The sequence below is a fragment of the Choristoneura fumiferana genome, chromosome 14 (assembly GCF_025370935.1).
Source record: "Choristoneura fumiferana chromosome 14, NRCan_CFum_1, whole genome shotgun sequence".
Taxonomy (NCBI): Eukaryota; Metazoa; Arthropoda; class Insecta; order Lepidoptera; family Tortricidae; genus Choristoneura; species Choristoneura fumiferana.
In genome coordinates this window covers 2056083-2127974 of record NC_133485.1, presented here as the reverse complement: position 1 = coordinate 2127974, position 71892 = coordinate 2056083, and the positions used below count along the sequence as shown (strand labels likewise).

Below are 71892 nucleotides of genomic sequence, written 5' to 3'. Positions count from 1 at the left end.
AGTTCTTTTATTCTTGCTGAAATACTTTCTGTTTACTACATATTCATGTTTTCCAATTTCATTGTAAAGGCTTGCAGTTGACTTCACTGTTTCTTTATCAATTTTATCCATTATATAATCTGGCAATCCCATTACAATAAGATTTATCATTGTTTGGGTGTCAATTTGCTTGTTAACCTCTAATAGCAGTCTTCTTTTTTTTGTCGCATATTCCAATAACGATCCAGCTTGAAATCTAAATGAAAATGCATATTTAACTTGAGACCAACCTTTATTTCCGTATGTTTCGCAAAATTTTCTTTCCATACTGCCCATTCGGAATTCACTGTCAACTTTATTAACATACTACTATACCAATCTAGGCACTGTTTTTCTAGTAGATGTTTTAAAAATCTCAATTTTTCTACATTCTGTATAATTTCGAATCTATCACATTCGCTCTCAAACTCGCTAATCCATTGGTCAGCATTTGATGTTTTATTTGAAAATTTTTCGATCAAAAACCGTTCAGCAGTTTTGCCAATACTCTTTTTCTCTGGTGCATTATTGCTAGCATTATTCTGTGAAGATGTTGTATCACCTGTAATCTCGTTTAAATATTGTTCGCCAAACTGTACGTTCTCGCCTTCGTCTAGATATATTTTTCTCAATTCCGTATTTAGAGGTATCCATACTGCACGTGATTGATGCCTTTTTTTAAGCGAGTTTTTTATTTTTGTAAATATATCTGTAGATAATATGGCCGTGTGCTTACTTACGGGTTTTAATTCATCTGGGATCTCAAAAATACATCCGTCCGGTGTCTCAATAGAGGTTATGCATATCAAATTAGTTTTTCCATCCGTGGACCCCAGTACCATAAATTTAAATCGTAGCTTTTCCATTTTTCTTGATTATAACTACAAATGTCGTTTTATAAGACACTTTCGTCACTTTTCAGGAATTGTAAATGATAAATAAACAATATGTGTTGCTCTGAAAATAAAGATTTTATTGTAGTAGGTTCTTACAAACACATAAAACATGAAAAACACTAACTTAAATCATTATCTTACCTGAAAATAAAGAAACGACATTTAAAGTCTATTATTAAGTTTAACAATTCCTTTTATATTTAGTTACTTATTGTAATATTTAAACATTATGTGTAATCACGATGAATTCTACTTCTGTCACTCCAAATCCAGAAATAATCTGCTTTACCGTATTAACAGTCATAGAGCGCACCATAAACTAAAGAAATAAGTTTCTTTACATATATATGTAAACTATGCCGACAAAATGGTATATAAATAAAAAAATAAAAAAAAAATTTTAGGTTACCTCCCATAGACATAAAGTGGGGGTAATTTTTTTTTCTCGTCCAGCCCTATAGTTTGGGGTATCGTGGGATAGGTCGTTTAAAACCATTAGGGATTTGCTAAGACGATTGTTTGATTCAGTGATTTTTTTGCGAAGTATTCAACTTTAAAGTGCAAATTTTCATTATAATCGAGCGTCCCGCCCCCCCCTCTAAAATCTAAACTGGTGGGTGGAAAAATTTGAGAAAATTCAGGATGGTATTAAGTATATCAAACTTTCAAGGAAAACTATAACGACTAAGTTTGCTTGAGAATTATTAGTAGTTAATGAAGTAATCAGCAGCCTAAGGTATAAAATATACTTAAACTTGGAAGATTCCGCATAAATACGAAATCCTTAGAAAAGTATTACTTATTTTTTCGTAATGGCTATGGAACCCTATTTTGGGCGTGTCCGACACGCTCTTGGCCGGTTTTTTGTTCTAAAGAACATACTTTCGAGGTAGTCCCATTGTCACCAAGTCAGAATCTGATGATGGGATCCTCGAGAAATCGAGGGCAATCCTCAAATTTTATAAGCACATCTATAGCGATTTTGGTATTTTTAACACTAAGCCAAGCATTTCCATTCAGAAAGTATCATTTAGTGAATTGGACCTGATGAAGGAAGACCGCAGATAGCCAAAGGAACTCATCATAGCTAAGTAATGCTCGCGCGGCTATAAGTATGCCGGGTGTGGCCTGTAATATGAGCAAATAACTAAAACATAGAATCTATGTCATAGAACATACTCGTTAAAATGAACAACATTAGTTCAGCGACTTTTAAAAATAATTAGTTTTTTAATTTTTATTACACTTTAAAGTTTATCAGCCCCATCACCGTGATCGGGATGCTGTGGGTTAATCACCTGCACATTCCTAAAAATATATGATTAAGAAACCTTCAAAGAGAGACCGATCCCCTTACAGCCAGGGTCGCGTTCACGTGGAGGCCGCATGGGAACAGGCGGCGGGGCGGCGGCGCAACACGTGGCAGCGCACGTGGACGCCGAGCTGCGGGCGGCCTGGCTGAGTTGGGGAGACGCGGAGCAACAGGCGCAGGACAGGAGCAGATGGCGACGTCTCACGAAGGCCCTTTGTACCACTGGGGTACCATAGGACGACCACAACAACAACAAAGTTTATTAGAAGAAGCCATGTAAAGCAAAATGCTTGATGTTTGTAGCGTGTCAGGCGACGTCACTTGTGTTCTAGGATGGCGTACATTGACAGCAGTACTTATTTAATTTGTACGAAAAAGGAAAGTAAAGACCATTATTTTTAAAAGTAGCTGAACTAATGTTGTTCAGTTTGACGAGTACGATCTATGTTTTAATTATTTGCTCGTATTACAGGCCACACCCGGTAAATGATCTCGACTAAGAAGAAGCTTTAAGTTAATGTTTTCTTTCTAACTGATCTGATGCTGAAAGCCGAAAGGTAGACGCCGGACGGTACTTCTGTCATGAAACAATGTTACTATGCCGTGTTTAGGCTCAATGGAATCGTTGTGAGATGCGCCTTGGCTAAAAATGACTAAAAAGTGAAAATAAAGAAATTTTGAACACAAAAATGAAACCGACTCCAAAAAAAATATTTTTAACAAGAAATTTTAAATGATATTATAACGGATAACTCACGTCTTAAACCGAGTTTAGCTCGACATGTTTCGAGCTATTATGTGTATGTATTATTATGTGTGCGTGTTGCGGCAGCCGCCGAGTCGCGTGCTCCTGAGAGGAAGGGCTACGAAATAGCCCGAAACATGTCGAGCAAAACTCGGTTTAAGACGTGAGTTATCCGTTATAATATCATTTAATATGAGTGAGTCTCACGGTAGTTTCATGTTTAACAAGATTACAAAATTAAATTACAAAAATCCATGAAAATAATTTTCCGCTAGTTTGAAGTCGGTGCCTCAGCACGAGCCAGCAAGAGTGATAGAAGCCCAATATGTGTAAGTATAGTATGTAGGTGAGGTAGACGACTATAATAGGTCCGCTCCTGCTGGCTCGTGCTGAGGCACCGACTTCAAAGTAGGATAGTGGAATAAATTTATGTCAGTGGTTTGGAGCTGTGTAAGCTGTTAAAATTTGTTAAGTTATTTTTTGCAGTCGTTTTTATTTTTCCCTTGTTTACCTGTGGTTTACCTATAGCTTTATTCGTAAAGCGTCATAGTTATAACCATAAAATAATTTTATGATACGTCAATTGGTTCCAGGCATGTTATAAAATTAGCTTTTCGTCAGTTTTTAGGATTCCGTTCGCGTAAGTAAGAGCAGCACTCTGTTAAAAGTGGATATTCATAGACCCACAAATTTGAGCGAAACCTTCGCGCGAGACCGATCCGCGCTTGACCAGTTTTTTAATGGGTAGGTATCCCCTTCCGCCCCGACTAGTAGAGAGACTTTGAAAACTCCCCAGGCCGGGAGGATGTGTCATTTTCACACCGCAAAAAACTTCTTCAAACGTAGGTACTCTTCTACAACGAAACGGTCACTTACCTACAAACCCCATCAATACGATGTCTTTTGCATATTAGTACCTACAGTCCAGTGGCGTGCAACTCTGTAGGCAGGGCCAATAACTGCGCCCTCACGCACCCACCAGCACCAATACGAGTACAGGGTAGAGTGGTAGACACTTGGTAGACAACACTAGTGCTGCCTACCCTCATATCAGTGCTAGTGTAGCCTACCCTGTTCAACACTAGTGCTAGCACTGCCTACCCTCATAGCAGCGCTAGTGTAGCCTACCATACTCAATACTAGCGCTGTCTACCCCCATAGCAGCGCTAGTATAGCCTACCCTGTTCAACACTAGCACTGCCTACCCTCATAGCAGCGCTAGTGTAGCCTACCCTGTTCTAGACTAGCTCTGCCTATGTTTTATTCGGCTAAATTATGAACAGTGGCAAAGTGGCAAGAAGCTTAACGTTTCAATGGTGTGTCAAATCCAAAGTATTTCTTCAACTTATTTTTTCAAGGTATTTCTTCAACTTGGGCTACTTAGTATAACAAGCACTTTAAAAAAATCTACGCACCGGTTCGGAAATAGGTACCTTTGTTAAGAAGAACCCGGCAAAAAATTCAATGAGGTAAATTTTGTTAAAAATAGATCTACAATGACGTACATCACAAAGTAGGTATTTAACACAGCTAGGTACATTTATAACACAGTCAATTCACCATTGCGGATCGAAATTATTTTTAAACATCTTTCTTCAAACTGGTAATTTAAGGGGTATTATTTTATTATATACAGGTATTTCAATCTGCATAAATTTACCGGTTTCAAGCCCTGGGTGTGACTGTACTTGAGTAGTGAATTATATAACATTGTTTAAGCTTCTTGTGTAATGTGTCCAGAATGGCAAAGACCTTCCGAAAGATGAACTGCAGTTGTTAATGTATTACGGAATTCATGAGTCAACTGACGTAACGGTCCACAATGCCTTGACTCCGGAACACTCGGAAGTCAATTATTATACGTGTGACATTACCTACGCACCCACTACCCAAATATAGGTAGTTCCTGTCATTAATCGACTAATGGTACAGATGTAGAGGTAGGTATTTGCAGCTGACGTTGTACCGTTTTTTGGATTTGAGTGATATTCCATATATGACGATATTTCGTTTTTGTTCGTATGTGCAATGTTAACTACAGTCAAGGTGTTAAAGGTGAACAGAGACGCTCATTGACGTCAAAGCACTTGAGACTTGCAGATAAACGTGCGATGTCTCACCAATTAACACTATAAAAGTTTTTTCCCCAGAAACTTGTTGTAGATGTAAACAATCGACGCCAGAGGAACTCTCGCATCAAAGCGTAGAACCTTTATGCCGTAATATATGCGAGCATGGCGGCAAAAAATAATTCGGAGTACACAACAAGGTTACCTGAATTGTGAACGATCAGTTTAAAAATTGACCTCTACGAGGGAGCGCGTGCCTTGCGTAATATGCTCCGGAAAATATTTATTTTGATTGTCTCTCTGTCGGCTGCCCCGGGGCGCGGGCAGCTCGCCGACCTGCTGTTTCCACGGGCAGCGGACTCGGTCCGGGAGATGACCGACTCTCTCACCAGGAACCCCTTCGCGAACCAACCCATACATTTCTCAGGAGATCTCCTAGGAAACACTCTGAACCTACTCAGTGTCTTACCGATCGCAATAGCGAGGACCCTTGGCGGTGGAAACGGCATCCCTAGTCTCATCAACAACAACAACTTAGCATCGTTAGGCGACAACTTTATTTCGGATTACAACTTGGGCTTAGGCAACGAGGACTGCCAGCTCAGATGTGACCAGCTCATTGCTAAATACGGTTATCTTGTAGAGAGGCATGATATCGTGACTGAAGACGGGTACGTACTGACGATGTTCAGAATACCCAGCGACGGACCGGTCGTGTTTCTGCAGCATGGGCTATTGGGAAGCTCCGACGATTACGTGATTGCGGGACCGGATACCGGAATAGCTTATTTACTTGCGAAGGACGGCTATGACGTGTGGTTGGGGAATTCGCGCGGCAACAAGCATTCCCGTCGGCATGTCGAGATGGACCCTTCCCAGGGAGACTACTGGGACTTTTCCTGGCACGAGGTCGGTTATTACGATCTTCCTGCCATGATAGACTATGCACTAAACGCTACTGGACAAGAAAAACTTAAATACATTGGACATTCTCAAGGCACGACCTCATTTTGGGTGATGGGTTCTGAGCGCCCGGAGTACAACGACAAAATATCCTTAATGGTGGCTCTGTCGCCTGTTGCATTTATGTCTAACTTGAAGTCACCAATCATACGGTTATTAGCGCCCACGGGAGGCTTTATCCACGCATTCGTGAAAACTATCGGTCTACATGAACTGTTACCGGATAACAATGCTATGAAGCTCTATCGTCGTCTTTTATGCGGTGCAGGGCCACCTGCGGAGATCCTTTGCGCTAACCTCCTGTTCCTCGTGGCTGGTTTCAACGTGGAACAATTGAACGTGACCAATTTGCCGGTAATCTACAGTCACGTGCCGTCCGGTGCGTCGGCGAAGCAGGCCGCCCATTACGGACAAGGCGTCATCTCGGCTAAGTTTAGACAGTTTGACTATGGCACTGCGGGGAATTTAGAACGGTACGGATCTGAACAACCTCCAGACTATGCGCTGGAGAATGTTAGAGCGCCAGTTTCCATGGTGTACAGTGACGCAGACTGGCTAGCTGATCCTCGTGATGTAGACGAGTTGTATAATAAGCTACCGAATGTCGTCGACATACACAAAGTGCCTCACAAGAACTTTAACCATTTGGACTATGTGTTCGCAAAAGACGTCAAATATTTGATTTATAAGCGGTTGAGAAAATTGTTATCTAATTTCTAAGGAACAAGGTACTCATTTCTTAGATTCAACTTCTTACAACTATTCTCGGAAGTTCTAATAACTCTAACTAGACTAGTTGACTAGAGTCTAGTTCATCAAAGACAAAGTGTACCTAAATATACTTTTAGTTTTAAGTTTATAGGTCCTACGGTCTCACTACGAAACAGCATGCTATTGCTAGCCCTTTCTCGCTCTGTACATAATATATCTACCTGTATTACGTTAAGATGCTTTATTTATGAGACTGTGGATGTTTGTTGTTCTTATTTGTGCGAATTGTGCGCGAGTTTGCATTTTTTTAATTTATCGAATACGTGGAAAATAAACTAATGTATTTTGATTCTAAAACTGCCATTTTTAATCTAGTATCTAACTTAGTCTTATCATCACCATCCCTGCCTATGTATATACGTCCCACTGCTGGGCACAGGCCTCCTTTTAGGGGGAGAGGGTTTGGGCCGTAGTTCGCACTCAGCCTTATTTGATCAAAATAAATAAATATCATGGGACAATTGACACCAATTGACCTAGTCCCAAACTAAGCAAAACGCCCAAGAGCGTGTCGGACACGCCCGAAATAGGGTTCCGTAGCCATTACGAAAAAATTAAGTAATATTTTTCTAAGGATTTCGTATTTTATACGGAGTCTTCCATAGTTTAGGTATATTTTATACCTTAGGCGGCTATTTACTCTTAAATTCTCAAGAAAACTTAACCGTTATAGTTTTCCTTGAAAGTTTGATATACTTACTACCATCCTGATTTTTTCAAATTTTCCACCCACTAGTTTAGATTTTAGAGGGGGGACGCTCGATTTTAATGAAAATTTGCACTTCAAAGTTGAATATTTCACTAACAAATCGCTGAATTGAAAAATCGTCTTACTTAGCAAACCCCTAATGGTTTTAAAAGACCTATCCAACGATAATCCACACTATAGGGTTGGATGAGAAAAAAAAATCACCCCCACTTTACGTCTATGGGAGGTACCCTAAAACAAAAATATTTTTATTTTTTATTGTACCATTTTGTCGGCATAGTTTACATATAAATATATATCCGTGCAAAATTACAGCTATCTAGCATTGATAGTCCCTGAGCAAATCCGCGGACGGACGGATAGACAGACAGACAGACAGACAGACATGGCAACTATAATGCCATTTTGGCTCCGGAACCCTAAAAACAGCATCTAAATTAAATGGGGAAAGGCTATTCTAAAATAGGTAATTTATTGGCTAAAAGTAAAAGTACAGATCTCAGTCATAACATAACAGCGTGTCCATAAGGATGGATGGCTCAAGGAGGCACATTAAAAGCCCTTGGCTGCGAGGCCCAACAAAACACGAACAGCGCCTCTAGCGGAACGTTTTCGATGTTCGTGTTTCCATACAAATTGAGATTTTAACGCGAACGCGATCGAGACGTATTTTGTAACCGAAAACTTACACTAAGGGCACTGATTTGCGTCAAACTGTCATCGCCTAAAAATCTCTAAGAATATGTATACCTACAGTTTTTTGTCGTTGTTGATTATCTGCGGTTGTTTTACTCGTATTTCGCTGGTTTCGTCCTTGACAGTATAAGTACCTACCTACCAGACAAGCATGTACTTACATCAATTTTTACACAAATAGTACCAATAATAGCAGTGCTTGCACTGTTGTGTTTCGGCGTGGAGAGTAAGACAGCCGGTAAAATTACTGGCACTTGAGGTATCCCATCTTAGGCCTCTAGGTTGGCAACGCATCTGCAATCCCCTTGGTGTTGCAGGTGTTTATGGGCGGTGGTGATCTCTTACCATCAGGAGACCCACTTGCTCGTTTTCCATCCAGTCGAATAAAAAAAAAGGTCCAATCAATGGACTTAAAGAATTTCTTTGCTTATCCGCAGAACAAAAGAAAGAAAGAAAGAGATGAGCTCTGTTTGAGTTCGAAACGCGTCAGTGTAGTGTGGTGGTGGTGATAGATGGGTTTGTGTTCTTACAGTGTGGAGGTGGAGGAACTGCATGAACACGCATATCTTGCATAAGCTTAACTATCATGAGGGTTATTACGTTATTACGTAAGCAGATTTTTATTAATTTTTAACCCCCTCCTCCCCCTTGTCAGCGAAAGTCATCAAAACCCTACCCCCCCCCCCCTATGCTTACGTAAACATATAGGTAAGTATATAATTTTAAATCTATTCAGGTTTTTTTATTGTTATTGCAAAAAAAAACAAGAAATAATTAATAAATATTGCTGACGTAAGCACCATCTGACCCCCGCGGCCCCCATGTCATCAAAAATAAGCAAAGCAAAGACCCCCCCTCCCCCTTCCGTGCTTACGTAATACTTGAATGACCCCATGAAGTCGCGGGTGAGCAAAGAAATTCTTTTAGTTCATTGAAAGATTGCTTTTTTTTCGATGCAGAGACGTTCATTATTGAGGAGTCCTGATGCTTCCCGTTCTATTTCTCCATATTATGCATACGATTAAGTGGCTGGAAGAGATCCCTTTTTAGGGATAAGCTCGCCTTTGCTCTCCTCTCTTTGTATTTGTATTTTTATTTTTATGTGCAATAAAGTGTTTACATACATACTCGTACAACATAGGTACATTCATCATCCCGGAAAAATTACATTTTTCCCGCAGGATAGCGAAGCGAATTCTTCGTACTTAGACGTCAAGTTTATGTAAAAATATTTGACGTAAGTAGGTACTAAAATACAATGAGAGCGACAATAATTTGATATCTGTTTGTTCAATCGTCGTTTGCGCAACATGTCCGTTCGCTGAAGGAAGTTTCGAGTTTCTTGCCGCGACGGACCCTAAATGTAACAAAATTGATGATGACAACCGTTTTGTTTTCTCGCGCAATTTAGTCAATGAGCGTGGATTCCGTCAAGATAATTTCAAAATGGAACGAATTTTAAGGTCTCTACCCACGTATCATGCCATGACAGTAATAGGAACGTGCCACGCACGGAATGTCAAGCGCCAGCAGGGCTACTACGAAACTCGAAGTTCGTGTCGTGCGGTCCCTCTGACACTTACACTATTTAATACGAGAGCGAGAGGGACCGCACTACACGAACTTCGAGTTTCGTTTCGTAGTAGCCCTGCTGACACGCGACGGCGACTGTTGGTTACGAAACGTGCTAGTGGGCATAGTCTCATACTTTTCAATACAAAGAATATATTTTGGCTGGCACGTTGCTAATACGGTCATGATATGTTACGGTGTAGAGGATCGCTGGCGGCGGATGGATGCGACGGGCTGAAGACAGTGTTGTGGCGCGCCATGGAAGAGGCCTATGTCCAGCAGTGGACTGCTGTAGGCTGATGATGATGATGATGTTACGGTGTACTCGTAATGGGTGAACCTTTAGGGCAGTGATGGGCAAAGTACGGCCCGCGGGCCAACTCCGGCTCGCTAAGGGATATAGCATACTGTGGACCATCAGTGGTGTAGCGGTATAGCACGCGGTACGGAATACCGAGGACCTGGGTTCGATTCCCAGTGATGGTCTTATATTTCTGGTTTTTCTGTGCATCTATATTTCAGTTTGTGTTTTCAATTTAGGTTTTACGGGATGACCGTAAAAGTAAAAATTTGGAATTGAAATAAAAAATTCAACAAAAATTCCAAAAAAAACAATCTTAATACTGTGTATAATTTGCATGCTACATAAAGCAGAATATGAAGGATCCAAACTATATATTGTTACAAACGCATACCATTGTAAACCCATATTCAGCAAATAAAGTTATTATTATTATTCCGGCCGGCCGACGTTCCTTCGAAGTGAATAGTAGCTACTATATTTGGCCCGCGATCATAATATAATTTCATTATTTGTCAAAAACATAAAAATATATAAAATAAAACGGTGTAATCCTGGCCCTCCTCTAAAATACGAGTGTCTGTAACTTTCTGGCCCCCCATGAAATGCCCACCACTGCTTTAGGGTGCAGCTATAGACAAGCGTAATTTTTAGGGTTCCGTACCTCAAAAAGAAAAAACGGAACGCTGTGGGATCACTTTGTTGTCCGTCTGTCTATCGAGACCCTTTAGCTCGGGAACGCGTGGAGGTATCGAGTTGTAATTAAAACCATAATCAGATCTACAGTCCCTTGAAGCTGTGATCAAAAAATCAATCAACGCAATCAAAAAATCCATACTAATATTATAAATGCGAAAGTATGTGTGTTTGTATGTTTGTCCGTCTTTCACGTCGAAACGGAGCGACGGATCGACGTGGTTTTGTCATAGAGATACTATAATGGGCCCGAGAGTGACATAGGCTACTTTATGTCACGGAAAAATGCACAATTCCCAATTATATTTTATACCTTAGGCTGCTATTTACTCATAACGTAAACTACTAATAATTCTCAAGCAAACTTAGCCGTTATAGTTTTCCCTTGAAATTTTGATATACTTTACCTACTATCATCCTGATTTTTTTTTAATTTTTCCTCCCACCGGTTTAGATTTTAGAAGGGGGGGGGGACGCTCGATTTTAATGAAAAATTGCACTTTAAAGTTGAATATTTCGCAATGAAACAATGAATCGAAATACCATTTTGTCGGCATAGTTTTCATATATATCCGTGCAAAATTACAGCTTTCTAGCATTGATAGTCCTTGAGCAAAGCTGCGGACGGACGGAACAGGCAGACAGACAGACATGGCATTACTATAAGGGTTCCGTTATTGCCATTTTAGCTCTGGAACCCTAAAAATTGATCCGCTACTTTTGATACTGACTGTACAAGCGCTGTTGCCTGCGACTGTGATTGCTCAATTCCTATCTTGTGGGAACCACTTTGTATGAAGGTAGCTCTTAGCAAAGATACGAAGTTTGAATTTGCATGTCGTAGAGCCGTGTCCCACCAGATCCCTGAAAGAAATTATGTATACAAGAATTGCTCGTTTATAGATATAGGATCAATTGGGATATTGCTTCCATTCATTATCATCATCCCAACCTATATACGTCCCACTTCTGGATACAGGCCTCCTCTCAGAATGAGAAGGCTTGGACCAGTTACCGCGCGGGCCCAGTGCGGATTTGGGACTCACATATACTATTGTCAGTGCAGATTTCCTCACGATGTGCTCCTTCACCGTAAAGCTGTGGTAAATTTCGAATGTAATTTCTCACATGCGTTTCGAAAAATTCAAACCCACGATCCTCTGTTTGAGAGGCCATTGGTCAAACCACTAGGCCACCACGGCTTTTAACAGTATTTTTTAACCTAGCTAACTTAAAAAACTTGGACCCCCCCCCGGTCCTTGTCATTTCAAAGTTCAATATCTCAAAAAATTTTGAACCAATTCTAATGATAATATCTACTTACGAATCACCGAAACAAAACTCGCGTTCACGTAAAAAACCGCATCGAAATCGGGCCATCCGTTTGATAGCTACGATGCCACAGTCAGACAGGTAGACATTGGCATCAAACTTATAACACCCCGCTTTTTCAACCTCGACGCAAAAATATTTTTTGAGATTTAAATTGTAAATACTTTTAATTTACTAACAGGATATGGATTTGTTTAACCTAGCATCCGAAATACAACATCTTTTTGTTAATATTTAAAAAGAGCATTCATTAGTTTGACGCCAATGTATATACTTGGCGGCACAAAATTTGGCCCACGCTACACGCTTCATACAAAATTACCTACCTATTTACTGCATACATTTGAGGACCAGATTTTTCGCCGCTCAGTATACCTATTAATGCATACATTAAGTAATTTGTGGGCCACGTTTTTTGTCGCTCAGTATATGTCTGTCTGTCATAAAAAATGGTAGGTACGAGTACCTATATAAATTTAATCAAAACGCCTTCAGTTCAGCCGTTTCGGCGTGGGAAAATAATGAACACACGGAAATGTATAAACAATATTAAACTTTCGCACAACCAACCAAACTAGCATTTACACCTTATTAACAGTGCCATCTAGTGCTGACTAGCAAAACTAAAACTTGAATTGATAAGTTTTCACATGAATCTAATAGATGTCGCTGGTGACGATTGACGAACTGGTTTTGCTACCAAATTGCCGCTAAACCCAAAAGTAGAGTTGTTTTCAAATTTTTAGTACACATTATTTAGATTGGATGACAATCCAAGCACAGGTTAGCAACATAAGCTTGTATTGTTGAGACCTGCTTCATTTTAATATGTACTATTTTTTTCCTACAGTGCTTGAATTGTATTGTATACATAGGGTAAGAGTGACAAATGTGGAATTCGTTTCACATTTTCTACTTTATCAAATAAAAGAAAAAGATACAGGAAGTAACCTCAACAATTTCCGAAACTCAGGATATCAAGATTTGATTTTTGAATCTAGTTGTATTTTCACTATTTAGTTAAAAAATAAAACATAATAATACAAATAGTTCTTATATATTAACATCTTATGTCATAATAATGATACAATGGAATAATGTATGTGCACGAGGATGTTGCCAATCCATTTTGTAAAATATGTACCTGTAACATTAAAAAAGTAGCAATTATACATAAGTTTTTCTCAAAACACAAACATTATTTATAACTGTAAATTAAATTACATCAGAACCGATTTTGATCAAATTGAAACAGGACTATTGGGCAAAATCAAGAATTTTCAAAACCAATCATAATAACTATAAATATACAGACAAGAATAATATCTCACTTTTTGCAGTTTACAAAAATATACAATTGAATATCCACATGCCACAGTAATTTGGGAAGTAAACCCTACTGTGTGGGAAGTAAAAAATATCTGCATGCTAATCTAGTTGGACTCATACAATACTAATCTTACAGAAATAAAAATAGAAAAAGATAAAATTTAACTTTGTATGGATTTGTGCCAAAGCATATAAAGTGAAGTGTTTTTTCCATTGAGCATATATCTAATACCTTTAAACAAGCAATTCTTGTATATTATATATTTCGGGGATCTCGGAAACGTCTGCAACAATTTTGATGACATTTGGTATATAGGGGTTTTCAGGGATGAAAATTGATCTACCTTGGTTTTATTTGTAAGAAAACGCTTATTATCGATATAGCTCGGTCGCCCAGGTACTAAGGTTAATATATCAAACTCTTCTTCTCCTGCTATACTGTGCCCTATATAGATATGTTATATGGGCGTTGCTTGGTTCTTAGCACTTATTAAGCAGTTATTAGTCAGTAGCTCTCAGTTGGAATACAAACACAGCTTTTATTGCTGAAATCTTACCTATTTCGAACTGTTGGCATTGATGTAATGGTACAGAATGACCAATAAGAATATTGAGACACCCAAGATGTTGGAGAACACGGCTAGCTGGATGTCGGTGATCATGGTGGACGTTTGACTGGAATTATAAACATAGTATTCGTTAAAACAATAAAAAACAAGTCGGTAGTAAATGGAATTGCAGGTTATATTTGCAAGAGAAAGATTTACGGTCATGAAGTATGATGACACAGTATAGAAACAACGGACGGACGGATATTAATAATACTGCAACTTTTACTCACTTGGATTTCAATAATAATTCCTAAATCTCAACCAACTTTAGGTTTACTTTACAGCAATAATACACGTCAGACAAATAATTGAAATGTCAACTTAACTTAATAATTTATTTTCTATTGTTGCTAGATGGAAAAATAAATTAGAAAAAAAACTTATTACCGGTATTAGTTTGGACTTGGGCACATCACTATGACAGTCTTGCCATTAAAAACTTGTCAAAAACTACTTCAATTCAAGAACTAGGCAGGAAAAAAACTACTAAATAACAAAATAAACAATTTATATCTCAGTGTGAGTTGTTTGTGTTGGATTTTGTGATTTTGTACTTGATGTGAAAAAGAAAAATATTTTAGCTCTCAAATTAAGGCACTTATCCCACCGCCGACGATGAGCGAGAAGCGAGTAGACTAGGTACTCAGTAGAGCGAGTAACTTAACACGGGTGGGCGAGCAGCAAGAAACGAGTTTAGTTTTGTTGCTCGGCTGTAAAGTCAGTTCGAGTGCGACGGGCGATTACTCGATTCGCTCCGATTTCTAACCATACATTGTTGTTTGAGCTAACTTAGAGCTAACTACCTTTTTCTTGAAAGATAAATTGAAGAACATGCCAACTTACAAAAAAAAGAGGCAAATTTATTTCTTTTCCTGTTTATACAATCAAATTAAGAGGATCAAAATAACAATACAATACAACACAGTAATTCTTTATTGCAACACTTTATTGCACATTAATCGATTAATCGAATCGATATCGAACATCCCTACTTCAAAGCATTGTTTGTTTATGTCAAATGCGAATCAAAATTTTACGTTGGTAAAAAGTTACCGAAACTAAATAGATGATTCGAAATTAAATAACGTTTATTTAGCTATACCATCGCTCCGATTCAAACTGAACAACTAAAATTTTGTAAAAATGTATCTCTCATCTGTTAGTTCCCGTTTACATCTACACGATACTAACTGTTGGGAGTTAAAGAAAACTTACGGGTGTTATGATGGTCTAATGAGAGATATATCGTGGAGCGATGATGCTAAATATATTTTACAGGTAAATATGAGCTTCATTATTCTGAACATTTTGAATAAAAACAAATTTTGACAGTTTTTATCAATTTCAGGTAAATTGCAAAGGCCTAGTTGAAATCCTAACACCCGCAGATCATGACGTTAGAAGTCTACAGCACATTCCGTTAAAAGACACCTGGTCGGCGAGTTTTCACCGAGATGGCCACCGTAACATCGCAATTGGTACTAAAAGTGGCAATGTCCTTATTTGGGATACTAAAAACAAAACTATAGTAAAAACATTCCCGACGCCTACGCAGCAATCAAGCGTAAATCACATCAGTTATAATGCTAAGAATAATAATCTAGCAGCTACCATGCAAAATGGGGACACAGTTATTTACGGACTTGTCTCTAACATTCCTATTTTGACTGTGAAACTGCAATGCTCAAGAAGTATTTCCGCGATGAAGTTCCATCATGAGTCACGGTGCTTATTAGGCTTGGCTATGGATGAGGGTCATGTCCTCTTACGAGATATCAACACAAACAAGGACAAAGCATTCTTCGATAACATCCATGCTGCTCCTGTGAGCGATATTGCATTTTCTTTGATAAACAAGGATGTCATGCTTTCTAGCGGCTATGACAAGATTGTCCATGTATACGATATAAGATTGCAAAATGTGGTTTCGACTATTAAAACGTCTTACACATTGTCATCCTTAGCCATCAATGTAGACAACCAGGTTGCTATTGGTACTAAGCATGGAGCTGTTATGATTTATGACTTGAGAGACCTAACAAATCCTTTCAAAGTGTTGAAAGGCCACAATGAAGAAGTTAAAAAAGTAGCATTCCAGCCTATGAGGAAGAAGCCTCATGTTAATGAAATTAGTATTCAGGAAGACACTGATATCCACTTGTCCCCGTTTAAACCATCACCAGGGAGGCCAAGAACATCTGATATGTTTCTTATATCTGCATCGCCTACTAAGGATAACTTGGATGTATCAGAGCATATAGAGGAGAAGAAAGCTGACTCGTTCCTTGTGCTGATGGGGTTAGACAAATCAAACAATGATTGTGAAGACGGAGACAAGTCTTACAAGTTTGCTAAGGATAGCAGTGTGTATGAAAGAAACAGGAAATTAGATGTCCAGAAAAATATAAGCAAAGTCTCCACACCACTTAACAACCAGGATGTGGATAACTTAGTGTTCCCATCTCCGATTTTCAATGGTGCTCCTGATGATGGCAGACCCTTGATAACATCCGATGAAAAACCAGATTATGAAATTCCTAAGAATAGTAAATTTGATACTAAAACTGTTGAAGAGCTGAAGGATTTCTTTAGTCTAAGTCTGTCTGATGTGGCAGATGATAATAAGAACTATTTTCTACACATTATGATGGTGCTGACAAAACAGAAGCTGTTCCTGGAGAAACAGATGGCTGCTATGAATTCACAGATACTTTCTCTGGCACAGAACCAAAATACTTTGGTTGAGGCAAACAAAAGACTGGCGTTGCAAGTGGAGCAGTTAAAATACGCAACTAACTCAAATAATTAAAAACTATAATCAAATGTTGAGCTTTTTAAATGAATATTTATATAACTTTACTAATGTAAGACTGGCATCTTGCCCCAAAATTGTAATCATAAATATTGAAGTGCATGTTTTATTTAGAATTTGAATGAAGCAAACATTTTACATGGTTAATTAAATTATGTGGCATTTTAATGCTGTTGCCTTGGATCTAGTGCCATGATATCTCCTAATGATTTAATCTTATTGTTATTTATGAAATACTTGTGTGCTGTTAATTCTAATTGTTATGTATAAATACAAAAAAAAAAAACTAACTCATCACTTGTGTTTCTTTATTTCTTGAATTGTTATAAAATACTGTAAAGTAAACGTCCGAAATAAGGTTTTCAATTTTAATATATTGTAATTTGTAGGGTTCTGTAGTCAACTAGGAACCCTTATAGTTTCGCCATGTCTGTCCGTCTGTCTGTCTGTACGCGGCTAAGCTCAGAGACCTTTAGTACTAGAAAACTAGAAAGCTGTAATATTTTTACACATAAGTCATATAAGTCATGGCGACAAAGTGGTAAAATAAAAAAACTAAAAGTAGTTTAAGACTAAATAAATAGCAGCCTAAGGTATAAAATATACCTAAACTTAGAAGATTCCGAACAAAATACAAAATTTATAGAAAAATATTACTACATTTTATCGTAATGGCTACGGAACCCTATCTTGGGCGTGTCCGACACTATGGTCACGTCTCGTGAATTATATATCAAAATCGCAGCAAAACAAGTTGAGGTCTCGGAACCTATAGCAACAGAAAGTCTTGTTTCACTATAACCCAAAGCTATACGTGAAAAAATTTGAACCTCGAAACAAAACGCGTAACGGTCAAATAGTTGTACAAAAATTGCAAAATTAAACGCAATGCAAGCAACTTCCTTGTGTCAAGTTGACGTTCGTTCGTCTGACCTTTGGTGCAGGCCGACGCTGGTGTTTGATTTGAATTTATGTTTTTAGTGTTAAAAAGTTCCTAACAATGGGGGAACTAACGCTTACCAATTTGTTTGAGTCCCAAACTATATTCGCCGATCACAAAGACCTTATTCACGATGTGGCTTACGACTTCTATGGAGAAAGAATGGCAACTTGCTCAAGTGATCAGTATGTGAAGGTAGGTTATGATGTAAATAATTATTTTATCGTGAATATTGGACTACATAGGGGGCAATGATCTTATTACAACTAAATTTTAGGCTTCGCTGACTTAGTGCTATACGGCTTGTTCGCTTACAAAACGTTTTGTTCGTAGTTCTGTGCATATTGATGTATTTTTGATTATTATTATTAATTCGTCGTACGACGCATTATTCAAGCATCATTATGTTGCCTTCATAAATTAAACTCGCAAGGCGCGTACCCGGTTTTCAAACCGCGATCATCTGCTTGTGAGCCCATAATTTTAATCACTGCAATGTTAAAGGTTACCCTGTTTTTTTTTTTTTTACATACAAAATTCAGGGATATCAGGGACTTTCAGGGATTCGAAGTAGTGCGTAACCAAATTCTCATAATTTACCGGTTTTTGTTACTGGTTTCGATCACCTTTTAACATAGGTACTTGTCTAAAATTACCCAAAAAAGTCATTAGCAGTAGTGCCACAGGTTAAAACAATTTTAGAATTGGTTCATCAATTCACGGTTTTCTTCTTGGAAGATAATAATTGGGATGTCCCAATTTTTGACAACATATAATAAATCGAAAACCATTTGGAGAAATAGGCTTTATGAAGCGTTTTCAGAAATCAGATTCCAAAAATGTGATCAACTGAATTAAATAAACAAAATTTAAGTAATGACCCTCATTTGACCCCTGCAGTGTCCTGTCACAAAAGCAGTTATAAAGCAGGTCTACACTCTTAAGCAAATTGACAGTTTGAAATGTTGCTGTCCTGCTTATAATAGCAAAGAGTGACAAAGATAGAACTTTAATCACATGATGCCCACCCGGCCTTAAACAGTTGTCATTTATCGTAAAGTCCGAAATGTATACGAGTATTTCCAATGTATTTTTACAAATTAAATTATTAATTACTACTCGTACTATTACTAAATTACTATGTTACAAGTAAGTACACAAGAATTTAAATATCAGATTTCAATAAAAAAATATCTATTTACTATCACACCATTAAATAAACAGGAATAATCGAAGCTGAAAGAAGATAAAATTAAATAAAACTATTTGTCGTGGTTCATTTAGGACTCTAAGCCGTGCTTGAATTATTGTCAAATTGTAATGTCACAGATTATGTTATTTGTACAACCTGAATTTTTCTAGGCAATGGAACGTGGCTGTCTCACTGTGACGTCATCCTGCGTATTTCGTAAAAAAATATAAAAATTAAATACTCATCCAAATTCAAAATCAATGAAAATGGTATCTTAAAATTTCCTATTCTTTCCAAAAATAAAATTTTTTGGTGCATCCCAATTATTAAAGAAGATTGTAGAATATGTGGTAAAGAAGACCTCTTTCCATGTCAGTATTTCTTTTTAGGTATGGGATTCGGATGGTCGTGGTGGTTGGAAGATGACAGCCAGCTGGAAAGCGCACCACGGATCCGTGTGGAAGGTCACATGGGCGCACCCTGAGTTTGGGCAGGTCATAGCTACTTGCTCCTTTGACCGCACTGCTGCCATCTGGGAGGAAGTTGGTAAGTTTTTTTAATTTTTTTCAAGGCTTAAGTGCATCTGTGTAAGTGAGATTGAATTGTGCTAGTCCTGGTTGGACTTGGTTCTTAGGCTTTGTTGGCCATGCAATATGGCAGTGGCTGATATAATATACAAACCCAATACCATGTCTCTGTATGCATTGGCATGCATTGGGTAAATTCCAGGGTAGGAAAGAAAGAAAGAGAGATTTTTGGGTTCCATAAGTACCACCACCTTACAGTAAAAAGACTAAAACTAGCACTAAAAACTAAGTTACTTGGTGACACAACAGGACACCAAAAAGGGTCTCCACTCAGCATGTGTTGCCACACCTTATGTGCAATATGGGTGAAGACCAAAAAGTTGCACACCGTTAAACTTTTTCCATTGTGACACGAAAATTATCTATACATGATTAATTTTCGTGTCACAATGGAAAAGTTAATGGAAATTATAACTACCTGCCAATGCACCTTTAACGGTGTGCAACTTTTTGGTCTTCACCCTAATGCTGGTTTGCTGTGGAGCCCAAAGCTGGAGCAAGAGCTGATTTTCTATAGGCAGCTGCTAGTTTGCGCCTCAAGCAGGGCGTCACTCCTCCCAGCAGTATAAGCAGCATTCACACTGCACGGCCTGCACGCCATAGTCTATATGGATGGTTGATCATTAATGTTGAAGTACTAATTCATACTTGGCCATTTTATTTTGATTTTATTTTTTAATAATTTGCTGAAAAAATATCAACTATTGAAATTTTTATTTTAGGTGACACCACAGCGGTGGGTTCTGACAAAGGCCTCCGTACGTGGGTGAAGCGTTCCAACCTAGTAGACTCCAGGACGTCTGTGACAGACGTCAAGTTTGGACCAAAGCATTTAGGCCTCCTTCTAGTCACTTGCTCTGCCGATGGTATTATTAGGTGAGAACAATTTATCAATTTAGTCTATAAAGCAGGAGTTCCCAACCGGGAGGAGATGGAGAGATGTAAAGGGGTGAACATCTTTTCATTTTCAAAAGGCGTTGACTTTTAACACTATTTGTTTGAGTTGGTTAAATACTGTTGTACAGTAGAGGAAACCGAATCATGTACCAAGGTGGAACCTTTGTGCTACTAATGTCATGCTGACATCCCATACATTTGTCAAGGAAATCCAAGCGAAATTAATGAGGGCTATCGCGAATGAATTCGCCGCTAGAGGCTCTAGTGTAGCGTGAGGTCTCCTAAATGTCAAATCTCATACTTTTTGGGTGAGCTACGCGGGTTTATTTATAATTAGAATAATTTTGTGAATATTTTGCAATGTTTGAAATTAATTATGGCAAATATGCGTTCCGGGGCAATGAATGTCTGTGTTTGAGACAGTTTTGTCGTTCGGAAACCTTTGTCCTCCCTTTTTTCCGAACAAAACAGGGACTATGCAACACTGTGGCATGCTCGATATTTATATGGTACGGTTTTAAGGTGTATTAAATATGATTTTAATCAATACTTTGTTTTCACGCCGTAATAACAGACTTTCAAAACCATACTTAAAAACCTCACGCGACAGTGAGACAAAAACGATAGCCCTCATTATGAAAAGGTGCCACACTGGTAACATTTAATTCAGTTAACTCAACTATATTGCAGCATCATTTCTAAATAAAATGGTTTAAAAATTTGTATCACATTATCTGTTACTTTATGTTATCTGATTGAGCTGAAATTTGTCACAATAATATATATACTATAATGTGACAATAAAGACTTGTATTAAATTGAAAAAATACAATACAATGACTCTATATTAAATTATTTTAACAATAACTTTACCAAAAACCCATATCACCCTTATTCTGTTATGGGCAAAATGTTTGCTGTCCAGGATATACGAAGCACCAGACGTGATGAACTTGGCTCAATGGACGCTGCAGCACGAGATCCCCACCAAAGTATCCATCAGCTGCCTCTCGTGGAACCCCTCACTCTCCAGGTATGTTGACACTCAGCTATATGTCAACTTCAACCTTTTGGTTAGCGTCCATTACTGCCAATGACACCTGACAGCAGCAAAGTGTACATTGTGTCAGACCAGTTAAATAAGTTCAGCTATATGCCAGATGGATATAATTATCATGATCACTGTCACAAAGACGTTTGTTGTATTGTTTGTCATACATAACTCTTTTTTATCTGAACCCATTAATTATTCAGAATTGTTTTAAAACAAACCTAACTTCTACAGTTCTTCTTTGTTTTCTACAGGATGACTATTGAAAAATGTCTGTAAGCTTTCCAGTTTTGGTGGGATTTTTTAATTTTTATTTATTTGTTTATTTGTGGTATGTGATACATTATATTGTGACTAGATACGCACCCGATTCAGGGCAAACATCCGGGACTTAAAATATTATGGCATAAATCAGGGGTGGCCAACTTGATTAGACCCAAGATCTACTGTTTACTGGTGAAAATCTGTATGATCTACCAATTACATCTTCTTGAAATCTTAAATGAAACAGCATAGTTCAGTATTTATATTTTTTGCCTTGCCGCGATCGCGATCGACCGGTTTGCCACCCCTGGCATAAATCATCTGATTAAGGCCTGACTGGTCCGAGATATCGTGTCCGTGAGCAGTGTCTATGTGTGCGTTGCCCGAGCGCACTTTGTATGTAGATTGATTTCTGTACCTATCTGTTTGGTGACCAGGTTTCACTGTAGAACACTAGATGTAAATAAATTGTCGTTCGTCGCACAGAGTGAACCCGCCAATGATAGCGGTGGGCAGCGACGAGCCCAACACGGCGGCCGCCGCGCAGCCGCCGCCAGATAAAGGCGTCAACTGCAACGGGAAAGTCTTCATCTACGAGTGAGTAGTGTTGTTCACGAGTGCTGTGTAAAAGTAGTACTTATAGGGTTCCGTAGACAAAACGACAAAAACGGTACCCTTGTAGTTCATCCCGTCCATCCGTCCGTCACACGTATAAGACTGAAGCGAAGAAACTAAGGCTGTTGCGGTGATAAACGAGTTCCTCGCATAGACCCGGGAGACATTTGCAGCCTGGCCAACTCTTGTACGCAAATTTAGCCGCTTTTTAAATAGTCGTAAGACTCTAGTGTAAGTTTTTTTTTCATTTGTATTTTGTAGATATAAGTTTACTCGCTTGTGGAGTCCTCAAGATAATCTTTTTTATAAATAAATATTGTAATGGCTGTTACTCAGTTAGGGTGTTAAATAACAAAAATAAATATTTTAAGTCGAGGGGGCACTCCATACCATGTACTCGTAAGTCCCGCGGAACTTGGCTATATTTTATCTTTATTTTTAGTTTCACCATGTCTGTCCGTCTGTCGGTCTGTCTGTCCGCGGCTAAGCTCAGAGCTCAGATTAGTACTAGAAAGCTGTAATTTGCCATGAGTGAGTATACATGTATATCAGTCACGCCGACAGTGTTAAAATAAAAACAAAGTAAAAATATTTTTTTGGGTATCTTCCATACCTACACGTAAAGTGGGAATGATTGTTTTTCACTTCCACCCATTTTTTTTTCTTCCATGTTTGGGGTATCGTTGGATATGTATTTAAAAATGAATAAAGGTTTGCAAAATACATTTTTTGATAAATATTTTTTGATATTTTGGTTCGATACCCGTGACGGAAAAATATTTGTATGATGAATACGAATATATACGAATAAGAAAATAGTGCAAGCTTTGCTTAGTTTGGGGCTAGGTCAATTGGTATAATTTGTCGCAAGATATTATTATTATTATATATTTAGGTACAGCGAAGCGTCCCGCCGCTGGACGCGCACAGAGTGTCTCTCGTCCGTCCAGGAGCCGGTCAACGACCTCGCGTTCGCGCCCAACCTGGGCCGCTCCTTCCACCTGCTTGCCGTCGCTACCAAGGACGTCCGCATCATCAAGATTGAGCCAATCACGTGAGTACTTAGTGTGAGCCGCGGTTCAACCGACCAATGGGGATGTTGGATTTAGACGAATGAGAAAACAAGCATTCTATGTATAAGTTCTTTTCACGACACTGCTCGAAAATGTGGCTATAGATAACCTAAACCCAGTACCTACCCAAAACTTCCTATGTATGTACATTTAACAGCCGACTCATTTATGGCTCGCAAAACACGACAACAATGTAACACATTACGAAAACAGGTCGTATCAATATATGTATTTCATAATACGATACGACTTTTTAGAATATAATTTCTGAATTTCATTACTGGCGTGCTGAGCTGGCGTGCTGGCCTGCTGGCGGGAGGGGTGACACTATTTTTATTTCCTCGCAGTGATCGTGAAAAGCAAAATGTTTAGTCTCGGCGAAAAGTGCAATAGATGAACTCGTATTATGGGCTTAGTGTCATGAAATCTGGGATGGTTGTTTTTAAAGCAACGCCAATGAAAACCACGATGTAATACTTAATGTAATTTTCGGGAATTCCCACGGGAATTTTGTAAAATCCCGAAATTTCAATTCAACTGCTTTATCTTATGATTTACGCGTGCGAAATCGCGGGTAAACACTAGTGTATATATGTCTTCAACTTCCAGCGATTCGTCAACTTCCTCGAACGGTTCCGGCGTCCGGTTCAAGACGGAAGTGATGGCGGCGTTCGAGGAGCACTACTCGTGCGTGTGGCGCGTCTCGTGGAACGTGACGGGGACGCTACTCGCGTCCTCTGGGGACGACTGCAGCGTGCGCCTGTGGAAGAGTGAGTAGCGAGGCGTGCGAGATGTGGCGAGGTGTAGCGACACGAGACAAAGTGTGACACGAGGCAAAGTGTGGTGACACGAGATAAAGTGTGACAGAGGAAAGTTGTGGCGACACGAGGCAAAGTGTGGCACTAGGCAAAGTGTGGTGACACGAGATAAAGTGTGACAGAGGAAAGTTGTGGCGACACGAGGCAAAGTGTGGCACTAGGCAAAGTGTGGTGACACGAGATAAAGTGTGACAGAGGAAAGTTGTGGCGACACGAGGCAAAGTGTGGCACTAGGCAAAGTGTGGTGACACGAGATAAAGTGTGACAGAGGAAAGTTGTGGCGACACGAGGCAAAGTGTGGCACTAGGCAAAGTGTAGTGACACGAGACAAAGTGTGAAACGAGGAAAATTGTGGCGACACGAGCCAAAGTGTGGTGACACGAGGCAAGGCAAAGTGACACGAGGTGAGGCTTGTGATAAGGGAGAGTCCATCCCATTGGTGGACGTTCTTCGAGCGCGTTCTTCAGTTCTGCCAGCGCTGGTTTTCAGTCTGCCCCTGTTGACACATGCTGGAATATCGTCTTTAGCGGGTTGGATGGCGGACAAAAGACGGAAACAGTAATACAAGTACAACAATATTACAGATAAAAACGAATACAAAATAATTAAACTAATATTTAAAACTATATGTGAGAATCACGAAAGTTTAATAAAACATTATAAAAATAAAATAAATAAAAAACCAAAACTTCAAGGAGCTAATTCGCTAACTTGAGTTAATTGTTTAATTTCAGTGCAATACTTGAACCAGTGGAAGTGCGTGGCGGTGTTCAAGAACGAGCCGCTGCCGGGAGACTCGCCGCCGCTGGCGCGCCCGCACACAACTTACATGCGCATGGCGACCATGGCCAACCCGGGACACATGCCGTTCCACTGACCCCACGCTCCCGCTCCCCCCACAGTGAGTATACTGGCGACTCGCCACCGGATTCAACATCATCATACATTAATGTCGGAGTGAAACGCAGCTATCATTCGACTGTTGACAGATCTCAGCGCTACCGCGTGACAGCTTAGTTAACGCATTCACTGCCACCTGACTTTCACTGGTGCGTGCCACCGACGCACGTGTGCGTTTTTTTAAAATTAAATGGCACTTGTGTGCGTTCAAAATGTTTGAATAATTATGACAGCGGCTCTGGGCGAAGTTCCGAAAACGCATATGTGCGTCGGTGGCAGTGAATATATTAAACTTATTTATGATCAACTGATCAGTGTGTCTCGTTGACATGCTATTTTCTCTTGTTTTTTTTCTGTTCTTTGCTTGAAATAGATTCGGATACCTAGGGACTGAGTCAATCAACTTTTTAATATTGTTATTCTGTCCCATAACTCAGTAAACATCAGCGATATTTATTATACTATCCGCCCGCTTAGGAGATGCCATGAAGAAATTGCCTTAAAACTGTCACAACTCCTAACTTTTAGTGGATAGCCTATAAATTCATACTTTTAACACATTCACTGCCACCTGGCTTCCACAGGTGCCACCGACGCACATGTGCGTTCAAAATGTATGAATAATAATAATTACCTTAGAAAATCTCTATGTATATACCTATGTTTTCTGTACTGCTGTGTTGGTGTGCAATAAAGAGTTATTGTATTGTATTGTATGACAGTGGCACTGGGCGAAGTTCCGGAAACGCATATATGCGTCGGTGGCAGTGAACGTGTAATTCAGGAGACGTTACCATGGCTGGCTATACTAAAAATTGACCCGACAATAAAAAGTATGTATGTATGTATGTATGTATGTAAACTCTTTATTGTACAAAAGAAAATTAACAAAATACAACTGACAAACTTTAAGATACTTGTACAAAGGCGGACTTATCCCTTTAAGGGATCTCTACCAGTCAACCTTTGAGTGGATGAGAGGAGAGGAGCAATACGTTAGGGTCCGACAAAAGTTTATTTTATTGGGGAATTACGTAGGTATTTAATAATTTCCTTCCAGTAATGTCTATCTGCACAGAACAAGGACTTGATACTTACAAGGAACGACTTTAATTTTAAGTGTATAAAGTCGTGTAGGTAGGTATATATATTTTTGTAACTTTAGCCGTGTCTATATCTTTGCACATGACTACAGTAGCATTTTGCTCCGAGGCGAGCGTTCTCATATAGTAGACTTTGGTTCCGTGGACATTACCAAGTGGACTAACCAAGCCATCATAGTCAAGTAACTATTAAACTACACGCAAAATGTGCAATGAATCAGATCGTGTTTTTGTACTGTTTTGTTACTTCAAGATGTAATCAATTTGGAATAAAATACTATCATTTTATAATAAAAACTCACTCTATTATTTGTTCGACTAAAATAGTATCACTAAAAATTACTACAAAACTTAAAATCAGTCCAAAATTCACAGGCATCGTTTCATACAACAAAGTAAACCTTTTTATTCGCTTAAAATTACAAGTTAAGACATTAAACGAATTTATTAAAATGTTGGTAAATTGCATCGAAAACGGATTATCATTTCATGGGAGCCGTCCGGCGGAAACGCTGCAGGTGTGGCGTGTCCTTGCCGCCGGCTGTCCTTTGGTTGTACCAGCCCACCTGTGGGCAATACGTCCCGTTTAATTATTTGGTTCTTAGTTTACTATACTTTACTAATACTAAGTACTTTTAACCCTTAAACAGAGCTCGTTCAATTAAATAGGTTCTTCTAAAAATAGTGCTATATTTGCAGCGTACCGTACGGTGGAAAATCTTCAAAAAAAATTTAAAGACTTCATACAGAGAGAGAAAAGAAGAGTATTATTAACGAGTTCAATTGATTTTGTACCATATTGTCAATATAGCAAGGTCGAAATTTGTGTACATTATTTTATGAGGTCGCTATATGGGCTTTTTCACAAAAAATTGTACCTTTTTTCAATGTTAGAAAAATATGGCTTTTCCTACTTCGAATCAAGAGCACATTCGACTGAGATACTTAGTTTAAAAAATGTCCCAAACAAAAATGACAGTTTTGTTACGTTTTTTTCAAACACTCGATATGGGCGTGGCGTCACAAAATGACCCATAAAATTTGTATGAAAAAATTAAATATATTTTAAAAGATAAGGTACACTTTAAAAAAAAACGCCTATGGATACACTATGCCTGGAAAAGGGCTAAAAGAAACTATCATTCTAACAGGTTCATTGACGAAAATTGGGTACTAAAGCAGCGTTTCCACCAATAATGTGCGAGGGATGTGTTTTCAATAACCAATAGAAACGCTTCATTTACACATCCTCGCACAGCACATCTCTGGTGGAAACAGCTGAGCGGAGCGAGGCGAGGTAAATAGCCGCGTACTGACTGAGCGAGCCGCCTCGCGAGGCAGCCATTTTCGGTGCGATTTTGAGCCATGTGTCGAACAGAATCATGCTTCATGCGCTTGCCTCGCGAGGCGCCTCGCTCAGTCAGTACGCGGCTAATGAAGCGTTTCTGTTGGTTAATAAAAAATATAACTCTCAACACATCCTCGCACATCTCTGGTGGAAACGCTGCTTAAAAGGGGAAGTCCGGATACACTCAAACGGCGCCAAAGAATAAATATATGTGTAAAGCTAAGATTTCCAATAGTGGCCCAACCATTTTGTAGTCGAACGGCCGCTCTAAAACTGAATTAAGTTGAGTTTCATTATTTAAATTTAAAATTTCTCGCACCGTCTAATTGAGGCTAAACGTTCAATGTCAGTTATACGGCAAAACATTAAATATTATTTATGAGTATTTCTGAAAAAGTGGTCCAGTCATGAAATTGTCAAGAAATTATTAACACTAAGGACGAGATCATAAAACAACCAAAATTTCTTGACGTCAGGAAAACGTCCCGAAATCTTGTGAGGAAAGAATCGTAATTTTGTAACTACATTGAAACTTTCTATTGGATCCAACAATAAAGGTTATCTGACTTTTTATCACCTTTACCACAAGGTTTTGTATACAGTGTGGAAAAATAAGTCGGGCCCTGGAGGGAAACTACCTTAAATCCATAAGTTGGCTCAATTTACTTAAAGTAGACATTCCTTTATTTTTAAAAAGAAACAAAACTGCAGAGACGAGAGTAAGACCAAATGTTTGTTAGAGAAATTTTATCCTGAATAATAATCCTATCGATTAATAGCGAGTGTTTCTTAATTTTAGTTGGTTCGAGTCCTGGGCGAGGCAAGCGCGTTCTAGAAAATCTTTGAATGCAGGAGAATCTTTGCCCAGGGCCTTACTTATTTTTCCACACTGTATATTGAAACATAATATTACTTATTTTTTTGTGTTGAAATAGCGTCAGGAAATATATGTATATTTTTTTTTATAGTGGACAACTGAAAATGGACAACTTTTTGAGAAATAATCTTATTATTATTTACATGTAAATCAGGGCCTTTTCTTCGTGGCAGATTACGCATGTTACCACTATACCGCCGAACTTCCATTCCCCAAAATCTTCGTCGCCATTCTAAATTAATCTTGAGCGATTTTCCGTTTTTTCTTTTCACGTCAAAACCATTGAACCGATAAGAAAAGAAAATAAAAAAACTACGTAGATGAAGTTGTCGAGATTTGAGTAAAACTAAGTTCTAGACTAAGATAAATTAATTGTGTAAATTTGAGACTAGAGCTGAAGATTTAAGATGCGAATTATTAAATATAAAAGGAATAAGCTTACCGGCATCGCCCTCTCGCTCTTACAGTGACTGTTTGAAGAAGAATGTGGACTCACGATGTTTCTGAAAGAAAATAAGTTTTTGTTAAAAATTAAATTTTTAATACAAGCTTTTTGCTGACTGTACTACCATTGTCATCCAAGCTACATTTCCGTACCAAATTTCAAGTCGATGAAATTTACCGTAGAGGAGTTCCGTTCTGCGGAGAAGATCCTGGCCCGTCTACCAGGATTTCACTACCAGATTATTGTATCGTCACCAGATTTACCTAAGTATGCCAAATTTCAAGTTAATCTGACCACTGGAATTGGTTCAAATTTAGCTTCCAAGATTAGACCCAAACAAACAATAGTAGGTACCATTGTGTCTTAAGGGCGGTAAATAAAGAATTACGAACGAGAGTCTATTAGAAGCCCGAAGTCGAAGACTGAGGACATCACATTTGCGAGTAAAATTGTATATTTGTAAAAGAAAAACTAATAAATATTTTTTCAAAAATTGCCGATACCGGTGACCACGCTCTTGGCAGAAATAATGTTCATAAAGTTTACTTACTTAAAATTATTGATTTTAAGATACGGGCTTTTTAGGGTTCCGAAGCCAAAATGGCAAAAACGGAACCCTTATAGTTTCGTCAAGTCCGTCTGTCTGTCTGTCTGTCTGTCCGTCCGTCCGTAGGTATGTCACAGGCATTTTACTCGAAAGCTACAAGATGTATATCAATGAAATTTGGAGTACAGATGTCTTGTAAAAGCTGCTATTTAGTTTTGTAGTTAAATTACAAAAATAAATATTTATAGGTTCACTCCATACACGTAACAGAAATTGAATTGAAATTGTGGCACGTAGTTCGACAGCTCTTTTGAAAAGTTTCTCAAAAAAAATTTGGATTAAGTGAAGATTTCCGGAAATAATCGCTCCCAAAGTAGCAAAAGTTGTGCCCCCCCCTCTATCTTGTAAACCGTTTATCCAAAAAATATGGAAAGGTAACGCTTAATAAATACTTTCAACGAAAATTGGTTTCAACATGATCGGATATACCGTTTTCGAGTTATTGCCGAAAAACTGCGCTTCTCAACAAAAGGACGTAAGTCCAGTGAAGATACTTGTTTTTTTGTAATGGCTACGGAACCCTATTTTGGGCGTGTCCGACACGCTCTTGGCCGGTTTTTCAAAGTAGTGACGATATGGCATACCCCAAAGACGCGCGCTTGATCGTCGTAGCATTGGTTTGCAGCAAGATCCTCGCGGGCGGCGTCGCCGCCACCCCGCTGGCTCGCCAGCTGCAACAAGACAACTCACATACACACGCCGTGTCCTAGTGTAGAAACTAGTTGAGTGACTCGTCTCGGTCTGCTAGACGTGGCAATAATGCGGTGGGGTGCGGGGCATCCCCCCAAAGCTAATTTGCGGGATGGCTGCATCCGACCGGTTCGCGTCAAGGCGAAGCGAGGCACTGGAATTCTTAGACAGCGTAACCTAACCGTGTTTGAGCTTGTTAGAATCGTCTTAGGGTGTACTTTGACCAAGAAAAAATTGTATTCAGGTCTGATGAGGAAGCAGTAAGGCAGGCACTGGAACTCCCAAGACAAAACAACCCAAATTAACCGCGTTTAAGCTTCTTACGATAGTCTTACGATGCAATTTGACATAGACTTAGGCTGTGGCTCTACTGAGTAGTATACGAGCGGAGCGAAGTGGAGACGTGTAGGGATCGAACAATCATATTTCATCTCGTCTCCAAGATGTGGATTTCAACTAATATGATTGGTCGATCCTACACGTCTCCACTCCGCCTCAGTGGAGCCGCAGCCTAAAGGTGAATATTCCACCGGCGAGTCGAGACGAGGCGGAGCGAGACGAGAATTGAAATTTGTATGGCGGCGCCCGAGGCTGCATACAAATTTCAATTCTCGTCTCGCTCCGCCTCGTCTCGCTCCGCCTCGTCTCGACTCGCCGGTGGAAAATCACCTTCATATCCAGGGGCTGATGACGGAGCAGTCATGCGGGTTACCATTGAAGCAAGCATGTTTTTAGTTTTCTAAACTATTTAAATATCTATTAATTATTAAAAAAAATACAAACAAAGTAAATAAAAAACTAATATAACTATCAAAGCGCAAGAGATGCGGGTCCAAATAAGGGCAATCGCAAAATAGTTTTACATAAAAAAATTACCTTGGTAGTCCATCCCCAGCTCGCCGGTAGAACTCGGACCGTTTCGTGTCAACGACCCTATTCGGGCAGCTGTTGAGTCGCAGCGGCCTGTCGTCCTCCAAACTGACCTTCTTCACGTACTGAGTCTTCACAATTTTACTCCTAGTCTTCCTTGGATCGTCCAGATCAGTGTTGGAATGCTCATCGATGCTCGGCAGCCGAGGGTCCAAGCCGCAGTCACCGCTATCATAAACCTTGAAAATAGGCTTCTTCACACCATAAAGTGTACTGACAGGACGGTTCATCGACGTAAAAAAAGGGTTCAGCTGACTCCTGATTTTGCTCAAATCCGGCTTCAACTCTGGAGGCTTTGTATGCAACTTCGGCGGTTCTCTGACTTGGGACGCTGTGCTGGTTGTTGTTCTAGGAGGATTTAAAGCTAAGCTTTTGTTAAGGACTAGTTTCGTGGACGTTTCTTGTGTTTTCGGAGGTATCTTCTTGGGGACGCCGTTTGTTCTGGGCGGGGATACGCTTAAGGGCGGTGTGGGTGCTTTGCTGCTGGAGGCAACTATTTCTGATCTATCCAGGTCACCTAGGACTTTGTATTCAGGGGGAGTCGAAGGCGTGGGTTCTAGAAGCACGGAGGACCACAGCAGGTCTACAGCGGGGAGGTTCTGCATTTGCTGGAGATGGGTCTTGATATTGTAGATGCCAGCGACCGCTCCGAACGGCTCGGCCTTGATCTGAGCGACCACGTCCATTATAGGTTGACCGCAAAGCTCTGATATTTGCCTGTACATCTGAAAATTAAATAATTTCTACATTTATAGAAATACTGCGTTCAATTCAGATATTAAAGAATAGATTCTAAGGTTCACTGTATCTTAGCGTCTTAACTAATAGGCTGCCAAATAACCATGGATATTAGTAGTTTAGTGCCGTAGCAACTCGATTCTCACCGGACTACCAAAATTTCTTCACATGACAACTATAATAGCAAAGGCTGTGTTCATGTATAGTCAACTGTAGATAAAACTGTATTTTTTATATAAATACTAAAAAACAAAGGAACGAGAAGCCACCAGTCAACTTTTTTTTTTACAAAATTTCGTTTTGAAGAATTTTAACTTCCTTTCCTATCGAATTATCAAATTGACGAGTCCAATTTGCACAAGGTCGGTTTTTTATCCTGCGGGTTGTCTAATGTTTTCACTTCGTTCGTTTCGTGTTTGTATTCGTTGTGTTTCGTTCGTACTTTGTGGTCGATACATTAGGCCTTTGGCAATTAGGAATTGAATATCCAGTCCAACTGGCGTAACATACGCCTGGCGAGAGCTTATTCTGGTCTAGACAAGGGTGCTCTAAAGTTACCTCCCTGCTGGCCTTGGGCTCGACGACGCCCAAGGGATGTGCCTTCATCCGCATACCGGGCCGCTTGATCCAGCGGTGCCGCGCCGCCTCTTCTATCTTCATACGGACCGCCACGTTAGGCTCCAACAGCTGCTGAATGAAGACCCTGCAGTCTGAGACAACATCACTTTTAAACTACGTATCTCCACACCTCTCAAAAGAAAATGGTCTAGTGGCCTAGTGGAAATTTTATAAGTCCGTAGCCGTAGGTTGCGGGACAGGGGCTGCGACCTCCGCTCCGGGTCGTACCTGCTTCAGCAGTTAGCGCTGGCCATACAGGGGGGCAATACTGCTGGGGTTATGGGCACTTTTGAACCAGGTACGACGCGGAGTGTTGGTTTTTAGTTGTTTATGCTTTAGTTTGTAGTTCTTTAGAACAATATTTTTTTTTGTTTTATAAAATAAACGTTGTTTGGAGGTTTGGATGTTTGTTACCCAATCACGTCTAAACTGTTGAACGTATTTAGATGAAATTCGGTATACAGATAGTTGGGAAGCACATAGTTCTCGCGGGATAGCGATAAACGAATACTACACGGACGGAGTCGCGGGCAACAGATAGTATGTTATATTTAAGCAAAATAATTCCTAAAGTATGTCAATCATTGTGAGTAGAATGATCGTTAAGGTTTTTTTTTCCTTTTGCAGGTAATAGAAAGTGACTTCGAAGTGATATAATGACATCACGAGTTGGAAAATTATGGTGATCAAACTATTTTTAAGTGAAATTGTATTGAAGCATATTGGTGAGACTTTTCATAACTATTGAATTAAATCCGTCGATACGGGTGTTTTTTTAAATCGCTGTTCGCTATCAATGACTGAATATGTAACCATTGATAAACACCGTGAGCAAAGTGTTATTATAAGTGAATACATATATGCGTTAGGAACATAATCTACACCTATCTCTATAAAACAGGACAACTGACTGACTAAAAAATGCACAGCCTCAACCGCTCGAGCTCGTGAGCGGGTCGAGAACGTGCAGTAGAACCAAGCAATGAGGGCTATCGCGTATGAATTCGCCACTAGAGGCGCTAGTGTAGCGTGAGGTCTCCGAAATGTCAAATCTCATAGATTTTGGGTGAGCTACCCGGGTTTATTTGTAATTAAAATAATTTTGTGAATATTTTGCAATATCTGAAATTAATTATGACAAATATGCGTTCCGGGGCAATGAATGTCTGTGTTTTGAGACAGTTTTGTCTTTCAGAAACCTTTGTCCTCCCTTTTTCCGAACAAAACGGGGACTATGCAACACTGTGGCATGCTCGATGTTTTTTGGTACGGTTTTAAGGTGTATTAAATATGATTTTAATCTAAACTTTGTTTTCACGCCCGTAATAACAGACTTTGAAAGCCATACTTAAAAACCTCACGCAACAGTGCGCCATCTAGTGACACAAAAAACGATAGCCCTCATTGTTGGTTGACATTGTATTGTGAGCCACCATAGACAGGGTCGGATTTAGAAGAATTCAGTCGGGGCTACAGCCACCATAGTGGTTTAAAAGAATATTTAAAATTTCGGACGGGTCAGCCAACTTTTTTTTCAAACACTTTTTTTCCTCGTCGGGATTTCCACTCCTTTTTGGACGCCAGGCCTCCTGACCTCTAAATTCGGCCCTCGCCCTCAAATTTCCTTGACAGGTACTATGTATGTCAATTATAGCATAACTTGTCAAAAAGTTCATAGTTAAGTCACCAACTATTAAATTTTGTTAGTGTGTTTGACTGAATTGCTTCATGGCTTCCAGTGAAGACATGACCAATAATATAGGTACTTAGGTAAGTAACATGGCCTGTAAGAATTGATATTTTAATATCTGTAAATATAGTTTTTCGATATGCGCTCGCATTGCTAGCTCACTGTTCTAACTATGTAATGTTGCCATTGTTGAATTCTTTTGTCATTTTTGATAATTTTTAAGATTAATAAACTTGTAAAAATAACTTGTTTTGCTAACTGAGATTCTCCCTCAAAATCTAAGTTTTTTCTGCATCCCATTCCCTATGTAATGACTGATCGGGCGACCGTGTTCTGCTCGGTCTAAGACGCGAAAACGCGCGTTTTCACAGAGATATGATTTTTGGTTGACGTTGATTTTACCTAACGTGATTGGTCGAACTCCACATTGATTAACCCATCTTCAGAATTTACGAACCGGGGCTAAAGTGAATTTGGGCGCCCTTGCTGACCAGTTTAAAAAACGTCGCCGCTCAGTTTTTATTCTTCCAATGAGGGCTATCGCGAATGAATTCGCCGCTAGAGGCGCTAGTGTAGCGTGAGATCTCCGAAATGTCAAATCTCATAGTTTTTGGGTGACCTACGCGGGTTTATTTATAATTAGAATAATATTATGAATATTTTGCGTTACCTGAAATTAATTATGGCAATTATGCGTTACGGGGCAATGAATGTCTGTGTTTTGAGACAGTTTTGTCTTTCGGAAACTTTTGTCCTCCCTTTTTACCGAACAAAACGGGACTACGCAACACTGTGGTTGCTCGATATTTTTATGGTACGGTTTTAAGGTGTATTAAATATGATTTTAATCTAAACTTTGTTTTCACACCCGTAATAACAGACTATGAAAGCCATACTTAAAAACCTCACGCAACAGTGGCGCCATCTAGAAAGACAAAAAACGATAGCCCTCATTAGGGCACTCACCCCCGCTGACGCAAGCGAGCGCGACGCGCTGCTTCCGCGCAAAGCCGCGCGATATGGCGGCGCGCAGCTGCGGCCGCGACCGCCCCTCGCCGCCGTCCGCGCCCGTGAACGGCAGCCCGCCCGTCACCATGCCGTACACTATGACACCTCTGAAACAATATAACATACGTAAAGAGTAAGCTCCAGGGAGTTGCGGACGTGCGGCCGGGTTTTTCGGGTGAGAGTCCGGCACTGTTCGGGCCCTTCCTGCCCAGTCGTATATAATGTTTTTTTCCCGTTTACGCCTCTATAAAGCGGTTGTACTAAGTGGCAATTAGCTGAGCTATGTCTTTGTCGTATCCAGCTTCTGCCAGCTACATTTATAGAGCAAGAGCCCGCAAAAGCCAGACCTTCGTTATATAGTATAAAGGCTTTTATGATTTAAATTCGGGTTTTGTTCCGCGTACCTTAATTTTAGAGGCTCGATATTTCGAAATAGTCGTCTCGTGATCATGGCGCATGCAACTGTGCCGAAATATCCAGCTTCTCTAAAATCAAGGCACGCGAATCAACACCCGAATTTAAATCATAAAATTAGTAATGACAGTATAAAGGCTGAAACTTTTTTTTAGATAGTTGTTTACCCCAATATCCGGTCCGTGTGGGGGCGGACGTACGGGGAACAAACTAAAGACAGAGCCGACGGTGCCGCCGCGTACGGACATTCGTGATTACGACGCGACAGAAGGCATACTTTGTCAAAATTCATTTTTTTATTGCTACTTAGAAAGTAATGGACCATAATCGCATACATAGTACAGTCAAGGGCAAAGATATCGACACGGCCAAAGTTGCAAAAATATGTATACACGGCCTTAATGTTAAGTGCATGAAGTCGTGTACATACATATTTTTGGAACTTTGGCCGTGTCGATATCTTTGCCCTTGACTGTACCTACTAACAAAGGTAAGAACGATTCCCAACTATCAGTGGCGTAGCTACCAAGGGGCTAGGCGAGGCAGTGCCCCGGGGCCCTCAAGCTCAGGGGGCCCTCGAAATTCTGCTTTACAGCTGATGATAAAGTTGCTTAGCATTTTTAAAGTATTTGTATATATAATGATTTTACTTCAAAAAACCTTACCAGTTTTGATAGCAGTGGGCCCCATTTTTTTATTTGCCCCAGGGCCCTAGGTTACCTAGCTACGCCACTGCCAACTATGAAGTATGAATATTGTAACTAACATGCTCCAGAGGTCCACCTCGGGCCCGTAGCGTCGTCCGTCCACGAACAGCTCCGGCGCTGCGTACTCCAGCGAGCCGCACGGGGTCCGCAGCGCGCCGCCGTTGCTCCAAACGTTCGATAAACCGAAATCTAAATGGCAAAAATCAAAAAACAAACGTTTTTTCCGTAAGTACGGTTCATAAGAGCTGGCTCGACTAGATTGAACGAAAGTATTGTTATTTAGACAAGGGCGTCGCCAGCCGATCTATGGAATCAAGAGGTTGATCATCGACGATATTGTAGGGGTGGCCAAATAATCTTTGCCCTTGACTGTACGTAGAACAGACTGCGCAACGTAATCAAATCAGCAAAGAAGTATGTAATTGATAGATCGCACAGGGTTTCGTCAGTAAACAGTAGATTTTGGGTCTAATCAAGTCGGCTACCCCTGCTGTAGCGCAAGGCTTTACTGCAAAATTGCATTTACTGCAAAATTGCAGTCGTAATCAATAGTTATTTGTGTCACATGGGAGCAAAATGGTGTATTTACGGCGAGGGCGTACATTGAATCCTGAAATGAGGGATTTAGTGTTAACGCTCCAAGATAAATAAGTTAGCTCCAGAGTGGCTCATGCAACTTTTCACACCGAGCAACTTAAGGAACTTGAAAAAATAATTCTAAATATTATTAAAGAACAACCAGCATAGAAAATGACGTGGCTTTACAATTATAAACTTCAAAAAATGGCATTTGCAATAAAACACTCAGAAAAGCCTTGACAGAAAGTTGCACTTTGCTCCTCTCGTCAAAGAGGAAAGGTTACTTTTTGAAAGGATGTGTGAAAAAAAAATTTGCTCACCGACAATCTTGATGAACTGCTTCGTGCTGTCTAACATGATGTTCTCCATTTTTAAGTCGCTGTAAAAATAACAACAGTATCTTTTTAAATTACTTTTTAAATATAAAATTTAAGGGTCACAGTATTCTTACAACGAAGTGCAAAATAAATGAATTGAAGGGTGCCGTAAAGCTGAGCTAAATTTTTTGAACTGAGATTTTAATCCCGCTCTGCCCACAATATGAAATACCTTGAATTAAATCTTAAACAATTGTAAATCTATTTTTTTTTTTGAAATAAACAACCATAGTCCGTGATCTACTTTCAAATTCTTGCTACTAGACACGTTCTTTCCGTGGACACTTCACTTAAGAGTTTGGCTTGAAAAAGGTTTCGGTATCAATTTGAAAGGACAACATCCAGATTCAATTCAGCTCGCGTTTAGGTTCGTGGCGGTCGTAAACGAGCTGTACCTATCTGTATCCAATGTACGCGTAAACACACGCGTAACCGACTACACGTACCAATGTACGCGCTGCCGTACGTACAGGCAGCTAACTCACCGGTGCACGACGCCGCGCGCGTGCATGTGCCTCACAGCCGACACGAGCTGCGCGGCGAGCGCACGCGCGCGCGCCTCGGGCAGCCCCCGCGCGCCCCCGCGCGCCGCCAGCACGTGCGCGCACAGGTCGCCGCCGCCCGCCGCCTCCATCACCACGTACAGGCGCGGCCCGTGCTGGAAACACGTGGATTCTTAAACTAAAATCACAATAGTAGTTTATGCAACTGTTAAGTAATAAGGCTTAATTACGTACAGTTGCATACATTACTTTATCTACATCGATATATTAAATACCATGCGTTCAAGAACCATTGAGAATGACCTGCATTGCAACCAGAACTATGTCTGCCCCACGAGCTCCTGCGCCTGAAGATGATGCCCCGCCACCGCTCCGGTGCGGTAATGTTCATTACGATATCGATTTCAGTATCGTAATGTTTATTACGATATAGATTTCGGCGTCGTAATGAACATTACGATACTGCCGTTTTTATAATATAATCCAATGTCGTAATGCTGGTCATTATCTATGGTTTTTGAACGCATAATGGAGGATTTATCATATGGATGTACTTTGCTTACTCAATGCACGCTAACATGGTTGCAGTAACAGCCCGCTTACCAACCACAGTCGCACCTACAGTCAAGGGCAAAGATATCGACACGGCCAAAGTTACAAAAATATGTATACACGACTTTATGCACTTAACATTAAGACCATGTATACATATTTTTGCAGTCAAGGGCAAACATATCGACACTGCCAAAGTTGCAAAAATATGTATACCCTTAATGTTAAGTGCATATAGTCGTGTAAACATATTTTTGTAACTTTGGCCGTGTCGATATCTTTGCCCTTGACTGTACCATCGTGGTGTCATACAGCGCGACGATGCAGGAATACCGCAGCTTGACATAACGCGCGTCTATCGCTGAAGGCTGTAACGTGCAACGGTTACAGTAACAGCCCGTTTACCTACCACCACTGCCTACTACATCTCGGCGATGCAGGGACACCCCAGCTTGACGTAACGCGCGGCTCGCGTTGCAAGCTGTAACTGTTGCAGTAACAGCTCGCACCTACCATCATGGTCTCATACAGCGCGGCGATATGACATAACGCGTGTCTATCGCTGAAGGCTGTAACGTGCAACGGTTGCAGTAGCAGTCCGCTGACCTACCACCACACCTACTACATCTCGGCGATGCAGGGACACCCCAGTTTGACGTAACGCGCGGCTCGCGTTGCAAGCTGTAACGTGTAACTGTTGCAGTAACAGCTCGCACCTACCATCATGGTCTCATACAGCGCGGCGATGCAGGGATGCCGCAGTTTCGCCATGACGCGCGGCTCGCGGTGTAGGTTGCGGCGCGCGTACTCTTCCTTGATGCATGTTAGGTCGATGATCTTTATCGCTACCTGCACAGAATGCTTTAGCTTGAGTTCGAAGCAAAGCGACAAGTCCACCAGACAGTTCCTCCACATTGACACACACACACACCCACTAAACAGTGGCTGCACTTCCACCAGAGATGTGCGAGGATGTGTTGCGAGGAATATGCTTTTCATGAATCAATACAGGACGTAGTTATGCAAACAGGAACCAACCCACACCTCCCTCCAAAATTGAGATAAGTATGCAACAAGTTACTAAAATGCACTCTATCAAGTTGCATTTTATTAACTTGTTGCATACTTATCTAAACTTTGGGGGGAGGTGTGGGTTGGTTCCTGTTTGCATAACTACGTCTACCTATCCTCGCACAGAACTAGCTCTAGTGGAAACAGCTGAGTGGAGCGACAGCTCTAGTGGAAAAAAGCTGACCGGAACGAACATAGGTGAATGAAGCTTTTCTATTGGTTCATTAAAAAACGTTCCTCACATTTCTGGTGGAAACGCAGTCTTGGATGAAGCCAGAGCTGGCTTGTTATTGGCCTAGATATAAACAGTTTTTCAAGGCAAGCCAGCGCTGGCTGTCAGCATTGGCGATGGCGGGAATAGAGCGTCGGCCTATTTTTCAAGCCAGTGACCTCCGAAAGAACAATCCAGAAATGAAATGAATCCAGTTGGCCTCATCTAAACAACACGGGCCACGCCAGCGCTGGCTTGTCTGGGGACTGGCCTCAGTCTAACTAAACCCTGCTGCTTAGGTACAGTCAAGCGCAAAGATATCGACACGGCTAAAGTTACAAAAATATGTATACACGACTTTATGCACTTAATATTAAGGTCGTGTATACATATTTTTGTAACTTTGGCCGTGTCGATATCTTTGCACTTGACTGTTCCTAAGCAGCAGGGTTTAGTTAGACTGAGGCCAGTCCCCAGAGCTGCGACAGAGCGGCAGACAATATACACAACACAACAGAGGGCCTACTCGGAAACTCGAAAATCGAAGTTCGTATCGTACCGTCCCTCTCTCATTCTCGTATTAAATAGTATAAGTGTCAGACGGACGGAACGACACGAACTTTGATTTTCGAATTTCGTAGTAGCCCCGCGGGACCTGGCTATCGGCGCCGCGACCTTTTCTCTGTTCATTGCGCGGTGGAGACGCTCGCTGCCCAATGGTTATCTGGGAAAACACGTAATGAACGGAGAAAAGAAAACGCTGGCGTAGAGATCGCGTTCTGTCGCTCTATCGCATACATCTAACCATATTCAACCCTTTTTTTGTGTGGTAGGCCACAAATGTGTTGTAGCAATACTACAGCGGGTCACAGCATTATAAGTGAAGATGGTCAGCGGCGTCTTTAGCCCATGTAGCACCCGTGTGCAATTATTACTTTAGCTCCATCTAGGCAGCGTGCGGTCAAAATGGAATAGGTACAAAGTGCCGCGGGCGGCGCCCCTAGCACCGCTGCGCCCGTGTGCAACTCATAAAAGCTTGGAAAGCCGCAAGTTGCGTATAGCTGCTCTATGGTATCGGCTCTATCGCAGTACTATTGTTACTGACGATTGTTTTGGAAGACCTGGCTCAGGGGAGAATTATAATTAGGCCGTATTGATTGTCTAACGAACTCGAATTCACGATCGTTTTCACCACTTTATTGTCACATAGTTAGGATGAGGATAAAAAGAGAAGGTGAATGCGATTGCGAACGCCCGTGCGTTAGTCGATACCGCCATAGATTGCCAGACGCAAAAAAGTTTACAACCAAACTTGTATGAATTTTCCCACAGGAAAACAGACAAAATGTAGGTAGTAGCACCTTGGCTGTTGGTAGCTTTTAGGGCTTTATGCAGTTAGATCTTTGGCAGTAATTTTACGGTAAATCTTGTTAAAAAAAACATTGACTTTTTCACTTCACTCTATAACAGTTATCACTGCGAGTGCCACAAATCACAGGGCTTGTAAAATGACTACAATATATGACAAAGCTTAAAGATCAGTTCAGAACCAGCAAGTCTTGATAAAAATGAGACTAAATAGACGCGCCCTACTTAGAAATAACAGATACGAGCACTCTTTGTAATAAATACAATACAAACATCCATTGCTGCTACATGTGTACCGAGTAATCTATAAATGTCTGTTTCGTTCATTAAAACAGTTGATTAAAACTACGCTGAACAAACAAACAAAACGTACGTGACTATTAATAATGTTCTACCGAGCTCATAAAATAAAAAGACAATTCAGGTTCGCACTCATTGGTCAATATAGAGATGCCGCCACAACGCAGCGATCCGATTGGCCAATTCTACAGTTACGTTTGAACTCACCTTCTTCCCTATAATCCTATGGGTAGCTTCCTCAACCCTGGCAAAATGGCCTTTCCCGAGCACCTTGCCAGTCATCAAGTAGTTCCCAACACTGTACACTTGGGCCTTGTTCCTTGTCATGTTAGGTTTCATGTTTTAGCTTTATACCACTCACTGATTTCGATTCATAATTAATTATTAATATAACTAGCGAAGCGAATAACACGTTTATTCACACGATATTATTTGTGGTAAATCTTTGTAAACGTCATAATAATGTTCCTGTTTGGGTCTTTTGTTTGGTCTTTGAATTTAGAACGCGGTCGGAGACAAACGGTTTGACATTTGATCGAACTATTTTTAACGTTCAATCGCCAGTTTATAATTGTACCGACGTTTTTTAGGGTCCCGTCTCTTAATTGCGCGGAGGTAAAACGGTTGCAGGTGACAAATGAGAACAATGGACGTGGGGAGAAGTTTTTCATATACATTAAAAAAAAAGGGAATCTTCCTCTTTTTTGGGAGTGTGGTATACACATAGAGCACGTATACATCTTCATTTGAAAAAAATTACGTTCCGTAAGTACTAGGAATAGGTAATAGCCAATAGCAAAACGAGCAAAGCACACAGAAATTAAACACGTACGAGCACTAAAAACTCCCCATGACCAATGTGGTTTTTGCCTGTCATATTTTTAGATAGAACAAGAGTAGATTTTAGTTTTTTTTTTTGCATTCTTTTTTCAAATTCTGCACCGGAACCTTCAGTGACTTTATTACATTATAGCGCCATATTTTGTCCATAATATACAGGTATATTCTGTGACTATAGTTCAAATTCAACTCAGACGGGATTTGGTTGGAGAAATCATGTATTTTCGCTATGTCTCGGAAGCCGCCTAGATTTCGAATAAACTTTTTTATTTAAACAATTTAGAAACATTTCTTTTCTGAAATGTATTCCACTAGTGAACTTAAGGAAATTTATTTTCAGATTTGTTGCGTTTGAAATAAATATGCTGAAATACTAGAGCCGGGAATCGAACCCAGGTCAGGTTCTCTCGTTCTGGGTGAGCAGTGCAGTTTCTATATGTATGTAGAAGTTGTGGCTTTGTCGTACAGACAAGCATCTCTCATAGATGTCGCTTGGCGTCAAATAAAATAATAAAATAACTGTAAAAATACATTGGGAATTGTCACCGTCAAATGAAAACTTGGTGGTGGTGTAGGGTTACAGCACGTGCCCTGGACTTAAGACCCGGGTTCGATTCTCGGCTCCAGCATTTTTTTTCAATGTATTCTAGTAGAAAATAAATAGAAATTCGAAAAAAAACACAGTGACATTTGAAAAAAATGCAGCTTCCAAGAAAATGATCTTTTTAAAGAAATGTAGGTATCTTTATGAGAGAGAGCGCACATTTCGGAAAAGTAATTTTTTCGAGCCTTTTTTCGAGCCTGAGCCATGGATAATCTCCGCAGAATATTTAAATTCATTATTTATTATTTCTTACTGCAGCACTGGCATAGCATAAATAAAAGGCAAAAACAAATCGCCTCGTTTACCAATCGCTACGTCTATTTGCAATACGTACAGACTTACAATAAAACAGAAAGCGAAGTCCGCAAGAGTGATGGCAATCCGTCGGCTCGCATTATTCATCTCTATCTGCCGCTTGTGCGTTTACCTCAAACGCAGGGAAGCATGAGACGCCATAGACTGAAAAACAGACTGTTCAGAGGACCCTGCGGTTTTAACAAAATTATTTGTCAAAATTTCACTACCCAAACAAATTTTTCATCACACTTGCTCGTAAACAGTGTCGTAACATGCAGGCTACCTTGGTTGCAACCCCCCAAATAAAACCCTCGACCTTAATGTGCTTGTCATGAAACCCGTGGTCGGTAAATGAGTCATTGCCCGTACTAATTTTCATGTCATGAAGCCCAAGGTCGGTAAATGAGTTTGTTACTGCATGGTGTGCTGCTGCGCCTGCGATGCAAATGTGATGAAAAACACTGTTTGTCGCACGGGCGGTACTAGAATTACGAACATCGACTCATTAAAACCCTCAGTCTTCGACTTCGGGCTTCTAATAGACTCTCGTTCGTAATTCCTTATTTAACGCCCTTAAGACACAATGTACTATTAAAAGCGGTTTTTTTGTCAATTCAATCTTTGGTATAGTACGCTACGCACATTTTAGCTCAGCAAAATAATAATTTATCAGATAATGCCTGGTTCATGCCAGTAAAACCGTTCCAGTAGCATAACACTGCGGTGCTCGATCGATCTTGTGTAACTCGTATGGATTGTGACCCCGCAATGTATCGCAATTCGCTACTGGCACGATTTTAATGGAATAATGTAAGCCAGGTACTAGTTTATCAAATGAAATTGTACAAAAAAATTGTCTGGGAAGAAGCGGTAATTGCTCAAAAGTTTTTTGATAATGGTAGCCCACTGTTCAGTATACAGAAGTGACGTGGTGATTCTATTCTCTGTGATAGTTGTCACTTATAAATGTAAGTACTCTATGACTGCTACCAGCAGGGCTACTACGAAACTCGAAGTTCGTGTCGTGCGGTCCCTCTCGCTCTCGTATTAAATAGTATAAGTGTCAGAGGGACCGCACGACACGAACTTCGAGTTTCGAGTTTCGTAGTAGCCCTGCAGCACCGTGGGAGGTGAGTCGACCGGTGAATAAAGCGGGTGTCGAATCTGTTACGTAGTGCTGGATTAAGACTATTTGATGCCCTAAGCAATCCACCCCCCCCCTCCCTCCATAAGCAACCGTAACCAGCCTTACCTTTTATGTGCTGTTTATGGTGTGCCCCCCAAGACGTGATGCCACAAGCAATTGCTTAATTTGTCTATGGGCTAACCTGGCACTGCTGTTACGTATATAGTAACTATCGATATCCAATATGTCAAATAAAAAAGATAGTAGGTATAAAAAATACTAGAGCAACAGACCTTCTGCCGTACTAAGTCTTTGGCATAGCCTTTAGCAAATGATCTGTGAATATTGTTAAATAGCCGGCAAGGAGGAAGCTTATGGAATGTTGCCGGAAATGAGAACGCAGGTTAAGTGGGGGGGGGGGGGGTCCGTAAAAGGTTCGGAGGAAATATATAAATACTTATTTACTAATACCTAGTAGGGATGGGTTTCACGGTACGTTATAAGTAGTTGGTAAATAGGGCGTTATAAATTTGTAAAATAGCTTGTATTTTTTTTTCTGTAGGTACGTTCCTCTTCGTATCGTATAGCTCCGATTTTTTTTTAATAACGGGGTAGCACTCACTACTCTAGTCTTGTCAATCATTACTGATTGATAGTTATAGGTCGTACTTTAACTGCATACGCATCTATTATATTAATTATTTGGATGTTGACAAACTTAAAATAGTTACAGGTGCTTAACAGATGTTGCTAAGTTTGTTTAATAAAACCAAGAACCATAAATATTACTCTTGCCGCAAAAGCTGTCGAACTTAAAATTAAAAACCGCTTTTTCTAGTTCAGGGAATATTTAATATGTAAACGAGGCCCGCGCCAGTGCTGCCAGCTCAAGTCTAGAAAGTTGGCCAACTTTTTTAGCCCGCGGCGAAATGGCCACCGAGTCGATTCGAACTTCACCGATGTTTGCAATCGAATCGGCGACCTGTGCCACCGGAGAAAAAGAAAAATTAAAAAGTTAGCGGTGGCGGTATCGTTGCGAAGTGAATTTTCATGATCGTCGATTGTTTTCAGTTTAGGGTTGTGAAACATCGCGGCATCGTCAGTACCTTTAAAAAAGATCATACCTAAAAATATTTTTTTAAGTGTACCTATTAATGAACGTTATTTTAAGGGTCGATTTTGTTGACGTATTGATTTGAGACCGAGATTTTTTCAAAGTAATTACTTACTTGATGCTGTGGTCTAATCATAAGAGCGTGTGCAAAGAGGAGATAACAGATAATTTTTTACATAACCACTATCATGTTATTTAAGCCTAAGGAGTACCTAGATTGGACGATATTTTCACACTTTTTCAAAGAACGATTCACAGGTAGGTACTTAAGCATTTGGGCCAGTATCCGCTTAAAATAAATGTATTTTCTTTATTTTTTTCTTATTTCTTCATATTTCCTTAAACCTATAACTAGCATAAGTAATACTACTGTTCACCTGAATGAATTCCAGCCTACAGTTTAAACGACGGGATTTTTCGCAAAACCCTTACTCAAACACGCAAACAGTAGGTATGTAAAACGCATTACCGTAATCGTAGCGAGCACCTCGCGTATATTTTCAATTAGCCAAATAACTGGATGGGCTAAATCCAGGCACAAATCCTTAGGTGACGTTCACGCGCGGCCGCCGCGTCACCTCGGAAGCAGGAAGATGGGTCTGCTCAAAATTATTATTTTTAGGGTTCCGGAGCCAAAATGGCAAAAACGGAACCCTTATAGTTTCGCCATGTCTGTCTGTCTGTCTGTCTGTCCGTCCGCGGCTTTGCTCAGGGACTATCAATGCTAGAAAGCTGTAATTTTGCACGAATATGTATGTAAACTATGCCAACAAAATGGTACAATAAAAATTTCAAAAAAAAAATAATTGTGTACCTCCCATAACAAAGTTATATGCCACTACTTATTCGATAAAACGCGTATGATAAAAAAATTGAGCAGCACTGCGCTGTGTGAACCAGCCTTAGGTATTATGGTATTATGAATAGATTTGGATTTCATTTCAGAGTGTAGGTATACTACATAACTCCAGCCGTGAAGAAATTCTATCAAATTGTTTTTTTTTTGTTAATATTATATTATCGAACAGAGGCAGACCGAAGAGGAGATAGCGGGATGACTTGGACACGGTTCTCTGCCGTTTCGCGCAAAAAAATCCCAAATGTTTCATTTGAGCAAATGATTAATTTCCCAATTATCAAATTTCTCCCAATCCATATTATTTTTGGAACTTTCATAAAACAAACCTAACCTAACCTACTGTGCTCTATAAAACCATAAGAAAATACAATGAGAAAATTTTTTGGTTTTGGAGAAATTTGATAGTTGCGACATTAAACATTTGGCCATATGAAACATTTGCCCAAATGAAACATTTGGGGAAAAAATTGTGCAAAACGGCAGTGCACGCACAAGTTAAGTGGCAGGAGCATGCTCTCGATTAAAGTTAGGTATTAATTAAAATTATATAATGGATATTGCCGCATCAAAAGGCATTAGGGTTCATAACTCGCGGCTGCCCTTGCCATAAATTTCCCGGCCACAGAACGGGCCGGATCGCTCCGAATGGAATTAGTACCCGCGATATTTGCTGTTAATCATGCGGGTTCATGGAGCTATCTTTTTATTCAAGTAATAGTACATTGTGTCTTAAGGGCGGTAAATAAGGAATTACGAACGAGTCTATTAGAAGCCCGAAGTCGAAGACTGACAAATGAAATGATGATGTACGAAAAAACAGACATACAATGTTTTTCATCACATTTGCAAGTAAAATTTTATATTTGTAAAAGAAAAAATATAATTCTTCCAAATATTGGCGATACCTTAGGCTGTGCTCTTGGCAGCGTCGCCCTCAACCTCTCTCGGCATGCGCCGCAACGTGCGTGTGCATGTGGTCCATGTAGTCCTGCAGCAGCGCGCGCAGCACCATCAGTACGGGCACTGAATCATTTACCGACCTTGGGCTTCATGGCAAGAAAATGTGTACGCGCAATGACTCATTTACCGACCACGGGTTTCATGACAAGCACATTAAGGTCGAGGGTTTTATTTGGGGGGTTGCAACTAAGGTAGCCTGCATGTTACGACACTGTTTACGAGCAAGTGTGATGAAAAAATATTTAGTCGTTTTGTATAGTTGACCAGGAAATTCCTTTATCACCCTGTCAGTTGTGCGGCTTAGAACATGAATGACTTATTCAGTTTTATTTACAACTTCTATTTTTATGTTGCAATTGAGTAGCAAAAAACCAAGTGCGACTAGCGCAGGGTTTGAGGGTACCGTACTTTGTGTATCTATCTGGATATTCATTCATACATGCCTACAAATTTGCAGAGCCCTGCCCCTAAGCAAATTGTACGTAGAGTGGAGTCATTTTAGGTTGGTTCCTGGCATAGATAAAAATAATTAACATTTTCAGATTTTACTTAATGGTTACACATATAGGATATTAAAAAAAAACTTATTGGTTGTACAATAGCGACCCTTAAGTATACCAAATTTCAAGTTTCTAGAACAACTGGAAGTAAGAAAGCTTTATTTGGGAATAATTCATTTCTCGCCATGTGGGTTCAAATACACATTTTTTCGATATAAATATAAAAACGATCCTTTTTATAAACACTTTCTTATTTATAGTAAGGATTTCATCACCGTCATCCCAGTCTATATACGTCCCACTGGCTGGGCACAGACCTACTCTCAGAATAAGAGGGCTTTAGCCGGAGTTCCCTGAACTAAAGGTCTGTGCAGGTTTCCTCAGGTTTCCTTGAACCGTGAAGCTCGTGATAAATAGCAAAATGTTATTTCATGCATGAACTTCGCAAAACAGACGCGAGTCCGAATTGGAACCCACGATCCTCTGCTCGGGAGGCCATAGGTCAAATCACTAGGCCACACGGCTTACGGCAGTAAGGATTTAAAGATATAATTGAACAAGTTGCCCCGGCCATCGGCACTCAAGGCAACTGGGTTTCCCCTCAGCGCGTGCTTCCGACCCCGCCGAGTGCAGCATCAATACAAATAAGGGTGAAATAATTCAGCGGTGTATTTTAACACGAGATCCCGCAAAATATGAGATTTCTTGCATTTAGGGTTGGCGGGATTGCTCCAGTTATTTATTGCAAGGAGAACAGACAGATGTCCAGTAAAAGGATATGTCGCAGGGAAATGGTCAAACAAATCTCTAAGGGATATTATATTATGATCAAAACACACAGGATGTTGAAATGGCTGCTTAGAAAAAATCAGTCATTTGCGTGATTTGATCATAACTCTTGTTTGGGACGTTACCTTGTGTAATAGGTACCCTGCACCGTCTGACGTCATCAAGAACAAGTTAAAAGATGGTTTCGCTATTCATTGATAAATATGTGACAGATAAATGTGAAGAAAGTCTCTACTGAGCGTCTCTATTTATTCGCATAAAACAAACAGAGATGACATCACACATATCTGTCACGTGATAGTTATCAATGAGTGATGAACCATATTTATTACTTTTAAATGATGCATTTCCAAACTGTATTGAGTGCGATGTCGTTGAAGATGTTTACCACTTATTAATGGAGTGTGTAAGGACTCGAGCCAAGAGGAATATGTTTTACTCAATTTGGAATGTCAATATCTTAAATGTTGGTATTTTCCAAGCCATATTGTCGGAGCCTTGGTCGCAGGCTGCTAGATTTGTATACGGATTTTTAGATAAGTGAGTAGACAGATTTGTGGTAGACATTTGTTCCGAGTTCTGTGTAAAAGAATCCGTGCGCAAGTTTGCCACCCTGTGGCAGGGGATCCGGTGGTATGGTTTGGAGGACATGTCAGTCCCTCTTGGCACGAGTTGTTACTCATTTAAATCTTATAGCTGTTGTGGTGTTTTTATAGTTAAGGCCTTTGGGAACTGACATGTTCATTATCGTTTGATCAAAGTTCCATAATAAATAAAGATTAAAAAAAAAAAAAATGATGCATTTATAACAGTTTTTTTGTACCTACCTAATTATGTTAGGAAATAATTTGGCTCCTAACAGTGTTGGTTATGTAGGATGATTACGAGCAACAAGGAAAATAACTGAGGGTACTTATTCTTTAGAGCGGTGGGCAACCCTGCCAGCCATCCCGTCTGCCGAGAGATCATCTGCCGATATCTAGAAAACGAATAAAAAAAACAAGCTTTTGTTATTCCATTCGCCGCGAGACGAGAAACTATGAAATTGTGAATAAATACGGAGAAAGAATGTTGCGGAGAAAATGTGTCGCTGGCACAATATCACGATTGATATTTAAGTCGTTGTCGAGGGATTTGTTCGCTTCAGTACTTTCTTGGTTTAAGTAACTTGATATAAATAAGACTATTGTAGTTTGGTATCTTAATTTCATCTCGGCCTACATATATGGCCCACTGCAGGGCACAGGGCCTCTCATATCAGAATGAGATCCTTTCAGAAGGATTGCGAACTTCACACCCACCATTGAATTTCTTCGCAGCTTTCTCACGAAAGAGGCCACACAATACCGTGCGGAAAAAGCGTGTGGCCTCTTTCACGTTAGCTCGAATATTACAACCGGTACTGCCTACCGCTCCGCCTCCGCTATCAGCGGGTTTCTAGCTCAAAGCTCCCGGTAGTTTTCAAATGTAATTTCGCAGATGAATTCTGAAAAACTCAAGGTGCGAACTCAGGCTTCAATCCACGATAATGAGGATGTATCTGTTTATGGATGTTTGTTAGTCTTACACGCAGAAACTACGCAATGGATTTTGATAAACTTTTGCATACAGATAGTTAATGACTTGGATTAACAACTGGACTTCTAATTTATCCTGTCTGTACTTATGTCTGAAAAAAAAATCTTTATTCAATTGGGACAGTAACAAGCCCTTATAAACGTCGAAAAACCTGCTACCGACCAGTCGCTTGAATTGAGAACGCGTCTAGGTCATAAGTACTTTTTTTTTAAGTAGCCTGTATAGTGTCCCACTGCTGGGCAAAGGCCTCCCCTCTTGACCTCCACAACTCTCGTTCTGACGCAATGTCAGGCCAGTCCTTTGCGTACGTGTCCAGATCGTCCCGCCATCTCCTTCTCGGTCTGCCTCGATGTCGCTGGCCGTTCTCCGGCACCCACCAAGTAACTGTGCGAGCCCACCTTTGTAAGTGCATGCGACAGACGTGTCCAGCCCAGTTTAGCTTAGAACGTGTTTTTGAGCGCAGCGTGGTGTTCTGGATTCTGTCCATCCGTTTCACACCTAATATGCTACGCTCTATCGCTCTTCGACAATATAATTTAGTCTTTTATCCTGGATGTAATTGTGGGCAACCACAGGTTTATAATATTAGATTCCGTCCACAATTCACGTGGTAGTATTCTGTGTCACGGGCTCAGCGTAGTAAACGGGGGTGTAGATATAATTCGCGGCGCCCGCGCCGTGCAACGTTCGGCGAGTTACGACCGGGCGCAAGTGTGCATTTCCATTAAGTGTAGTGCGAGCGAGGAGCGCGAGCGGCAGTGGGTGCGAAGTACTATCATCATCATCATCATCATCCCAGCCTATATACGTCCCACTGCTGGGCACAGGCCTCCTCTCAGAACAAGAGGGCTTGGGCTATAGTTCCCACGCGGGCCCAGTGCGGATTGGGAACTTCACACGCACCATTGAATTGCTTCGCAGGTTTGTGCAGGTTTCCTCACGATGTTTTCCTTCACCGCAAAGCTCGTGGTAAATTTCAAATGTAAGCGAAGCGAAGTACTATGGGGGTAGGCAAAAGTAGAAATAATGTAGGCTCTGTCATCTGTCATACTCATATGAATCTGTCATTAACAAAGAAATTTGTTTAGACCTAATTTTAATAATAGATATTTGTCTTATGGTGCGAGCTTGTATTATTGAACACTGTCTCTGTTTTGTTCTTAATTCCTCTACATCCCGGACAAGTCCAGCAGATACCAACAATTTTCCTTTTGAAACGGTTTGTGGTTGAAATTTGGTATTGAGTGAACTAACAAAACCGGTCTTCAAAATGGTACTCATTTTGATCTGAAAACGATATTTAATTTATTACTAGCGATACAAGAACAATTATATTACTTATGTTCACTATAATTTGAAAAAAAAAACATTAAAGTAGCTTTATCTTTTTGTTTTACAGTAAAAGTACAACTAAACACGAAGTAAACAAACCCTGACATAACCAAAATAAAACACACCTTTTGAATAAATTTTACTTACCTCATTAAATTTTAATGAACTAAAATGAATTCACAACCCCACATGAGTGTTTTAAGGCCTAATTACGTACAGTTGCATACAATATTTTATCTACATCCATATATTGAATCCTCTATCATGTGTTCCGCGAACCATTGAGAATGACCTGCATTAACACTAACTAGGCAGGTCTGTCTGCCCCACGAGCTGCGCCCGCGACGACCTGCTGCAGCTCGTGCGCGCGGCGCGCAAGCCCCGGTGCGGTGCTGTAATGATGTTTGAAATCTCATTACGATACAGCCATGTTCATAATGGAATCCAATGTCGTAATCTATGGTTTTTGAACGCATAATGGAGGATTTACTATATGGGTGTAGATAAAGATATTTCCAATGTCAAAATCTTTTATTAAAATACTAATAAATGCTGTTTAGGTGTCGTCTTCCGCTTGTAACTTCGAGCTGCCGCATTGTTCCCGACTAACTGCTAAACTTGGAAAGACATATTAATGAGGCAATTGCTATTATACCCGTACTCGCCGGTTATTGCTTCCGATTGCTTAGTTAAATTGTATTACACTATCATGCAGGTCAAATGCCAGTACTTTGGAATATACATAGAATTGAAGTGGAATGTGAAGCTGAACTGATCAAAGGCTTAGAACCAGATAATAGAACAGAATAGAATAATTTATTTGTAGAGAATAACAGGTAAGGTAAGGAATAACGTTAAAATTTTGCGATCCTCGCTCATCCTACTTCATAATGTAAAATAATTATAAATGTGAAAGTTTGTGAGTATTTTTGCTACTTCTTTTTCTATCCCTATACTCTGTATATTACCCTTACCCATATTGGGATAGAAATTAGCCTTTGTATTATTTCTGATTTCTGAGCATGAAGAATCTTCATGCTAAAATGGTTGGAGGGATTTAGATTAAATTTGAGCTGGACATCTGAAATCTGAAATAATACAAAGGCTAATTTCTATCCCAATATGGGTAAGGGTAATATACAGAGTATAGGGATAGAAATTAGCCTTTGTATGATATGATTACATTATTATATTATGGGATCGGAATAAAATCTCGATATCTCATCCGCTGGGTATAGTTATGAAATTTGGCACTGTTTTTTATACTTAATATAATGCAATATTTAGTGTTATGGTGTGTAGTGTTTGTGCTGTTGTTGTTGTTGCAATGTGTTGTTGTTGTTGTTAGTTTTTTTGTGTACCCATTATTTTTTGTATAATTCGAATTTTACAGCGCATTCAATTGTAATGCTGTAATTTTTTTGTTGACAAACAAATAAATAAATTGTGTAAGTAAAGATCACGATGTAATTTGTGGGAATCCTCATCCTCACGGAAAATTAGTAAATACCCAGAAGTTCAATTGAACCGCTGGATCTAATGAGTAATGATACGCGTGCGAAGTCGCAGATAACCACTATAGTAACTAATATTTATCAGGATTGAATCACTACTTCATTTTAACAATAAATAGTCAGTGATTAAGTTTCAAGAAACATTAGTTACTATAGTTAGGTACATCGAAGTCAATAGGCAGTAGTGAAAATAGTGAAATAATATAGAGACCATAGAGGCTGTAATACGAAGAAATAACAAACCCATCTTCATCTTTTACCATGACCCTGTTTCTCAAGTCTAATAAAATTAGTATTTTGTCTCGTAAATTTAATCAGAAAATGAAACAAAACACAAAACACTAATATTACATTACTTAATATGCTTCGAGCCGGAGGAAAGCCGTGGTGGCCTAGTGGTTTGGCTCCGACATTTTCGAAATTCATGTGCGAAATTAAATTTGAAGTTTACCATGAACTTTACTACGGTGAAACCTGCACACACCTGTGAAGTAATTCAATGGTACGTGTGAAGTTCCCAATCCGCACTGGGCCCACGTGGGAGCTACGGCCCAAGCCCTCTCATTGTGAGAGGAGGCCTGTGCCCAGCAGTGGGACGTATATAGGCTGGGATGATGGATGAATATGCTTCGAGAAACTGGGCCCAGCCAGACCTTGTGCATTTTTGACTTATGTATATAAATACTTTATTGTACATAAAACACTTAATTGGCAAAAGGAATTGATCTGTTTATCTACGAACCCGTTGCACCGTAAACGGGCTAATTGGCTGATAACTCCACAAAGGGCAATGAACTCCAGGAGCCACTGCGCATTATATTCATAAATAATTAATCCGCTATTAATTCTGTCATTAACATATTTGGTGGATGTAATGAGCCCATACCGATACGGTACGTTTGTGTCTGGGAGCTAATTAGGCAATTTGTATCGTTGTATTACTGCGAATGGTATTTCTCGGGTTATATGTGGCAACAAAGCCACAATGAGGGCTATCGCGTATGAATTCGCCGCTAGAGGCGCTAGTGTAGCGTGAGGTCTCCGAAATGTCAAATCTCATAGTTTTTGAGTGAGCTACGCGGGTTTATTTGTAATTAGCATCATTTTGCATTACCTGAAATTAATTATGGCAATTATGCGTTACGGGGCAATGAATGTCTGTGTTTTGAGTTTGAGACAGTTTTGTCTTTCGGAAACTTTTGTCCTCCCTTTTTTTCCGAACAAAACGGGACTACGCAACACTGTGGTTGCCCGATATTTTTATGGTACGGTTTTAAGGTGCATTAAATATGATTTTAATCTAAACTTTGTTTTCACGCCCGTAATAACAGACATTGAAAGCCACACTTAAAAACCTCACGCAACAGTGGCGCCATTTAGAAAGACAAAATACGATAGCCCTCATTGGAGCTGCTGTTTGCTCATATCTTTGTGATGGGGAGTTAGCTTGCAGCGCCAACATTACTAGACCGATATGTACAACTTAGGGATCTTAATAAATCAAGCGTAGGTATATTTCATCAATTGGTATTAAGTTCAATTTAGTAGACGTAAATCTGTCAAGTTTAAACTAGGTTTAACGACGAAACCAGTTTCTTTTCAGCAAGTGACCATGAAAAAGAATTTAATTTACCAAGTTATTTAAGTTCTAGGTAATCTTGTGCTTAAATTAATTTAACAGCAGATCCCAGTAACAGGGCGGCCATAAAACGGTATTATGTATTACATAGAATGTTTACGAGTGTATTTGCTTATCTACAGGTTTAATTAATAGTAATAGTTACCCTGAGATGGCGCGTTACGCGTCTTATTGGGCCGGGGGTTCAAAGGGCCGCTCCCGACTCTACTGAGGACCTTTTCTGCGAACCAGGGAAGGCTACTCTGAAATCGGAAAAGCAAAGCTCATTCCGTCTCACTCACTCTCGTATTAAGAACAGAAGAAAGTAAGAAAGAAGACATTTATTAACTTTCACTAAAGACACACAAATGCAAGAAAAACGACACAATTACAACAAAAGCCTTCCCCTTAGAACGCCACAATGAACGACACTCGCCACTTGCAGTGGTTGCCCGCAACTCACACGAAGTCGTCCGTCAGCCCTCCTAGTGGGAGGTCTTTGCCAACACTGTTTACTATAATACTAGTACTTAATCATAGCCCAAGTACTAAACTAACATATTTTTGTAGTAATATAGTTTTATTTTCTTTTCATGCCTTTGTATTTTTTTTTATGAAATAATGTTTTCTGAAATAAATGTTCATTATTATTTATCTACAGGTTTGTGCTCGCCACTAGAGGACTTTTTCTCCCCCATCGGTTACCTATCTGTTTTTCGAGTGATGTGGCCCGCCCATTGTAACTTCAACTTGCATATTCTTTGAGCTACGTCGATGACTTAAGTCGAATTTCCGTATTCCGCATTCTATCGCGCAAAATAACTTTGAGTAGCACAAAGTGCGGCAAATGTGCTATTCCTGATTAACAATAGACTATTTTTTTATTCCAGAATGAAGTACGTAGCACAGGCAAAGTTGCGTGCAACAGCTGGTTAGATAATTAAGAAATGGTGTTTCTGTAAACTTATGATGCTATGGTATTGACTAGATCTAGGCTTTTCGTAGGTATATTTGCTATTGAGATAGGACTCGAAATACGTGACACCACATACGTTTCGGTGGAGCACTAGATTAAGCCATAGATTGAATCGAATTCAGACAAAGTGCTTCTACCTAACACAAACATCTATACAACATAAGCTTTTCTGTTTTTAGGATTTTATAACTCAAAAGTAAATACTTAACTGTTTCATATGTTCAAGCTTCTATGTTGATTGTACATTTTGTAAACTATAACTAAATACGGCATTTGACAAGTCCTGAATTTGTCTCATCAATTATGAAGATAAACAGCCAATGTTTAGTGAAGAAAAAACTTGATGTGGTTTAAAATTGAATTCACAACGATTTTTTGAAATATCTCTCTGTCTAAAACGCTTTTCTTTATGCAGTAGGTAAGATTAAATGGTGATTTTGAGGAGCAAAAGCAAGAGTTATTACTAAATATACCCAGGTGCCCTCTAAATGTTTAAAGAGTTGCCTCGATTCCCCTAAGATCTACTAATCAGATCCTGACTTGGTGGCAATGGGTCCTAATTGAAAGTATTCCCATTAAACCAAAAAAAAAACAAACAAAAAGTTCGGAGGTAACGGGCATAAAAAATTAACCGAATTTATAACATCGTTTATTTTTGAAATCCGTTAAAAGTGACGTAACACCTAAATACTTAGTAGAATTGGGAGCTATCCTCTCGGTCGTTTACAAACGTCGAATACCTCGTAAACTACTACAGGGATGTGCGTTAACGTAAATACTCCACTTTACTGCGCCCCGCTTATAATGAATTGAATAAAGGACTTGGCCCTTTTTTGCCCGCGACGATAAAGCCGGTGCCCATGTTTATTGAATGTACCCGTGGATTTATGTGGGACTGTCCAATTGTGCTTCGATACCTTGGGAAACAATGGATTTTCACGAATTTTCCGGTGTTTAGCGGAAACGGTGCGTCACTAGGGACGTGTCGCAGCACTAGGGGGTTTGATGTTTTGTTGGTTGCGATTTTGGAGTTAGGGCCCAGAGGAGTTACTAACAATTCGAAATTCAAATTATGTCGGGCCGTCCCTTTCACTCTTCTGTTAAACACCTATTGTGTGCATGTAACCTGTAACGGCACAAAAAATCACGAGAATCGGTTGAGAAATGCGATCTGTAGATGAGAACAGACTTAAAAAAGCATTTTTGCCCAAGCTGGAACGGAGGCGCTTCGCTTCCGCTCCACGCTCACTTGGTCAAAACCTAAGATGGCCATACCACGTACTTACTTATAAAAAATAAATTGCAATTTAAATTACTGTTTCAATTATTCAACAAGCCTTATTTATTTTTTTGGTCGACGATACTTTTTACACGCCACTTGGTCGCGACTGATCTGATCAAAGGGAAGGGAAAACGTTTTTGCCTGCTTTTACTTTGCACGCGGTATTTTGATACTAAATACACGTTTGTGCGAATTGTATTTACACATACCGCAGTAACATTACACGGGACATGAATCAACTACAGTTTATTTGGAGAAGAAAACAAGGAAAAGTTACTTTGTATCAGTTTTTCTTATGCTTACTTTTACTGGGTTGAGGAAAAAATTTTAAGATTTACCTATCTACACTAGGTACTTATACTACTTACTGACGTAACGCTATTAATACCTATACTTACTTAATCTTACCAAAAATAAAGATTCTGTGTCCTGTAGACCCCTTTTTGAAACACATGGCACCGCTATTTAAAAAAACCTAATTATCAAACCTGTTTACAAACTTTCACGAGAATCGGTTAAAAACTACGACCTGTAAAGGAAAACAACCGGACGGACAACCGTGTTTGAATATTTTTAAGTTGGTATTATTTAAGCATAAGACTAGCTGAATGCTGTTGCAGCCAATCATTCGCAGTTTAAAAACTCAAAAATTGGGTGCTTTTTCGTGTCGAGCGCGCAGCGGCGTTCCTCGCTAATTTCCCACGAGGCGCTCGCGACGGACCGCAAACTGCCGCGATAAACAACCCAGCGAGAACAAGAATTAATAGGCCCCTAGTATTTCCGCCGCCTTCTTGCCTTAAAAAAAATAAAGTAACTCCACCTGAGGTTTATTCAGCCGCGAAACTTCGTAAGTAATCGCCTTCTCTGAACTATAAATCAGGTTTATCTTAAATTAAAAGCTAATTCACTTTAAGCCCGATCCGTTTTAAATTCAACGTAGCTAAAACTATGTAAATACTTTAGAGTTGCACAACGAAATGCCACGTTTAAAAATTTACAGAACTTTTCAGACGTACGTAAGCTTGTTTTATTTGCAAAAACAATTCATAAAACGCTGAGAGGCCGGGCTCGTCGCAGGGATTTAGACAAACACGGCTCAACTATCAGCTCTAGTTCCGTTAATTCCGTTTTCATCCGGTACAACGAAACATTTTAATTTCTTTAATTCTTTTTGCGTCCGAAAAAAGCTCTCGCATAAGTCCGGAGCGGAGGCAAAAAGTTAATAAACAAGACTTGGGCTTTAATTAAAAGCCAGGGAAGCATGAGCCGTGTAATTATGGCCGAATGCAAGCTTACAAAAATGCTTGTATATTCGCAGCGGCATAAATACTTGTTGAGGAAGATAGTTGGCGAGTGCGGAGGGGCAAGAGGCTGGGAACGTTCTGGCCCTATACTACGCAGTGCAAAACTCGAACTTCGTATGTTGCCGTCCCACTGACGCTTATGTCATTTAATATGCGAGTGAAAGGGACGGATACGAACTTCGATTTTCGAGCTTCGTAGTAGCCCCTCTGGAACGAGTGTGGGGATCGATCTGGGCTCGTGGTTAGTATGGACGACCGTCACTTCAGTATCAGCTAGCCCCCCGTACCTACACCGCGTTAAGTAGGTGTAGATGCTCACAAATAATGAAACTCAACGCCAGTTATGCACACACACACACACACACACACACACACACACACACACACACACACACGCACGCACGCACGCACGCACGCACGTAAGCACGCACACACAACACACAAATCTGGCCCTCAAATGTATGCAGACTTAGGTAAATTTGTATGAAGAGTGGGCCAAATTTTGTGCCGCTCAGTATATTAATTAGTTTAAAGATTGTTGTTTTTTTCTTAGGATAATTTGTTTTGTTATACGTAAACTATGGAATAGTTATGGAGCAGCGGGACTTCCTGTTACAGGTATATCCAATTCCTACTAGGAAGCCCCAACCCTAACTTTTGTTAAACGATTTTATAACGAAATAAACATTTTTTTTTCAGTTTACGTTTAAGCAGCATTCACAGCTCCGCTTGCAGGGTCGTGTTTGCAGTACTGCCTATCGTATTTTATATACCGTGGAATGGGGTTACTTTGATCAATTTCAAAATTAATTTGCATATATCTTTCCGAATATGGAATCTAAAAAAAATAATAAAAAAATAACAATATCGGTTTTTGCTCCTCGACCGATTTCACTAATGATATTTTTTTTATTATTAATGTATCTCTTGAAAAAAAATATTAAAGTGGGTAGTTTTGTTTTGTTTCATAAAACGTATGCGGGTACTTGGGGAGTTACAGTGACAAGTTAAAACGGTGGTTGTGGTTCGTTAGTCTAACAACTGGTAGCATGGTGTACGGTTGTGTCACTCTGAAGATGAGCTCTGGTTGAGTTCGAAACGCGTCAGTGTAGTGTGGTGGTGGTGATAGATGGGTTTGTGTGATTTGTGTGTGTTCTTACAGTGTGGAGGTGGAGGAACTGCATGAACACGCATATTTTCCATAAGCTTAGCTATCGTAAGGTCGCGGGTCAGCAACGAAATTATTTTAGTTCATTCGTATCGTACCATCATCACTCTCGTATTAAATGATATTAGCGTCAGCACGGTACGATACGAACTTCGATTTTCGAATTTCGTAGTAGCCCGTCGGAGACCGTTTTGTTTAACATCCAGGCGTTCGCGATCGCATTCATACCGTCTCTATCTGCCGTCGTCCTACACCGTGTAAAAGAAAGTAGTAGGTATAGAGTGAGAAGGATTGTGATTCCTAGTGCATGAGACAATAAGCCTGTCGGGCCTTATGTGCAGGGTCTTGAGTAGCCCGCTTTAAAGGTAAAAGCATATTTGCATTATAATATGCGCGGTTAATTACAATATTCAAATTGAAGTAAATGTCTTGACGCTTTGTAAGACAATTTACAAATGACTTAGCACACACTACGCAAAGCTTGTACAGTCACCAGCACCAATATCTAACACAAGAAGTGTGCATAAATATCTGATACTTACGACTCTATTTCTAGGGCCGGAAGGACGTGTCAGATATTTTTGCACGCTCCACTGAGGCAGATATTATTGCTGGTGACTGTACTATGGGTACGGTCAGCATCAAAAGTAGCTGCATACTTTTGTACTTTGTTGGTGTTGTAAAGTAAAACATGATCCGCTACTTTTGATGCTGACTGTACTAGGCAACGATTAAACAATTTACATGGATAAGTTGAGAAGATAAGACTCATGAACAAACATTAGCATTATTCATATAAGTTCCGACCAAGGATCTAACCCGGAACTTTAAGTTTAAGTACCTGGGCTTCCGAGCTTGGCTCGGGCTAAAGCTCGATGATAAGTGTTTTCCCAGATAAGACTAAGCTAGATCGATTTTTCATCCCCGAAAACCCCTAAATACCAAATTTCATTAAAATCGTTGGAGCCGTTTCTAAGATGCCCGAAATATACATATTTATATACAACTATTGCTCGTTTAAAAGCCGTGGTGGCATAGTGGTTTGACCTATCGCCTCTCAAGCCGAGGGTCGTGGGTTCAAACCCCGGCTCGCACCTCTGAGTTTTTCGAAATTCATGTGCGGAATTACATTTGAAATTTACCACGAGCTTTGCGGTGAAGGAAAACATCGCGAGGAAACCTGCAACAAACCTGCGAAGCAATTCAATGGTGTGTGTGAAGTTCCCAATCCGCACTGGGCCCGCGTGGGAACTATGGCCCAAGCCCTCTTGTTCTAAGAGGAGGCCTGTGCCCAGCAGTGGGACGTATATAGACTGGGATGATGATTGCTCGTTTAAAGGTATTAGATAGTCAGGTTTTCTGCCACTTGGCTGTCCATTTCAAATTGAAAAAAATATATAGTGGATCAATACACCGAATTACGAAGGGCCACACTAAGAAAAGTTAGTATTCTGGGATAAAAAAATAATATAGAGATAGATAAACGTAATCAAATACTGATCGAAACGAATCCAAACACAATATATCTGCTATGGTTCTATCAAGAGTTTACCTACTAGTGTTTTGGATATCCTGGCTGCAGCATCAGGCCGAGAATTCCATAATCTTGCATAGTTATATAGCATATATGGGTGTTTCAAATTTTAGGTCCCAAATATGTTTGGAAGTAAAGTAAATACCCGTTATGCGTCTAAGATTCCTACCGCAGCGAACAAAAGAGCTGATGACCTTGAAACGGCTGAACCGATTTTGATAAAACATATCTAAGAACCATCGCTAGAAAACCTGCTTTCAAATAAAAAAAACCGCATTCAAATCGGTCCACCCGTTTAAGAGCTACGGTGCCACAGACACACATAGCGGTCAAACTTATAACACCTCTCTTTTTTGGGGTTAAAAATACATTTATTCGGAACAGTGACAGAATAATTACATATAAAAGAAAGACAAAGAAAAGAAAACAGTGTTACTACATATGTTCACGAAACGGACCCACCTCAGCATAATGCCGGCTCAAGAGCTGGCGCTGGTCTTCCGGTGGGACCGTGAGGCCGTCATTGCACGCTGCGCGTGCGACCGGACCGTGCCTAATGAGGGCTATCGTTTTTTGTCTTTCCAGATGGCGCCACTGTTGCGTGAGGTTTTTAAGTGTGGCTTTCAAAGTCTGTTATTACGGGCGTGAAAACAAAGTTTAGATTAAAATCATATTTAATACACATTAAAACCGTACCATAAAATATCGAGCAACCCCAGTGTTGCGTAGTCCCGTTTTGTTCGGAAAAAAAGGGAGGACAAAAGTTTCCGAAAGACAAAACTGTCTCAAAACACAGACATTCATTGCCCCATAACGTATAATTGCCATTACGACCAGACGACGAGAGTGTTTGACGACCAGATGGCCTAGTGGTTAGAGAACCTGACTACGAAGCTTGAGGTCCCGGGTTCGATTCCCGTGTCGGGGCAGATATTTGTATGAATAATACGAATGTTTGTTCTCGGGTCTTGGTGTTTAATATGTATTTAAGTATGTATCTATCTAAATAATTATATTTATCCGTTGCTTAGTACCCATAACACAAGCTTTGCTATAAGCTTACTTTGGGACTAGGTTAATTGGTGTTAATTGTCCCGTTATATTTATTTATTTATTTATTTATTATTTATTATTAATTTTAGGTAACAATTATTCTAATTATAAATAAACCCGCGTAGCTCACCCAAAAACTATGAGTGGACATTTCGGAGACCTCACGCTACACTAGCGCCTCTAGCGGCGAATTCATACGCGATAGCCCTCATTGTGAACGCGGTATTGTATGTCTAAAACTTCTTACAAAAAATGAAAACGAATTCCATGTTATGACTATTTTCAATTTTCAATAAAATCGACGAAAGCCAGCGGCGAGGCGCCGAGAAAATTGCCTCCTAAATATAATATTTTAGGAATATTCTTTAGGAAAATTTTCACCTCACAACCTGCCTCTATATGTTTAGTAAATTGAATGGAACGTAACTTATGTATCACTGCGCTGAGGCCTGTTGGTTACTGGCTTTCCAAATTTATGATTCAATTTTGTTTTTAACACGCGTGTATTAGTTTCTGTTCACTCGAACTCCTCATATCTAAGCCTACTTATACTTTTATTATTACTAACTGCTTTTATTGACATGAGATAGGTTTAAAGATAATTTATTCTCAAAAAGAATTTTACAATTCACTTACTTGAGAAATTACGGGTACTTATACATAAGCGTTAAGAAAAGAAAAAAGAAAAGAAAAGAATAAATTTATTCGCCAAATTTCGGCACAGCAAAAAGAAAAAAAAATACAATTAAAAATAAGACAACCTTATTACACACTCTGACATACTAAAAAAGAAAGAAAAAAGGCATTGTGCCGAAAGAAGCAAAAAGGGCCATACTCAGCGTGTTGCCACGGCAAGCCGCAGCGCTGGTTTTCAGTATGACCCTTTAACTTTACGTTAATGCCTCCTCTACATATCGACGGATGCGTCGGCAGATTGTATCTGCGGATGCGTCCGCCGAGGTGTAGAGGGTGGTTTTTGCTTGTCTGTATCCGTTTGGTGTCGGTTTTTCGACACGGATCAAAGGGTGACAGCGCGAACGCAACGCGCCTGTCCACACGTCTGCCGATGTGTGGACGGATCGCAATTTATCCGAAGACATGGTTGCGGATCCATCTGCCGACGCATCCGTCGATATGTAGAGGAGGCATAATATTACAATTACAATTGCGAGCGCAAAAAACATGCGGCGGCCGCGATACTAAAATGAAAACAAAAAATTAGGGTAGAAACTAAATACACCAAGAATCACATAAGCTAAGTTCGAACATTATTTGTTGCGAAGTGAGTGCAATTGACAAACCACGATACCAAAACACACATCATAACATTCATAATTCTTATAGTACTGACATAAAACTTAGTTTTGCTTAATTAATTAATTCAAGTTCAATGGTGAAACATAGATGAGGAAAATACATTGATGATTTGAAACTAGATGTGGTAGTCCGTACTGAGTGTACTTGAGGTAGTGAGGACATAATAATATTGTTTCTAATTAATTTTGTTTAGAATGTGGTGTTTTAATAATTTTTGATTTGAAGATTTGGAGTAGGTATATTCGGAGTAATACTTTAAAAAATACAACATATTATGTACTTTAGTTTCCTTTTAACCTAAGCGGTCCCCCGACACCGACGACGCTTCATCATCATCATCCCAGCCTATATACGTCCCACTGCAGGGCACAGGCCTCCTCTCGGAACGAGAGGGCTTGGGCAGTAGTTCCCACGCGGGCCCCGTGCGGATTGGGAACTTCACACACACCGTTGAATTGCTTCGCAGGTTTGTTGTGCAGGTTTCCTCACGATGTTTTCCTTCACCGTAAAGCTCGTGGTAAATTTCAAATGTAATTCCGCACATGAATTTCGAAAAACTCAGAGGTGCGAGCCGGGGTTTGAACCCACACCACTCGGCCACCACGGCTACCGACGACGCTTAGATAAAGAAAATATTACTAGGTACTTATACTAAATTAACTTAGGCTAATTTTTCGGGAAATCAGCATAGCCCCCGTGGGATAGGGATAAACGAATTCTTCGCAGATGAAGTCGCGGGCAACAGCTAGGTAGTGCATAATTATTTTTTACTTTTTAGTTGTCTTTTTTGGCGGCGTTTTTTTGTCGGCGTTTTTTTTTTTTACTATGTAAGCCTAAATGTAAGTAAAATCATTACAAGTCAACACAAAAATCATCATCATTATCCCAGCCTGAAAGGGTTTGGGCGGTATTTTCCACGCCGGCCCAGTGCGGATTGGGAACTTCACAGACACCATTGAATTGCTTCGCAGATTGCCCAGGTTTCCTCACGATGTTTTCCTTCACCGTAAAGCTCGTGGTAAACTTTGATTTTAATTTTGCACATGAATTTTTAAAAACAAAAAGGTGCAAGCCGAGCCCTAGCGAACCCGCGTTTGAACCTACGACCCTCTGCTTGAGAAGCCATAGGTCAACACTAAGCCACCACGGCTCTTCGACGGCGCTTCGTAGCGGCCGGGAAGTGCTATATAGTTTTTTTTATACGATGGGGTAAACGAGCAGGCGGCTCACCTGATGAAAAGCAATCACCGCCGCCACTGGACATTCAAAACATAAGTATGGAATGGATGGTATGTATTAGTATGGAATGAAGTGTCGGTGCACTAGCACGAAACTTTGCCTAAAAAAATTGTCTGGCTCACGAAACACATCATCATCCAGCCTATATACGTCCCACTGCTGGGCACAGGCTTCCTCTCAGAACAAGAGGGCTTGGGCCATAGTTCCCACGCGGGCCCAGTGCGGATTGGGAACTTCACACACACACCATTGAATTGCTTCGCAGGTTTGTGCAGGTTTCCTCACGATGTTTTCCTTCACCGCAAAGCTCGTGGTAAATTTCAAATGTAACTCCGCACATGAATTTCAAAAAACTCAGAGGTGCGAGCCGGGGTTTGAACCCACGACCCTCTGCTTGAGAGGCGATAGGTCAAACCACTAGGCCACCACCGCTTCACGAAACACGAAAATTCATAATTAATTAGTTTCCCTCTCGTTTTTTTCGCGCTCACGTGTTCGCAGAAACAAGCGGGCCGCTAACGAGCGTGCGACAGCCCTGCAATTTGTACTAGGAAGCACCTACTTATAGGATTATGTACCGCGAGCGAGGTTCCTGCTGCGGTGCAGGGGAGAAGCGGAGGCGGTACACCCGTTACTAATAAATGATGATTTTTAATGCTATAGCGAAAATACAAACATAATTTTAATACTACATGTACTTCAAATATACAAATTGAATGGCATTGATGCTTGAGATATCATAAAAACTTACGTGAGAATTAAAAATCGTTTTAGTTACGGACGTTAAAAATTGACATAAATTAAGAACATTTACACACTGATACTGCGCATAACTAATTATCTAAATACTTGATTATTTTTTAATAGTAAGAGTTCTTGGAGAAATTAACTTCATTTGACCTGTTGAATGTTCTTTTAAAGTTGACGGAAATCAAAAATTACACGGCGTATTAAATCTTAAACATTTCTTCGAAATTCATCTGCGAAATTACATTTTTATGGTTCCGGAGCCAAAATGGCAAAAACGGAACCCTTATAGTTTCGCCATGTCTGTCTGTCTGTCTGTCCGTCCGTCCGCGGCTTTGCTCAGGGACTATCAATGCTAGAAAGCTATAATTTTGCACGGATATATATGTAAAGTATGCCGACAAAATGGTACAATAAAATAATACGAATGTTTGTTCTCGGCTCTTGGATGTTTAATACGTATTTAAGTATGTATTTATCTATATAAGTAAGTTTAGTCGTTCACTAGTATCCACAGTAGAAGCTTTGCTTTGTGGGACTAGGTCAATTGGTGTCAAGTGTCCCATGATATTTATTTTATTTATTATTATTTAATTTATTTGCCATAAGCGCTTTCGCCTCCCGTTTACACCACAAACCCGAAAGCGGCGAGGTAGTTTGCGGTCGCACTCCATTTCAGCGGTTTTTCTATGAGGTACATGTAAATAGGATGTCTATTTCGTTTTACACTTAATGGGGAGCGAATACGTCGCGTGCGGCGGCTCGTCTTTGCTTTGGTAAGGGAATTAATGGTGGTACGTTGAGACAGCTGTCAAAGTGACGTGCTTGTGTTGGTAACATTGGGAATTATAAACAACTAGTTTTTGCCCGCAGCTTCGTACGCGAAAACCAGCACGACCGGACGATTTATATTTATCGGACGATTTGACGACCGGATGGCTTAGTGGTTAGAGAACCTGACTACGAAGCTTCAGGTCCCGGGTTCGATTCCCGACCGGGGCAGATGTTTGTATGAATAATACGAATGTTTGCTCTCGGGTCTTGGATGTTTTAATACGTATTTAAGTAGGTATTTATCTATATAAGTATGTTTATCCGTTGCCCAGTATCCACAGTACAAGCTTTGAAACTAGGTCAATTGGTGTTAAGTGTCCCATAACAAAAAATAAATAAATTGTGGATTTCATTGACGTTGTATAATTCCCTGCGCCAATTTCATGTCTTTTTAACCAAGCGGTTGAAATTTCAGTACAGAGTCCGAGTCCCGATCCCGAAGGAACATTGGGATAAAAAGTTGCTTGTATGTTGTTCCAGACACGTCCAGCTATCTACATACCAAATTTCATCCAAATCCGTCCAGTCGTTTTAGCCTGAAGGAGTAGCAAATACACACACACACACACACACACACACTCACATTTTTTCCTATAAATTAGTAGAACTAGCGACCGTCCCGGCTCCGTTCGGGCAAAATTTTCAAAAAATGATCTCTAAAAATAATCACGGACACTTCACACACATTTTTCAGCTCCATTTCCCACAAACTATACCTACCCGCGCGAAGCGTTTATAAAATCGTATTTTTTTGAAATCTTTTTTTTAAATTTAGATATGAAAATGCCACTAATTTAAGAAGTTGATTGAAAACCGACTTTTCCCGATAAAAATACATTACCAAAGGCCGTATTGTCTAACGCGTTGACGTTTGCGATCGCATTCGCACCATCTCTTTCTACCCTCGTCATATGCCGTGTGACAGAAAGAAGTGGCGAAAATTGTGATTGCAAATGTATATATTAGACAATAAGGCCCGTTGATATTCACTGTACTCATATCTGTAAACAACTGTATCACTGTTCAATTGTCTTTTGAGCCACGGGTCAAAATAACGACTGGTTAAATCATTTCCCCAATATCGTTATTTCCTTGTACCAAAATTTTCATTCGCATATTTTCCTTTTCTTAATTAACACCAAACTTATTTATTCCTCACATGATTTTTCCATTCGCGGATTTTCCTAATTGTTTTTTTTCCCAATATGCTTTTTTACTGGAGGTTATTTTCACAATCGCATTTTTTCCCAATTTTAATCGACACAGAAACATAGGTAGATTTAGGTTATGTTAAGTTTGCATCGGCCCTAACGATAACATAAGCTTCAGTAAAAAAAGCATATTGGGAAAAAAAGCATTTAGGAAAATCTGCGAATGGAAAAATCATGTAAGCAATAAATACGTCTGGAGGAAAAAACGCGACTGGATTTTTTTCTACTAGGAAATGACGATTTTGGGCAAATGATCTAATCAGTAAAAATAACAACACTTAAAAGTAGTTTGACCCATCTATTATTTGAACGTTTCCTCGTTTCAACAGTTGTTAAGTATTCCAGATATGTCAGCAGTATTTTCTCGAAGGAAACAAATGAACTATCATATCCCGCCGTCCTTCCTAGAAGGTAAATGGACCGGTGAAATAATCGGACACGCTATCAGAGGGAAAATAAATAAATTACGGCGATTGGTGAGCATTGCTCCGGTAAAAGCATCTATTATTTATGGTTTCCATTTGCATTCTGTTTGCTTATAAGTATTAGTTATCACTTGCATACTTTGCCTTATTTATTTTCATCAACATCGTTGTCAGTTTTGGGACTAGATCGATTAGTTGACTCATGATGTTTATATATTTATTAATTGTCGTCGTTGAAATAGTTTTTGTTTCACCTGCGCACCAAGTCAATGGACCCTTCCCTTAACACCAGAGGACTGAAAATGCGTTGCCAGCCTAGAAGCCCCCGAATTGCCACTTCAACTTGCATATTCGAGCTATGTTGGTGACCTTAGTTCTTGGGCGAATTTTCGTATTCCGCATTCTATCGCGCAAAGATTTTCAGAAATATACCTTCCTAAAGTTCCAAATCTCAAGATCCAATCGTATAGGATATGAGGTGCCAGTCAATCAGTCAGTAATGTATATTTAATATAATGTATATTTTGTTCGTATTTCATTTATTTTATTTGTCTTGCACGCATATATAATTAAGTACATGCATTAAATAAAAAAAACTATCCTAGACCTAAAAACTTAAATAAAATAAAAATAAAACCTAATGCTAAAACAAATTAGCCCTTAGGCAATGTCCCGAAGATGCTGGCAGCGTTTCCCCTTTGAATAGCGAATCTAATTATTTGTCTGAGGAAGCTTATAATAAGTATGTATCCTCAATTTAGTCTGTAAACTTGTGATAAGTAAGGCATATGTATAAAACAGGGTCATCGTAACAATGAATCGTATCAGCTTCTCATTTCTGCTTGCAATTTAAACCTTACTTCGTAGGTGTTTAAGCTAAATTTGCAGCTTTAAATTGGGACAGATAGGAAATTGGCGAAGTAAGCACTCGCAATGGATCTCGGTCCGGTGCAATACTACGCAGCAGCTCAAATGATTTTGCCCAAAGGACCGGGTTTGTATATGTGTGGTTGTCGACCTACTGACGTTGCGGAAAACACACTGCTTCAGTTTTAGTAGAGACAGCAAATAAATTAATCGAAATGAAGTTTATTTCCCTTCATTTGACGACCGGATAGTCTAGTGGTTAAAGAACTTGACTACGAAGCTTGAGGTCCCGTGTTTAATCGTCGGGGCAGATATTAGTAAAAAAATAGAATGTTTGTTCTCCAGTCTTGGGTATTTAATATGTGTTTATGTATGTCTATGTGTGTGCATGTGTATGTATCTATTTAAGTGTGGTTATCCTTTGTTTATTATCAATTACACAAGCTTTGCTTACTTTGGGACTAGGTAAATTTGTGTGAAGTGCCCCGTGATATATATTAAATTACTAGCTTTTGCCGCGGCTCCGCCCGCGTTGTATTCGGTTATCGCGCGCTGTTCCCTCGGGAACTGTGCATTTTTCCGGGATAAAAAGTAGTCTATGTCACTCTCTGGCCCATAAACTATCTCTATGCCAAAAATCACGTCGATCCGTCGCTCCGTTACGGCGTGAAAGACGGACAAACACACAAACATACAAACACACTTTCGCATTTATAATATCATAGTATAGTATGGATTTATTTACTTCGCGTTAGGGGTTCAAAATAATTCACAAAATTTATTTACCTAATTAAATACTCTCTAATTTTCTACAGGTTTCGGGAACACCACGGTTGTAACATGTTTGAAAATTAATGTTTATATTTCTGTTAACCCTATGGCAGAACGTCCGAGCATCTGGGGAGGGGAGGGGGTCAGTCCGCAGGCGCCCTTAATCGCCCGCCCGGCGCCCCCGCTGGCGGCTGTAATGTGCGCCGCTGGATGGGAGACGACACACAGGGCGTTTAGGGTAGTTTGGGATGGCCAGTTGCAATACCAATGGTTTACTAAATAGTAAAAACCGCAAAACCTGTAATCTAATGTCTACAAAGATGAACCGATTGAACTGAAGCTGCGATTCACCGAAAAAAGTCTGAAATATTTCATACGTTTCGTTCATACATTTCCAAGCGTGTGAGGGGGGGAGGGGTCAGCCTGCGGGGCGCCCTTAATCGCTTGCTGGCGGCCGTAATACGTGGCGCTGGATGGGAGACGTCGCACGGTAAGCGCCTGGACTGGATTAGTTTAAGATAACCAATTGAAATATCAATTGGCTGAATCGGAAAACAGCCGATGGAAGCTTATTGTTCGATATATCGCCTTTTTTATTCTAGTGTTAATTTGCAAAAGCGCTGCGCTAAGTCTGACTGAAACGAAACGCAGCCTACGAAGGTATTGGCTATGGTCTGCGCGCGCAACTAGTGTCAATTTGAACTCGCCAGAAGAAGGCACATTTTATTTCAATATTTTATTAATTAATTAAAACCTTAGTTGTGCTGTGTTAAAGAATATTATTTTGTGTAATCCGTGCGTACGTGTGACTTTTTTAAGACATTTAGATTTGACCTAAGCCTGGACTGCTGAAAACTTTCCACGGGTTCGCTATCGTAGAGGAAAGGCATGGTGAGTCTTTTGTAATTAATCTGGAATGATAAAGGCAGTATTAACCGAAAGCCCATCTTTCTGTGTCCAGTTTTTTAGGTCATTCTAAACTTAACCAGTTTCTACTCATACAGTCCATTTGCTTCGAAAACTTTTCTTTACGTGGTTCCGTGACGCCACACTTATTCTTTTCCTAAGCAGGCCGCAATAAAAATTAACTGCTTTGTGCAGTTCACTGATACAAAATTCATATTTTTCGATACCTAAGTACGTTACATAGTAACGTGTCAAGAAAATTGTTTGTTTTTCTGTTGACCCTACGGCAGAACGTCCGGGCGTCTGGGGAGGGGGAGGGGGTCAGTCCGCAGGCGCCCTTAATCGCCCGCCCGGCGCCCCCGCTGGCGGCTGTAATGTGCGCCGCTGGATGGGAGACGTCACACAGGGCGTTTAGGGTATAGTTTGGGATGGCCAGTTGCAATATCAATGATTTACTAAATAGCACATAGTAGTTGCGTAACTTGTAACCTAATGTTCTGACCCATGGCTTATCAAGTCATTGCATATAATATTTTAATACACCTTAATTATATCAAAAATTATACATTAATTATAATTAATTACTGACTTTACACTCGTTGTTTTGTACTTGTCAGTTGCGCTTCGTAGATTATAAAGAAGAAAATGAGACGGACAGAAAAATGGCCAGTATTAATTTATCTAAATAGTATGCAACTTCGCTAAAACGTAAATATCATCATCGCAAGTTATTTTCTTAACTTTTACATTGGGCACATAAAAAAAAGGATATAAAAACACACAATCTGAGCTAAAGTATAGAGTGTAATCGATTCGACTCTCGATTCTGAACAAACTACTTTCAGATTTTCAGTTAAATTACTTAATATATATAATATACATTAGTCAAATATATATTAGTCCAACTAAAATTATTCTAAAACCGTAATATGCCAATCAAAGTTATAGTGGCCAAAGTACTACTATGCGACTGTACTTATTATGCTACTACAAAATATGCGAAATGAATTATGCCAAATTATGAAAATAGGTCAAAAAATACGAACGAAAGGGATCCCGGCCATCTTTTACCACTACGATGACGGTATACTTACGTGCTGCCACTGTTTGCGCCGGTAAGTAATAGAATATATAAAAACAAATCATAAGTTATTCATTACGTATAACTTCACTTTCTATATTTAAAAAAAATAACATATGTTTGCTATGATGCTCATAACGTATAATGATAAAATATATAATTTATTTATCTATAATGAGCTATGGACATAAACACTGAACAACGGAAAACATAACGCTCAAAAATATAAATAAAAAAATATATTTCACTTTTACGGTTTCCTCGCTGCTATAAAAAAAAACCTAACATCGAAGGCTAAGGCGGAAGTTACGCTCCGCTTTGCTCCCGCCTTAGCCTTCTGAACCTAAACTATACAAGTCGCTTCTGCTCCGAACCGTCTTGCTCGCTCGCTTCGCAAATTTTGAAGTAAAACTTTGCAATACAAAAATTAAAGGGTGGTAAACACCTAATTTTCTGGTTTTTAAATTTTAATATTTACCAATTATTTTAGAAACAAAGTATATCACTTGATATTATATCATATTAACCTTATGTATGATATAAATATGAATTTAGCCCATAAACATGTTATTTCTTATGAAAGTATATAAAACAACTATTATACTAATCGAACGTTATCTATATAAATAAAAATTAATCGTAATATGTGTTGCTAAGCGCATAAACAGGAACGCTGAACCGATTGACTAATTATTTTTTGTTCTGTTTGTTACCGTCAGGAGAAGGTTTTTATGGAGAAAA

The 71892-nt window shown here is 39.8% G+C and overlaps 5 protein-coding genes and 1 pseudogene across 7 annotated transcripts; 3 read left to right on the top strand and 3 right to left on the bottom strand.

The window, feature by feature from the left end:
• The window catches only part of LOC141434665 (uncharacterized), a 1378-nt pseudogene extending 217 nt beyond the window's left edge, over positions 1–1161 (bottom strand).
• Positions 1162–5121: 3960 nt separating this feature from the next.
• Positions 5122–7064, top strand: LOC141434663 (lipase 3-like). Its single transcript, XM_074097091.1, has one exon. It carries the CDS (start codon positions 5308–5310, stop codon positions 6721–6723), a length of 1416 nt encoding a protein of 471 aa, XP_073953192.1. The 5' UTR covers positions 5122–5307; the 3' UTR covers positions 6724–7064.
• A 6057-nt stretch (positions 7065–13121) lies between these two features.
• Positions 13122–14359, bottom strand: LOC141434664 (dolichyl-diphosphooligosaccharide--protein glycosyltransferase subunit 4). The gene is made up of 3 exons (XM_074097092.1): positions 14251–14359; positions 13967–14084; positions 13122–13224 (listed from the first exon to the last, which is right to left on the bottom strand). Exon 2 carries the CDS (start codon positions 14069–14071, stop codon positions 13967–13969), a length of 105 nt encoding a protein of 34 aa, XP_073953193.1. The 5' UTR covers positions 14072–14084; positions 14251–14359; the 3' UTR covers positions 13122–13224.
• A 670-nt stretch (positions 14360–15029) lies between these two features.
• Grip71 (WD repeat-containing protein Grip71) lies at positions 15030–17108 on the top strand. Its single transcript, XM_074097003.1, has 2 exons — positions 15030–15298; positions 15369–17108. Exons 1-2 carry the CDS (start codon positions 15164–15166, stop codon positions 16827–16829), a joined length of 1596 nt encoding a protein of 531 aa, XP_073953104.1. The 5' UTR covers positions 15030–15163; the 3' UTR covers positions 16830–17108.
• Positions 17109–17738: 630 nt separating this feature from the next.
• Positions 17739–34460, top strand: Nup44A (nuclear pore complex protein Nup44A). The gene is made up of 9 exons (XM_074097090.1): positions 17739–17967; positions 19354–19510; positions 20274–20427; positions 21374–21481; positions 22250–22360; positions 23274–23432; positions 24061–24221; positions 25004–25170; positions 33153–34460. Exons 1-8 carry the CDS (start codon positions 17833–17835, stop codon positions 25144–25146), a joined length of 1128 nt encoding a protein of 375 aa, XP_073953191.1. The 5' UTR covers positions 17739–17832; the 3' UTR covers positions 25147–25170; positions 33153–34460.
• On the bottom strand, positions 25178–41840 carry LOC141434661 (uncharacterized). Of its 3 annotated transcripts, XR_012452081.1 has the most exons (12): positions 41513–41840; positions 39076–39204; positions 37786–37958; positions 37244–37302; positions 36404–36533; positions 35182–35330; positions 32466–32617; positions 31116–31894; positions 30134–30220; positions 28940–29000; positions 28641–28761; positions 26758–26838 (listed from the first exon to the last, which is right to left on the bottom strand). XR_012452081.1 is itself a non-coding variant. In XM_074097087.1 (11 exons), the coding sequence occupies exons 1-11, from the start codon at positions 41642–41644 to the stop codon at positions 26755–26757; spliced, it is 1935 nt and encodes a 644-aa protein (XP_073953188.1). In that variant the 5' UTR covers positions 41645–41840; the 3' UTR covers positions 25178–26754. The 3 variants fall into 3 exon arrangements, 2 of the variants coding, with proteins under 2 accessions (XP_073953188.1, XP_073953190.1); XM_074097087.1 differs by lacking the exon at positions 28641–28761 and having other exon boundaries at positions 25178–26838; XM_074097089.1 differs by lacking the exons at positions 28641–28761; positions 39076–39204; positions 41513–41840 and adding an exon at positions 38869–38887 and having other exon boundaries at positions 25178–26838.
• Positions 41841–71892: the final 30052 nt, after the last annotated feature.

Coding starts and splice junctions, on each gene's coding strand:
- Grip71 (XM_074097003.1), top strand. CDS start 15,164: ATGTATCTCTCATCTGTTAGTTCCCGTTTACATCTACACGATACTAAC. Junction 15,299..15,368: donor ATGCTAAATATATTTTACAG/GTAAATATGAGC, acceptor TATCAATTTCAG/GTAAATTGCAAAGGCCTAGT.
- LOC141434661 (XM_074097087.1), bottom strand. CDS start 41,644: ATGAAACCTAACATGACAAGGAACAAGGCCCAAGTGTACAGTGTTGGG. Junction 32,618..35,181: donor GCTCGCTTGCGTCAGCGGGG/GTGAGTGCCCTA, acceptor ATGTTGTCTCAG/ACTGCAGGGTCTTCATTCAG. Junction 29,001..30,133: donor ATCAAGCGCGCGTCTTTGGG/GTATGCCATATC, acceptor ATTTTCTTTCAG/AAACATCGTGAGTCCACATT.
- LOC141434663 (XM_074097091.1), top strand. CDS start 5,308: ATGCTCCGGAAAATATTTATTTTGATTGTCTCTCTGTCGGCTGCCCCG.
- Nup44A (XM_074097090.1), top strand. CDS start 17,833: ATGGGGGAACTAACGCTTACCAATTTGTTTGAGTCCCAAACTATATTC. Junction 21,482..22,249: donor TGGAACCCCTCACTCTCCAG/GTATGTTGACAC, acceptor TTCGTCGCACAG/AGTGAACCCGCCAATGATAG. Junction 24,222..25,003: donor CAGCGTGCGCCTGTGGAAGA/GTGAGTAGCGAG, acceptor GTTTAATTTCAG/TGCAATACTTGAACCAGTGG.
- LOC141434664 (XM_074097092.1), bottom strand. CDS start 14,071: ATGATCACCGACATCCAGCTAGCCGTGTTCTCCAACATCTTGGGTGTC.